Source organism: Lemur catta, chromosome 8 (assembly GCF_020740605.2).
Source record: "Lemur catta isolate mLemCat1 chromosome 8, mLemCat1.pri, whole genome shotgun sequence".
Classification (NCBI taxonomy): Eukaryota; Metazoa; Chordata; class Mammalia; order Primates; family Lemuridae; genus Lemur; species Lemur catta.
The window spans coordinates 99141680-99213210 of NC_059135.1; the positions used below are offsets into that span (position 1 = coordinate 99141680).

Genomic DNA, 71531 nt, shown 5'->3' on the forward strand with positions numbered 1-71531 from the left:
CAGACTCAGGGAGGTAGACTGCCAAGACTCCCAGCCCACGGCAAGCCCCAAGACCTGCGCCGTGGTCAGTAGGCAGGCTCACAGCTGCCTCGTGAAGTCTCTGACCCTCTCTGGAATAACACAGTGTCACAAGGTGCCTTGCTTTGTGGATCCTTCTCCTTCCGATATGGAGACCACTGCTACCTGGCCAAAGAGTTTGGGCTGACTTAGGCCATAGAGGGCTCTCGAGGTCTTGCGATGGGTAGGCTGATCTTGTCACTTGTTTTATAATAAAATGATTTAGAACATACTTGGTGTAAATAGGTTTGCAGACAATTTTTGCAAACAAAATGCTTATTTATGTAGAAAGCCCTAGTGAAGCCACAAAATAAAAACTATAATGAATTTACATATCTAAAAAAAGAACTTTAGCAAGGCTGCAGGGTAAAAGGTCTTACACAAAAATAATTTGATTTTCTGTAATTAGCAACAAACAATTAGAAAAGAGATTAAAAATACTCCATTAACAATAGCATCAAAGAATATTTAGATACTTAGGAATAAAGTATTGAAAGATGTTTAAGATCTTTTCACTGAAAACTACAAAACAGTCCTGAGAGATATTAAATAAATAAAGAGATATGCCATGTTCATGGATTAAAGGCTTGAGAATGTAGAGTTTAATTCTCCACAAATGGTTCATTTTGAAGTGTGCCCAGACCCTTCTGTTGTTCTCCATAACAAAGGCCTGCCCTTAATGGAAACAACTTTACCAGAGTCTTGTCTGACCTAGGGGCAGAGCAATTAGACAACTCCAAACACCCCATCCCTCCTTTCTCACAGGGAGAAAGAGAAAAATGGCTAAGAAACATTTCTGGAAATCACTTTTTAGCTCGGGCCAGCTAAAAAGACTGATATTTAATCATAAAAACCATATAATGCATTTTCTCCCCAACTTCTTACCACCTGACTAACAAGGCTCCAGTATAATTACAGAGGATTACAATCAGAAAAGCCGCAAGACACAGACTCTCTTTAAAGAGGAGTTATTAGGGAAACACAAAGGCATCAGGGAAGAAAGAATTAACAAGGAAACTGAAGCCCTCTGATACCCATAGCTGCAGCAATCATTAAACACAACCCACATCTTAGTCTGATTAATATAAAAAATCACACTAAAATCCTGAATATCTCCATTTCTATTACCAGATACATCACGCCTGACTTTCAACAAAAAATTATGATGCATGCTAAAAGGCAAGAAAATACAGCATCTGAGAAGAAATAAGAAGCATCAGAATGATACTTAAATACTCAACAACACAAAGTTTTGAATTATCAGATAGGGAATTTAAAATAACTATTAATGTGATATGTTAAGGAGTCTATGGAAAAGTAGAAAACATGCAAGTACTGATGGGTAGGGTAAATAGAGAGACATCAACTCTAAATAATGAAAGAAAATGCTAGAAATCAAAATGCTGTAATAGAAATAAAGAATGCCTTTCATGTGCTTATCAATAGATTGGGCAAGGCTAAGCAACAATCAGTGACCTTGAAGATATGTCAATAAAGACTTCCTGAACTGATATGAAAAGAGGAAAAGAAATGAAAAAAAAAATGGAACAGAACAACTGAGAACTGTGGGATAATTATAAAGATGTAATGTATACGTAGTTGATACACCAGAAGGAAAAGAAATAGAAAAAAGAGCAGAAGAAATGTGTGAAGTAATAATGGCTGAGTAAGGCTGGGTGTGGTGGCTCACGCCTGTAATCCTAGCACTCTGGGAGGCCAAGGTGGGAGGATTGCTTGAGCTCGAGGAGTTCAAGACCAGCCTGAGTGAGAGTGAGACCTCATCTCTACTAAAAATATAAAAAATTCGCCAGGTGTGGTGGCATGCACCTGTAGTCCCAGCTACTCGGGAGGCCGAGGCAGAAGGAGTGCTTGAGCCCAGGAGTTTGAGGTTGCTGTGGGCTAGGCTGATGCCATGGCACTCGCCCGGGCAACAGAGTAAGACTCTGTCTCAAAAAATAATAATAATAAAAAAAAATGGTTGAGAATTTTCCAAATTATTTAAAGACACCAAATCACAGGTCCAGGAAGCTGAGAGAACATCAATCTAGACAGACACAAAAAACAAAAATATCCCACCTATGTTTATAACTTTCAAATTGCAGAAAACCAGGACAAAGAGAAAATCTTGAAAGAAGTCAGAAGGGAAAAGCACCTTAACTATACAGGGAAAAAAAAAAGAATTACATAATTACATTATATTTCTCTTCAGAAACCATGCAGGCAAGAAGGGAGTACAATTAAACATTTAAAGTGTTGAAACAAGCAAACAAGGAAAAACACAAACCTAGAATTTTGAATCCAATGAATCTTTCAAATGGGAAGGAGCAATAAATATTTCTCAGATAAACAAACACAGAGGCATAAACATGTAGACACACCTCACAAGAAATGTTTTTAAAAAAAATTCTTCAGAGGCAAAGAAAATGATGCCAGTCAGCAACTTGGATCTACATATAGAAAGGAGGAGTATTAGAAGAGGAATTAAAGAAGGTGATATAAGGAAAAAGCAAACTATCGTTCTCTTCACTCACACTCAATACAGAACACTTCTGTGATCCAAATGTGTGGGGATTTTCTAGTACTCTGCAGACACCAACGGGGTGTGCTACAATTCAATTCAATTCTCACACTAACCAGAATTGGTGCAGACCCCACAAGTTAAGAGCTAAGTCCCACAAGACTGCCCCCCACTTCACACGTCAATCACAAGTAGTAGGTCCCTTGGTCACACACAACTTCTATTCAACTTGGCTACAAATCAGAAGTTCTCACAACCCCCTTCTTGGGTTCTACTCTTTGCTAGAATGACTCACAGAACCCTGGGAAACACATTACTTACATTTAACAGCCAAGTGGAAGAGATGCCTAGGGCAAGATATGGCAGAAGGGGCTCGGAGCTTCTACGCCTCCTGTGGGTGTGACACCTTCCCAGCACCTCCACGTGTTTAAAAACCCAGAAGACCTTGAGACCACATCCTTTGGGATTTTTTGTGGAGACTTCAGTATGTAGGCATGATTGATTAGATCATTGACCACTGGTGACCAACTCAACCTTCAGCCCCTCTCCTCTGCCTGGAAGTTGAAAGGTAGAACTGAAAGTTGCAACTTTCTAATCACATAATTGGTTCCCCTGGCAACCAACACCCCCATCCAAAGGCTATCTGGGATGCCCCCAGCCACCAGTCATCTCAGTAGCATACAAAAGACACTTATCACTTTGGATATTCCAAGAGTTTTACCAGCTATCTGCCAGAAAATGGGAATGAAGACCAGAATATATATTTCTATTGTATCACAGTGTCCCAATATCTTTTTCTTATTCTTAATTGATCTAATAGTTAACTGTTTGTTCAAAGTAATAATAGCAAAAATGTATTGGGTTGGGATTATAGTTTGAGTATAAGTGAAATGAATGACAAAAATGTTATAAGGGAAGAGAGGAAGGAATTGGGTTTGCCTCATTATAAGGTAACTGCACTACCCATGAAGAAGTGCAGGGTTATTTGAAAATGAACTTAAATTAGTTGTAAATGTCTACCACAAACCTGAGGGCAACAACTTAAAAAAAATTCAAGAAGTATAATTGATATGCTAAGAAAAGAGAGAAATAGAATCATATAAAATACTCAATTAAAACCACAGAAGACAGAAAAGGAATGAAAGAGTAAAAAATTTTAAAAAAAGAAAAGAAAAAAAGGGGCAATGAAAACAGTTACAAATATGGTAGATATTAATCCAAGTACATCAGTCATTACTTTAAAAAAGAATGGCCTAAATATACAAACTAAAAAAAAAAAATAAACTGTCAAAGTGTGTTTTAAAAAACCCAACTATATGTTGTGTACAAGAAACCCACTTTAAGCATAAAGATACAGATAGATTAAAAATAAAGGAATGACTTGAGGGCGGTGGGCAACATATGTAACCTAAACTTTTGTACCCTCACAATATGCCAAAATAATAAAAAATAAATAAAAAATAAAAGAATAGAAAAAGATAAGCTAACACTAACCAAAAAAAAACAGGAGTAACCATATTAATTTCAAACACGGCAAACTTCAGAAAAAGGGAAATTATCAGGAATAAAATGGGACATTACATAGTGTTTAAGGAATTAATTCTCCAAAAATATGTAACAATTCTTAGCATATATGTGTCTAACAAAAAAGCACCAAAATATGTTAGGCAAAACCTGCTAGAACTGCAAAAAGAAATAAATCCACCATTACATTTGGAAACTTCAACATTTCTCCATCATTAATTGACAGATCCAGCAGGCAGAAAATTGATAAGTATATATTAATAGTTGAACTGAACAACACTATCAATTTACTGGATTTAATTGACATTTATAAAATATTTTATCCAATCTTAGCAGAATATAAATTCTTCTCAAGCTCAAATTGAACATTTATCAAGATAGATCATATTCTGAAACATAAAAGTACTCTAACATATTTAAAAGAATAGGAACAATACAATATCGGCTCTCAAACCACAGTGGAATTAAACTAGAAACCAATAACAGAAAGATACCTAGAAAATGCCAAAATATTTGAAGATTAAACACACTCTTAAATAACACATGGATCAAAGAAGAGATTTCAAAAAAATAAAATAAAATACTGTGGACAAAGTAAAAATGAAAACACAAATTATCAAAATGTATGGGATGCGGCAAAAATAGTGCTTAGAGGGAAATTTATAGCACTGAATGCATACATTAGAAAAAAGAAAGATCTGAAATTAATAATATAAACTTCCACCATAGGAAACCAGAGGGAAAAAAGAGCAATATAAACCTAAGAAAAGTCAAAGAAAAGCAATAATTCAAATCAACGCAGAAATCAATGAAATTGAAAACAGGATATCAGTAGATAAAACCAATGAAATGAAAAGGTGATATTCTTAGAGATCATTAAAATTGATTAATAAATTGATCAATTTAATAAGCCTCTAAGCAGGCTAACCAAGAGGGAAAGAGATAAAGTACAAATTACTAAAATCAGAAGTGAAAGAGAGACCATTATTACTGAATCCATGGATATTAAAAGAATAAAGGAATATTATAAGCAATTCTATGTTTTCAAATGTGATAACTTAGATGAACTGGAAAAATTCTTTGAAAAATATCTTTCTTGAAGAAATAGATAATCTGAATAAGTCTCTGTCAAAAATGTGAATCAGCAATTAACTTCCAAAGCACGAAGTACCAGGTCTAGAGGGTTTCACTATTGAATTCTACCAAGCATCTGAGGAAGAAATGATACCGATTCTCTACAGCCTCTTCCAGAAAGCAGAAGCAAAAGGAACACTTCCTACCTTTCTCTATACGGTCAGCATTACCTTAATACCAAAATCAGATAAACACATCACAAGAAAGGAGAACCACATACCAATATATTTCATGAACATAGCTGCAAATGTTCTCAACAAAATATTACTGAATTAAATCAACAAAATATTACTGAATTAAATCAACAAAATTATACACCATAACCAATTTATTCCAGGTATGCAAGGCTGATTTGGCCATTTAAAAACTCAAATACAATTCATAACATCAACAGGCTAAAGAAGAAAAATCATACAATCGTATCAATAGATGCACAAAAAGCATTTGATGAAATCTAACACTTATTTATGTTAAAAACTCTCAGCAAACTAAGAATAGAGAACTTCCTAAGCCTAATAAAGAACATCTACAAAAAAAGAAAAAGAGCTACCAAGCCACAAGTAGACATGAAAGAAACTTAAATGCATATTACCAAGCATAAGAAGCCAATCTGAAAAGGCTGCATTCTGTATGATTCCAACCACATAACATTCTAGAAAAAGCAGAACTGTAGAGAAGATCAGTGGTTGCCAAGGACTTGGGGAGGGCTGGGATGAGTAGGTAAAACCCAGGGGATTTTAAGGGCAGTGAGACTGTTCTTTTTGATACTGTAACAGTGGGTAGGTGACATTATGCATTTGTCAAAACCCACAGAACTTTACCACACAAAGGGTAATAAAACTATGGACTTTAGTTCATAATAATGCATCCATATTAGTTCACTGATTATAACAAATGTACCATACAAATGAAGACATTAATAAGTCAGAGACCTCACCTAAATCCTGGGGTGCTTACCAGAGCCCCTCATCGGTGGGCCCTGAACTCCATTTTCTCCCTACCCTCAAGAGATTATCAATGCTTCTCAGCTTTCTCAGCCACCACTTGCGTGTGAGAAAATGCCTCTGGAGAAAAACAGGCACCAAATGTCAGATATACCTACCTGGGTTTCTCCTTTCCGTGGAATCTTAGCCCTTCAAGTCTTCCTGCCTCAGTGGTTCTCCTATAACCACAAATCAATTTCCTTAATACTGTGTCCAAGGTTTATAACTGCTCTTGGCTGGAGAGCTGGTGCCCTGTGCTACCCTTAAATTAACTGGAAGCAGTTATAAAGAGTAAGATCAGTAGGCCATAGTCAAAAGACCATGACAGGAAGAAAATATTTGCATATGTTGTATACAACATATAAAGAACTACAACAATCAATAAGAATAGAAAGAATCAACACAAAGGGAAGATGAGCAAAGGGTATTAGCAGCCCATTCACAAACATAGCACAAATAGGCTATAGATGACTAGATTTAATAGATGTACAAGCTTACTCTTCACCAAGAAAATGCAACTTAAGCTAGCCATAAACTGCTGTTTTTCATACATTAGATTTTTAAAATTTTAAAAATTGATACAATATATTAATTTGGTGGTAAAATTGGAACTTTCATGTTCTATGGAAGTGAGAGTGAAAATTGCCAATTGGCAGATTTCAAAGTTATCTACCCTTTGACTCGGCAATTAGTTTTAAATCTCTGTCACTCAGAAACTTTCATTAAAGTACACAAAGATATACTAGCTAATAAAAGCATTTGTTGAGAGCCCACTATCTGCCAGACATTGTTCTTAGTGCTTTACATGAACTAACTCATATAATTCTCACAATGACATAGAGACAATAGATGTATTCCAGTCTGAATGGTAGTTGAGATAGGAAACTAAAGATAAAATATAAATAGACAATGCTACTATAAGCTATAGAAGAGTTAGCTATTGTCTCAAATACTGGGTAGCAGAAGCAAGATTTTCAAAGAAAGACAGAAAGAGAGAGAATGGCTGAATGCAGGAGACTGTGCCTGGTTTTGAGGATGGGAATAGATCAGGAAGTATTGCCCAGGTGAATCAAGGGGCTGTGACATAGAACCAGGTGGAAATAGCCACAGGGCTGGGCTAGCCATGTCCCTAAAATTTGATAACCATGGGAGAAGATTTTGTTACTTCCACACCACGTATTTTTAATCACCTGCCACTTCCTTGCACTCCGCTATGCCAACTGCTATGGGGTTTGGGGAAGAAGTACAAAACATAGTCTCTGTCTCTAAGGATCTCGACATGTTTGCAAGACCACGGTGTGCTCTCCTCCAGCCTCCCAGAGAAGAAGCCCTGCCCAGGCATCTAGGCAGCATCTACAGCATGGTGTGGGGTTTCCTGTGACGTTATCTCTACTTCCTGACTCTGCTCTTCTTGAAAGCATTCCTGCATCATCCCTGTGTCCTCCACACTCACACAGTGTCTGGCACACCGTGGACGGCTGTGGAACAAATGAATGGTTTGATCTGTGGACGGGTAGATAGGCGAATAGCTTAGTGGGTGGCTGGTTGGGGAGATGGGCAAATAGTTCATATTTAATAATGACCCTTTCCTTATATATATGTAGATGAGAGGGTTGCACTAAGTGATGTCTAAGGTTTACTATTCTGCAAATATTTTTAGATTCTGATCTAGTGTGTTTCCATCCTTCAAGATTCCAGTTTTGTGGAATTTAATTTTACCCTCCAAGTTGCACCAGTACAGAGAAAACTATGATTTAAAATGGTGCTGTTTCTTTTAACTGTATTTTCTCTTTTCAAAGCAGAAAGATCTTTTGTACCTACTGTTTCATGTTTCCAAGAAGATAAACACTAACAGCTTCAGGGCTGAAAATCGGAATATCTGTCCACTCTTGTATTTATTCTTATCTCAAAAGAAAATCTATTTCATGTTGATTACTTTGTATCATTGCCATGCATAATAAAATTCTGATGTGTTTCAGAGTGTCACATTTCCAGCAATTCTCAGCACAGTCACATACAGCTGAGTCAGGCATCAAGATGGCACAGTAAGGCTTCCAGGAGTGCGGCTCAGGTTGCAGAGGCAGCCGCTTCCCGGGCATGCTCTTCCCGTGGTGGAGGGCTAGAGGACAAGAGGCCAAGCCAAACCATGCTAGGACATTCCACGCCTCTGCTGGCATGCGTTCGGGTCATGTCCACTCATGTTCCGCCAGCCAAAGTAAACCCCACACAACTAGGACAGGGCAGGGCAGGGCCCGGGCTCATGCGGGGGAGGGAAGAGTTAACACGTCGTGGATAACAATACAAGCTGTCACAGGGGGTCCCCCTGCTCCTATGTCTGCTGAGCTCTCCCTGCTTTGTCTGCTTGGGTGGTTTTACCACCAGTGAGTAAGGAGACAGTAAAAAGAGTCACCATTTATCAAGTATCGACTATGTCCCAGCCACATCATGTATATTACTGTTAATCCTCACCTCAAATCTGTAAGGTCAAAGTTGTTCTGTGCACATTACACTTTCTCTTAAAGCTACAGATCAAAGAGAGAAATTGACTAGTCCCATGTCACTAAGTGAGTCCATGACAAAGACAGATGTCAAGCCCACCTCCACCAGCGCACACAATCACCCATGAGCTCTTTCCAGTTTAGGTGGGTCCTCAGCCTCATTGGTCATCTTATCTGATTATTTATCTATCTGTGCCAACGAAGACTGCAATGAAATACTCCTACACACCAAACAGAATGACTCAATTCAAAAGATTCAAAATACCAAGTGTTTAGAAGACGTAGAGTATGGAGAATGCCAGGCGCTACTGGTGGCAATGGAAATTGGCTCTTTGGAAAACAATTTTACATTATCTAATAAAGTAGAATGCAGACTCTATAACTCGGCAAGTCCACTCCCCTGTGTATAGCGCCATGCATGTGTGTGTATAGTATGTGTACACAGTGTGTGTGTATACCCAACAGAAACGCATGCGCCTGGACACCTGGATACATGTACATGCACAGGAATTTCCTCAGCCACATTGCTTACATTGCCCCAAACTGGAAATAATCCAAAGGTCCATTGATGGTAGAATGGACCAAATTAATTCTCATCTATTCACATATGGGTATACATACAACAATGAAAATGAATGAACTACGGCTCCAGACAACCACACAGCGGGTTAATCTCATGGACATATGTTGAGTGAAAAAGGCCAGGCTCCAGTGAGTGCATGCTGCATAATTCCATTTATGGAATGTGCAAAAAGCAAGCAAAACCATATTCTTGCTTAGGTAAAAAAAAAATCTAAAAAGAATCATAAGAAAAATGAATAACATTGATTAATAGCACAGCAGTTACCTCTGTGTGGGGAAAAGGAAAGTGAGGTTTGGAGGAGGCGTGCGAGGCTCTGGGGTGCTGGCCACGCTCAGTGCCGTGGCCTTGATGGAGCTTCCACAGGTGTTCACATTGTGATAACCCACTGAGCTGTATGTTTCTGTTTCGTGCATGATTTGCATGCCTATCATGCTTCACGATTTAAAAAATACAGTTAAAAGAGGAAGACAGAATGGGAGATAAAGCAGTGGAGGCAGCAGCACTGGATGAATTTTTAAAGGAGTTTTGCTGTAACAGAGCACTAGCGGATTGGCAGCAAGAGGAGCATGCAGCGGGGTCAAGGTGCAAGGGACATACTGACCCAAATGATCCAGAAGGCAGAAGGGCAAAACCCGTGAGAAAGTGAGAAGAGATGGTGTTCGACGCACCTGTGGAAAGGTAGCCGTAGAGAGAAGCAGGATTGTCCTTCCAGGCCTGCAGAATCACAGATTCGGTGGTGGCAAGAGGTAGTGGGTCTAGTGGGTCTATTCTAGTTGATGCTACTTTCACAGAAATAAGGTGTGTGATCATCAGCTGAGAATGAGAAGGGGGAGGGCTTCAGGGGTCTGAAACAAAAGAGAAAAGAGATTCAGTGGCATTCCCAGAGAGAGATCCAGTCGACCTGCACGTGCAAGCCGGGAGTGTGTACAAATCTAACGTGAGACCAGTCAGCACACAGTCAGCCTTGAGGGTGCAAGTGCAGGAGGTCAGTTGGATCTAAGAGGGGTTGGGCTTTCTCAAGACACTGCAGCACAAGGAGCAAAGGGCAAGGTCGCCAAAGGGCAAAGAGGAGGTGGGCACTGTGTGGACACCAGAGTCTCCCCTGGGTAAGGAAAGAACTGTGGGCATGAGAGACAGGGGGACAAAGGCATAGGGTCTGGGGACTGAGGATTCCCGCAGTCCTGAAGGACTGTTAGAATCAGTTCTAGAGAGAGTGATGGGAAGACGTGTGTGTGGGTGGTCAGAGATCGGGCGCTGCTACACGGAAATGGTGGTTGTCAGGTCTTCAGTGTGACCCCTGGAGTGGGGGCCTCCGGGGATGGTGGTGGACAGGCACAGGACTGAGAAGCCAGCCTATTGCTCACGTGGATGCTGAAATCACTGAGAATTATGAGGAAAGTAGTGCCGGAGAGAAAAGCACCAAGCTGTGCGTTGTCTTCAGGAAACACAGGGGAGTGAATCCAGGGCAGGAAAGTGGGGACCATGATGTTAAAGGGGCGTTTCAAGTACCCAGAGCCTTTGCAGAAAGAGGGGTGAGAAACAGGCTACATGAGAAATGGGAAGCAAGAAGGACACCTGCCCGCCGTTGGTCCCAGCAGTCCTGAGAGTGAGAAAAATGAACAACAGAAATTGGTCCCTGCTGGAGTGGACTCCAGCAATGCCCTTGGGGAAAGCCAGGCTCTTGAAAGAGGAAGAACATTCAGGTCATATTTAATAAAACGTTACAGAACACAGGGAAATTTGCTGTTGGGCCTGTGAGTACCAGAGTGCCCAGTGGATGAGCCTAGGGAGTTGGAGGTCACAGGCGATGACTCCCATTAAGTCATTTAAGAAGAGACTGGAAGGCTTCATGCTTTGGGTGGAGATTCCAGCGCCGTGACATCAATCTGGGTGGTGTGCGGGGAGCAGGTGGGTTACCATTTCTACTGAGCGCCTCTGGCATTGGTTCTGGTGGGCTGGGGAGTCAGGGTCAGTGCCTGCAGGAGGTCACAAAGCTGTGGGCACGCCCACCGCGTCCCTTAGTCATGCTGCCTGCAGAGCCCAGGCTGGGAGGCTGAGCTAAGTCACGCCCCCCCCAGCTCTCTCTTGAAACAAGGTCAGCAATTTAAATTAATTGCTGCTAAATTTCGTCTCACTAAATCAAGCCCATTTTCTCAGCCAGCTGACATCTTTGTAATAGCGTATGCTTTCCCTTTGGTTTACCAGTTTTCTTCAAGAATTAAAAAAAAAAAAAATTAAAATAGTACAGAGAGCTTCTGTTTTAAAAGCAACCCTCTCCCACCGCATGCACCCTCGCCCACAGCCAGGCTCGCCAAGGCCCCCTTCACCCTCTCTGACTGTAGGTCTGCAGTCGGTTACTTCATTTTCCTAGACAATACGCTTATTATCCTGGTTTTTGACTCGCCAGCTTCAGAAAATGCCTGCTGGCTTCTGCTGCTGGTTACTCTTCCCATAGCACCCCTCCCGGATGCACGCTCCCCTACTCTGTGCCAGGGAACGGAGGCCGACTGAAGGGCATCATGGGCAGAGCATCCCGGCAGGTCAGGCAAAGAGGGTGCCCCTGTCCCCGTTCTCTCTCTGCACGTCCGCAGTACCATGTTCCGCTAAAGCCACAGTTATGCAAGGCCCCGCCTGTCCCAGCTAGAATAACACCGTCCTCACCTGCTCCTCGAGACCCAAGGGTGGTGGCCATCCCGGGAAGCGAGGCCCTTACCCCGGCCCACACCTGTGAAATGAGCGCCCTCAAAACTCTCCGCACACGTCCATCCCTGGAGAGCGTCCTCCTTCTCACGCCAGCATCCTGCTGACTCACCTTCCCATAAGCATGGTGGTAGCTCAGTGCTTTGGCACCACTCTCTGCTTTCTTCCCCTCCCTTTCTCCAAATGTCAGACACTTTTATTATTATATCTGGTTCTTCTCCAGACGATGGGCTTTGTAACTTCAGCATCCTCACCCTGCCTCCCCATCTCACCTTCCTCTCCTTCCACCTCTGTCACCTGCACTTGCACAATGTCAACACTGTCAAAAATCACATTCCATTCAGTGACCCCAAGTATCTTCAGTGTGTGTTTGCTTATTTGTTCCCCTGCAGGCTTATTCTGAACCTGAATGCCGTTAGCTGTGACCGGGAGTGACAGCGGTGGAACCATTTCCACTGCACAGCCAAGTGGCATGGGCTTTGTCTCCCGTTGCCGGGTCCAGCTTCTTGGCCCCTGTGTTTCCCAGTGGAAAACGCCCCCGTCCTTGAGCCACATTGTCTTTTCTCATATTCCGTCAGCGGCCCGAAGTGATGCCACATTTCAGTTAGCTTCGAGTTTGGGCTATGGCTGATTGGTACAGCGTTTTATTTGTTTGTTTGTCTCCTGGGTTTTTAGCCAACATTTCCTTGTGGAAAACAAGGTCTGCGTTCTCACCACATTTGCAGATGTCTCAACAGCTCAGCTGTCCTTTCTCATCTGTGTAGTCTCCTTTTCATTTTTTCCTACAACATTATCCCTCCTGAAGTTCACCTTGCTCTGGTCCTAAACTGGAGCCCTGCAGCCCCGCACTGCCCCAGACACACCACTGCGGCCCGGACCCGGCTCCGGCTCCTCCGCATTCTCCCGTGTTTGGATGGATTCATTCTCCAACAGCTGCTAAACTTTTTCAGTGCTTACATCCCCAAAGATGTCTTTATTCTTCTCTCAGATGATCTTTCAGCCACTTGTAAGATTTAAGGTTCAAAGTCATCTCTACCTCCAGACTTTGAAAGCACTATTCTGTTGTCTTCTAGCATTGGTGTTACCAGTGTGTGTTCTGAGGCCAGTTGGATTTTATTTTCTGCAGAAGCTTCTCTCTCCTGCATCCCTGTCTGTGAAAGCTTTTAAAACTCTTCTCTTTATCATACTTGTTCTAGACTTGCATAATATACAGATATATGTATTCCTTAAATTCAGCCATGTCAGCCTGAAGACCCGTGTCCTTCATTAGCTCTGAGCTATTTTCTCCTTTCTTCTCTCATTCTTGTATTCTTCATATATTTGTATACATATATATACACATATGTGTATATACACACATATGTAGATACACACATATGTATATACACGTGTGTACATACATACATATGTGTGCACATGTGACATATATGTGCACATATATCACTACACATATATATAAAATATATACACATATATACACACACATATATGTCATTTTCTCCCTTTTATTTCTGTGCTCTTTCTTTGAGAAATTCACATTAGGTAGACCTCCTCTACTGTCTGTCATCTTTTCCCTCTTATTTTCTCTTGTTTTGCTCTTAGTTTAGGAAAATTTCTTTAGCTTTAACTTTCAGCTGTACAATCGAATTTTTATTTCAGCAATTATATTGTTAATTTTCAAGAACTCTCTCTTATTATTTGCTTTTCCTTTTTCATAGAATATCACTCTTTTTATGGTTTTAATATTTTCTCAAATCTCTGAGTGTATTAAATTTCTGCTTTGTTCCTTTGTTTTATTGTAGTTCTCTTCTTATTTGTTTTTTTTTTTTTTTCCACTGAGGTTAGTTTTTCATTTTGTTCAACTCGGCCTTCTCCCTTCATGTTCTGGTTTTCATATATGATTTGGTTGTTGTATATAATTATCTATCAACGTTTAAAAACAAAAGACCAGGCCAATTAAAGGGTTGTTACCAGTTTCCTCTTCTATTACCCGAATCCACCTGTTTCCTGATGCCCTCCCCCCCAGTGGAAACGCAGGCTGAGAGACCTGTGTTTGAGACCATGTGGTCTCTGCTCTACTGGGGGAGGGGAGCTGTCTGACAGCGATGGCCCCAAATCCCAGGAGGAGGCCTTTACTTCTCACACCAGTGGCTCTTGCACACAGTTTCTTCATTTTCTTAGACACACCCACAGTTTTCTGTCCCTGGGGGCAAACCTCTGTGGCCTGTCTGGCACTGTGCACCCAAAGGTGGGGAAGTGGGGAGCATCTGCCTCCACCACACAGACCCTCAGCCCGTCTCCTCGTCTTCATCCCCCAGGTCCAACCCCACCCTCCAGGCCGGCATCCCTGAGCCCGGACACCCATGGCCCTGACGGCCTCCTCCGGGGTCCCCCTGGGCTGAAGTCTCCACCCCCTGCTGCGTCCCTTCAGCGGCTTCCACACCCCATCCAGTGTCCAGGAGTTCCTTAATTCTCACACGTGGCTGATGGAACCCCTGAGAGAATCTTCACTTTGCAGGGTGAGGATCCTTTTCATTATTCCTTTATATAACTGTAGAGAGAGCACAAAACACGCTAAGTCTACAGTCTTCAGCCAGACACTTGCAGGAACTTACAAATGAGAGAAACAAATCAGGAAATAAACAGTCACCCATGCCCCCGTGGCCTAGGCATGAGTGTCCACCGTAGGTGGATACAGTTATACCTGGCGTGGTCATGGCACACCTACGTCCATGTGTGTGTGTTCATTTCACATGATGTCTTTCCATTTTTTCTACAGTGCCACGAAGGCTTTGTCTTTGTCACCACTGATACACTCATGAGTGGGCAGACCGCCCGGGGAGCCTGCACCAACCCTGCGGAGCGCGTCAGGCACAGGGGTCATTAGCCTGCTCGGAGGCAAAGTCACTCAGCCAAGTGGCAGGCGGTGAAGCAGGAACGAGAGGCCACGTCTGCTACATTCCAAAGCCCGGCCTGTCCTTGCTTGTGAGACCATTTAGGGAATTAAATGAGGTAAAATACGTAAAGGTTACAGTAAAAGTTTCGCAAATGACATTATCATTCCCGTTCTCCCCTCTCAGTCACAGCTGGGGCTCAGAAAACAATACCCCAAAGTATGATGCTGTGACACGCTGAGTACTTTGAACTGAGGAAGTGCCCTCAGAACCAAGGTGGCTCGACCTTCCCCACCCGCCGTCTCTGGATGCTCCTCTCTCGAAGACCGGGAGGGGCTCTCTGAAGTGTCCCTTGTCAGACTGAGGGCAGCTCCTCCAGAAGGGACGCAGTGCCACGAACTGCCTCCCTGGCTTCTACATCAGCAGGAGAAGACCACGTTTCATCACAGGAGACGGAAACTAAAGGTCTCCACAGCTGGGACACCGGCCCAGACAGACTGCCCGGGGGACCGTCCCCTGTTCTGCTGAGCACTGCCCCTGGAAGCCCCACCTGCACGACAAGACAGCCTTTGCTCCCACCGCAGTTCTGCCCCTCGCCCTTCCGCAGCTCGTCAGCACTACCCTCCAGACCCCTCCAGACCCCTCCAGACCCCTCCAGACCCCTCCAGCCCTTCTTTCTTTCTGTGGCTCAAACTGCTGTTCACGCTTTAACCACCTGGCCCTTGTTTGAGTCTCATACTTTGTGGGACCTCCTTGCATTTGCACATAACAAATCTGTGTGGCTTTTCTCCTGTTAATCTGTCTACTGTCAAATGTATTTCTAGACTCAAATATCGAACCTCCAGAGAGGAGGGACAAGGTCCTGTCACCCCTACATCACAGCCACTGACACCAAATTCCTCCCTCCTGCTGGCCAAAGAGGGGAAAAGCCACAATAAAAGGTGCCAGCAGGAGCGGCTTACTTCCCTTAGGGGGCTTAAGGGCTCCGCAGGGGGCAGGTGGAGGGGCAGGTTTTTAATCTGGTTTCATTCACATCAGCAACTTATAACCACAAGAAAAGGGCTGTGGCTCAACCCAGGTCGTACAGGTTGGTTCTTAGAGCAGACACCAGCAGATGAGATTGTGCCTGCGGGTCACTTCAACCCAGGCCAGGCCACCTGGTGCCCCCGCTGGGTTTCTGCGCTGCTCCTATTCTCTTACAGATGCCTGTTGGAAGCTTCCAGAGTGGGCCATTCTGGATGCTCAAATATCTACCCTTGAATGAGGTGCCGCCATAAGTTAGGGGGGCATAGCACAGCTAGGATCTGACAGGGGTCCCACCGCCTCACTCATGGCTGGGTGCCCTTGGGGCTCAGAAACTGACACCCCAAAATATGGCACTTTGACAGGCTGAACTGAGGAAGCAGCCTCAAGGTCTCTCTGACCTTCCCCCCAACCTCCTGTCCCTCAAATTCTCTGTCTCTCCCAAAGCACAGGATGAAGCTGTTCTCTGAAGTCCCTCATCTGCCTAAATTCCTGACCCACCGAAGAAGACAATGACCTCCGGTCCCTTCCCTGAGTGCTCATTAACTGAACTCTCATCTCAGGAAGAAAGACTGAAGTCTCTCAACACAACTGGGCAGACTTTTGTCAAAAACTACTGTCCGTGAGCCCAACAGACTTTGTCCCAGGTCATTGTATGTTCTTTAAGCCCATCGAATTCCTCTAAAAATCATTTACTACCCCCCTAAAATCATCCACACTTGCCCATCCCGCTTTCCCCCTAAGAAGAGGGGTGTGTAACCGTCTGTATCCCATTGGGTTACTGGAGACTCATTCTCCTATGATTCCCCCGTGCATACACATTGAAATAAATTTGTATGCCTTTTTCCTCACATTAATCTGCCTTTTATGAGCTGATTTTTCAGCAAAACTTCAGAGAGTGAAGGGGACATTGTTCCTTGGCCCCTAGAGCGCTCTCCCCTCTGCCTTGAATGGTGTGAGCCAGCCTTTAGCAACTTCTAGAAGAAAAAGGAACCAAGTAGCTCTGTCCCAGCAGGTAATATAAAGTCTCCTCCTTTGCCTCAGGGCACTCGTCTGAGCCTTCAAACCTCCCCAAGCAGTAGATTCTTCTCAGCAGGTGTTCGCTGGGAAGTGCGGGAGGGTCCCAGTCAAGGCTGTGGGGCGGGGGCCACTGATCCCTCCGTGCCTGGTGCAGGTACAGGAGCAGGTAGAGGAGCAGGTACAGGCTCCCCTTTGTCCCCCACAGGCCCACTCCCCCCCTCCTTCTGGTGAGGAGCAGCTTGTGACAGCATGAGCAAACCAGACCCCTGTTTCTCCTCTGCATCCCTCTGGAAATATGCATGGCCCCACTTGGGTTTTCTTAAAAGCTGCCAACTTGCCAGTCAAATAAGTCAAACTACATTTGTGTGCTAATGGGAAAGAACTGGGAAAAGGCCAAAAGGGAAAACATTTGCAAAACACATGAAAAGGTTACGTTGTCTTTTCTGTATAAAGAGTTCATACAAATCAATAAGAAAAACATTTGCCATCCCTCCAAATAAGGAAACATCATGAGCAAAATATTCTCCTAAAAGAACATGTGATTTGTAAATAAGCATTTGACAGCATATTCAACCCCACCAGTAATCAAGAAAATGCAAACACAAATAACTACATATGTTTCTCATCTACAGAATTAACAATGGTTTAAAATTTAATGTTTAATTCTGGCAAGAGGCTCTGAGATGAGCTCTGGTACTCTGGAGTGGGGAGAAAATAAATTGTTACAGTCACCACTGGTGAATGTACTGAGTAATTCTACTTGTTGGAATACAAGCTAAGGAAATAAAGTATGAAATCCAGATATTTATTTGTGTTCACATGGTTTATCCCAGCATTATTTAGGAAACAATGTAGTAAGTAAAACAAATTAAAGAGCTTTTACACTTTTGTACGGTAAAATGTTTGTGACATAATACTTGGTAGTGAAAGCTCAGCACTCAAAATCGCATATTAAGTAAAATCTCAATAGTATAAAGTAAATACCCCTAAGCACATAAAAAGACTAAAAGTAAATAACCTTAATGTGCTAGAGATTATGAGCAATTATTAGCGTTTGAGTTTCTTTTTCTTTTTTTCCTCCATTTAACTGTTTTTCAACAAAAGCATCTATTACTGTGATGAAGGGCAAAACCTTTCAATAAAAATTGTAAAATGGCCAGGCACGGTGGCTCACGCCTGTAATCCCAGCACTCTGGGAGGCTGAGGCAGGAGGATCGCTTGAACCCAGGAGTTTGAGGTTGCAGTGAGCTATGATGATGCCACTGCACTCTAGCTGGGGCAACAGAGCCAGACTCTGTCTCCTAGAAAAAAAATTGTAAAAGGCCCAAAAACAGCGGCCCACCTCCATCTGTAAGAGTTCACACCCAGGAGACAGAAACAACAGGGGCCCAGCACTGAGTGTGCATTAGTTTCAGTGGGATTTGGAGGGCAGGGATCCCCTCTCCATGGACAGTTCCTCCCAGCATAGTGCTGGGAAGGAAGAGAACGTTCCCCTCTAGGACTCAGCCACACCCTGTCACCCCTTGGAGGGCTCAGCAGCTTTCACCGGCCACTCAGTTGATGAAGAGGCGGCCAGAACTGAGTCTCCATCCTGGCTGCACAGCCCTGGACAAGTGCTTGTCACCGCTCTGAACCTCAGTGTTCTCGTATGTAAAATGGGCCCTTGGCAATACTGTCTTTGGAGGTATTTATGGTAATTAAATAAGAATTGTTTTATTGCTACAAAATATAGCTGAGCTTTTTCTACTTCATGATAAATATCCAACACACAAAGACACACTAATAATGCATTTCTGTGACTTAATGTCTAACTCTTGCTATATAATCTAATTTTTCATATAATTATTTTACGTTCTTAAAATAGTAGTCATTTCTTTAATATTAGACACTTGGATGGTTGAACTTTCTAAAATACACCCAATATTTCCCTGGTAGCTAAACTGTGATTCATTATGAAACATTATTTACTACACAAAGTGTGTATGTCAGAGGAAAGGGGGCCAATATCTTAAGTAATTCCTATGTGCTGAGTAAGACACTGTAATTATCTAATTAGTAATTATCTAATGTGTTTCTCACAACAACCTAATTTTGCAGATTGCTCCAACTTCATGGATGAGAAAATTGAGGTTCAGAGAAGAGAAGTAAAATGCTGAAGGTCACCCAGCTAGTAGACAGTAGAGTAACTACCCCTTCATGGCACGTGGAACAGCCCCGTCCTCTGGCTACATCTGACGCTGAGATGCTTCAGTTCTATAATAAATGTTACTTTGTTCTTATGCCTTTATAGTCAATAGGGCTGTCACTTCTGTTGTTTAGTTACTTAGCTGATTAGTTCATTTCTTGGCTTCCTTTCTTTAAGAAATTCTTGTAACATTTTGGTGCTTTTAACCCCTTCTGCTGTGAGAAGTTGGATAAGAAAACCTCTTATGATTATGTCTAAGGTCAAAGTGAGCCTCTGAAAGGCCCTTCTGCAAGTGCAGTGCAGTGACTTGGTGATCTGTTCTTTGTTTACCTGGTGGAACTTTCTCCTTCCACTCTCCATTATTATGCATTTATGAATTATGCATTTCAGAGAACTAAAGTTATTTTCTCTGAATATTGAGGGAGGGGTATTATTGTCCCACATGGATATATATGTATTATTTAAAAAAATGTTAAATTGTCACAGTAATCCTTGCTAGTTTCTATTTATTAAATGCCTTTCCTGATCCCACTGTGACTTTATAATCACTTCCACTGTAAAACCTTGGAAGGTAGGTGTTCTTGTCTCCATTTTATAGTTGAGGAAACCAAGACTCAGAGGCTTCCACACCTGGTCAAAGGCATTCTGTAAATGTAAACGTGTGTGTTGAGCATGGAAGTGTGATGGAAGATCTCTAAGCTATGGGGGTTCTTCAACATCTAACTACCGTGAATCATGAATGTTTCCCCACTCTGTCAAGGCTGCCTGGAGTGTGTGCAGCCCAGGGGGAGGTTGGCAAGGCCTCTGCCTTGCACTCCTCCAGGGGGCAGAGTCTCACTTGTTCAGCAAGTATGACGCTCTCAGTGGCATGGCCCATGCATCCTCTGCAGACAGCAGGCGTGGTGCAAGAAATGGCAGAAGGTGGGGGAGAGGCCACAACAGTGCTTTGAGGCTTTAAATAAACAACAATGAAGAGCAGCACAGCAAAGATCAGACATCAGACATGAGAAGTACCAGGTGTTCCCCTAGCGGGGGGTGCAGTTTAAAACAAGGGCAACACGGACTCAAGTTTCCTGCCTTCCCTCTGGGGGGAGGAGGAGATAGAACTATATTACATAACATAATTTGTGGATGGTGGGGTAGACTCCATTTAACTAATCAAAGCATATTTTTCAAAAAAGTTTTAATTGTGTAGAGTGAATTCTCCACAAGGTCCACTATGTCTGTAAGCATCAGCCACAGGTGATTGTAACAAATCATGAGGCCCCTGTCCAGAAATTCTCCTTTTTCTAATACTCTTTCCCAAATGGAAAGCCCCCCGGGGGGAACAGGGCCCTGGGAGGCCGGCAAGGCAGGGACTGTCCCCGGGCCCCGCGGTCCCCGGCTCAGAGGCCGCCCAGCCGCAGAGCAGCCGGATTCCAGCGCAGGTCTGTCTGCCCTATTTGGTCACCGTCCCTGCGGTGCAGGGCCAAGCCATCGTGCCACATCGGGAGTTTTTCAGGGAACACCGGAGGAATTCGCAACCACAACCGCCGTATCTGGTAGTGGCAGAGGAAAACAGAAACAGGAAAAAATGTGATTCTTGCGCAGCAAAGTTGGAATTAGGCGCGCAGAAGAGTTCAGAAGTGGGCGGGCGCGTATGTGTTTAAAAAAAAAAAAAAAAGTTTGGAAACCCCACCAGCCAAGTCTGCAGAAAAAAATAAATGAAGTCTGCCTATCTCCGGCCGGAGCCCCTCCCCCGGCCCGCGCCCAGCGTGACCCAGGTGCCGCTTCCTCCCGGCCGCCGAGGGTCCGGAGCCCGCGAGCGCGACCCTCACGGCGCCGCCTGTCCCTCGGCCTCCGCCCGGGCCGGCGCGCAGGACCGTGGGCGATGAGCAGCCTCAACAGCACGTCGCCGCTGCCCCGCGACGGTGAGTCCCCGCCTGGGGAGGGAGCCCGGGGACCCGCGCGAGCCCGCGGCCCACAGCGGCGCGGGACCGAGCTCGGCCACGGGCCCGAGGGTCCTGGCGTCGCCGGCGCGCGGGCTGCGCGGGTCCCCATCCCGCCTCTGCGCGCCCCGAGTCCGGAGAGGCCGAGGCCCGCCAGGGCGCGTCCCCTGGCCGCTTTCTGTTTCTTTGTGTGGGGCTCGTAAGGTGTTTGGGGCCAGAACTTGTCACTCTAAGGGAAGAAATAAGGCGCCGCCTGGGAGGGAGAGGCAGCGCGTTAGACAACCGAGAGTCCAGCTCTCGAGTTGCTTTCTGCGCGTCTGTCCCGGACGCCTGGGCAGGGCTGGGTGCACGGGGACTGGAACCGCTGCCCTGGGCAGGGCTGGGTGCACGGGGAATGGAACCGCTCCCCTGGGCAGGGCTATGTGGACCGGGACTGGATCCGCTCCGGCCTGCCTCGCCCTCCCGGCCAGCCTGAGGCTCACAGCGTAGAGGCCGCTCCCTGGATCCTTTGGGGTTGCGATTCCTCACTGCTTGTTTTCTCTCTTTTTAAAACCAGCACATGTTTTCTTGCTGACAGGAAATCACATGCGATGTGATTCTTTGTAGGTGCTTGAGACCTTGCTGGGCCTTTCCCAGCCCTCCTCCTTTGTCACTGGGCTTTTGCCACAAAAACTAAAATTTTAATTAACAAAAAAAAATGAATGTGTGCCCCTTTTACCCACACCCTGGCTGAGCCTGATCATTAGAGTCTGTTAGAGAGGAGACACTCTGAGCCTATAATGTAATCACATTAAAGTATTAATATGATAATGATATGGGTGTTGGAGACACCAACTCTTTTCTAAGTCTTTGAAATCCAGGTGTTTGCGAGGCCTCACCGCTTGCCAGGCCCGAGCTTGGGCACGGACGAGCGTGGCTTCGGTCTCCCCTAACCAGGCGGGCCTGTGCCCTGAGCAGGCCTGGGTCAGCCTGGGGTGCGGCACCGGCGGGCATGGGGGTGAGGGAGGGCCGCGCCGCCACAGGGATCGTCTGCGCCAGTTATTAGCAAGTCGCACTGTCTTAGCTCCAGTTTCCACATATGCAAAATGGGAATCCTAACAGGATATTCCCTGTCAGGTTTTGAGAATTAAGTGTGTATAAATGGCTCAGCATGGAAAGTGACACAAACTAAGTCCTCAGTAAATGTCAGGCATCTTTATATTAATTTTACATGGCACTGTGGATCCCAGTTCTTGTGCTTTAGTGTGTTCAGTGTGTATGTGTTTTACTTGAGCCCCTGTGTGTGTGTGTGTGTGTGTGTGTGTGTCTGTGTGTGTGGCACGGGGCCTGCGTTAAGGGGACAGAAGCCATTGTGATCCTCCCAATTCAGGCACTGAGGAAATGCGGGCTGCAGCCGCTATCTGAAAAGGACAGGCCTCCCCTGCTCAGGCCCTCATCCCGCCCCAAGCCATTCTCCAGGATTCCAGTTTCAGACCTTGACCAATGACTGCCAACACCTCCCCTTCAGGACCCCTGGGGATGCAGCCCTTACTTGCATGCCATTCCAGATTACCCTTTGGATTTGATTTATGGCAGGTCCCTGCTGTAGGAGAGCTGTGGGGCCGGCCCTATTTCTTGCTGCTAACTCAGGCAGGATGTGTCTATATCCTGTCTCAGTTTACATAGCTGCTCCTCAGACCCTGAGGTTAGAGAGGAGAGGACCCACTTCCTCCGGCCAGGCCTTCCCCTGAATGCCACAGTTACTGCGAGCAAGGCCTGCGCAGCAATCCATTGCTTGCCCTTGGATGGAAGGGGTGAAGCCTCCGCGAGGAGACTGCCAGGTCTGCCAGCTTTATATAGACTGCACCGCCTCTGGCAGAGGATTGCATTAAGTGCCAAATGAAATTCCATCTCAGCCGTTGCTCAATCCCTCCAGATATCAGTGGTGCCGGAGTCACATGGCACTGGCACCGGCAGCAGCTGGACCTTTCCAAGGGTGCCCATGGTTGGGCAAGTATTTCTGGGGACTTGCAGAACACGCTGGGAGGCAGAGGAGTGTGGGGTAAGAGGCACTCTGTGTTTGCAGGGGGCGCTTGTAACCCCATCCACAATAACTAGGAAGAGGCCCCTTCAGCAGTGCTGAGAGAGGTTGAGCAAGCCAAGTTAGTTTGCCTTTTCAGGTAGGGGTGTAGCTATATATATATCTCAAATGCCGTTCTGAGGACCCAGCCTAGACACCTTCCAGTGACCGAGAACACACAATGGGCCAACAAGCACAAGATAAACACAAAACCAGCCAAACAAACAGGCAGAAACGTTTAACAATAAATGAAGTACGAATAATAAGAAAGAGAAAGACACCTTCTTCCTACCTCCTACTTTACTGATTGGTGAGAATCCTTCTAGAAGTACTATGTGCATGTATAATTACTTCTTATTTTACATACTGAAACTCCACTTCATCTTGCTTTTTTCCATAAGAATATATGTTGAAGATTATACCTTAGCACCAAATAGAGACTAACTCATTCTTCTCAGGGCAGCGGAGTATGAATTGCATGAATGTATCAATAAACTCATTCTTTTATTTAAACAGTTCCTCTGCTAATGGACATTTAGGTTGTGGACAGACTTTATTTAATTCTTTCTAACCTCACACAGTGCTGCCATGACAATCCCTGTAAGCAGGGTTTTACATGCACGAGTTTGTAAACCTTTAGGGTAAATTCCCCCACCTGAGAATTTAATTTCTGGAACAAAGTGTGTATGCATTTAAAACGTCAGTAGAGACTGAGAAACTGCCCTCCTAAAGGCCACACTAGTTTCTAATGCTCACAAGTAGCTTATGAAAGTCACGATTTGCCCCCATCCTCACTCTCACTGTGCAGTTTTTAGGTTGGCCAAACTGACGGTAAAAATGTTGTCGCTTTGGAATGTGCCTCTGTAGTACGTGAGGCCAAGCACGTGTTCTTGTCTCCATGTAACTTTCTGGGGAAGTGCCTATCTATGCCTTCATCTGTTTCCTATCGGCACGGCCCTCCCATGAGGAAACATGCCCCAGACGTTAAGTGATGTGTCCTGGTCACAGGGCCAGTGAGAGGCAGAGACCAGAGCTCCACCCATGCAGAGTCAGCCTGGGTTTGATCTCGTCCCCATGTTTACTGGCCTCGGGAGACGCCGGGCACTGCAGCACCTCGGTGTTCCCACCTGTGAGTGGGAGTGACAGCCACTTCCCACGAGTCACATGATGAACAGTGCCTAGGGGCCTGGCGCTGTGCCCAGCAAGAGCGGTAGCAGAGGTGGCTTTGGTAACAGAATTTACAGAGCCAACCTGGCCTTCAGATGCTGGTAATTTCAGGAGTCTTCCTCCAGACAGCTGTTATTTTTTGCTTTTGCTATCATAGCAACAGCAGGACTTACGTGCCCCTGAGCCCTGCTAAGGGCCTTGCCTGCATCTCCCCCCAGCGCCCGGTGAGACAGGCACTTTCTTACCCGTTTTGCAGCTGAAGTACTGAAGGCTCAGGGGAGACAACCTGCCACAGGGCTCCCAGGTACTGAGGGTAAAGCCAGGCTGTGGACACAGGCTGGCAGACCCCACAGGCAGCTGCAGCCAACCTGTGGCAGTAGATTGTGCATGGGTCTGCTGCCCGTGTGTGCCTGGCGGGGCACTCTGCCCGCCATAGGGGCTGTGGCAAGGGACTCACTGCTGTGGCTTCGTACCACAGGGAGGACTGCATGTGGCACAAAGTTTCAACCCTGATCCCCCACTGCCCACTACCACTCCTCTTTCTATGCTCAGACCTGGCCCGTGAGCCTGCCCTCTTGCCCCACCAGTGCCGATGCCTGCCACCGCCCTAGCGTCCCCTCCCCACCCGCCCCCAGCTTTCTGGGTACCAACCCCTACTGACACACATGCACACACAGTCACACCTGCTGCTCTGTGACACCCAGTTTATGCCACACAGAACATTTTCCCACCCCTAGAAAACCACCTCCCACGGCCCTGGGAACACTGTGCAGCTCTGATAGATCCCTGTGTCTGTCCCCTTGTCAGAATTCTGACCTTCCACTCTGGGCCTGGCACAGAGAAGTGTTCAGGAACCTGCTGTGACATGGGTGGATGATTGCACAGGTGACCCGAGGGCCCTCACCAGGGCTGCCTGCATTCCAAAAGCCAAACGTGCCTTTTAAAAATTGTACACTCAGGAGCCCCTAGCCCAAAGCTTGGCATATACTTGGAGGCCAGTAAATAACAAATTGAAACGGACAGAAGTGAGCCAAAACAAGTTCTCAGAACATGGCCCATGGGCCCCAGAAGTCCCCAGCTAGCCCTCCCCACCTCCCCACTGCAGCACGGGCTCGTGTTTCAAACCCTCTCACTGTGTCCCTGCGCCCGCCTCCCTCTCACTTCGGCCTGGGGTTTTCTCCAGATCACTGCATGATCTGAACTTCTGAGGGAGTGCCGACTCCTGCCCTTAGTTACTATAAATTTTAACTTCTCCACATTTCTTCCAGAACAGTGTTCCTCTACAAAGTCTTAGCCAATCTCAGAAACTGACAAGCCCACTCTCCTCCTGCCAGCTCGGGCCCAGCCCCGCAAGGCTGGGTCCCACCTGGTCCACAGTGGGGGGTGGACGGGGCCCTGGCACGACCCCTCCAGCCACTGGAGAGCCTTGCCTGGGGCCCCGCAGCCATGGGTCCCTGCCCCCTATCCCACATATACCCCGACATCTTGCCCTGTACACTCCATAACCCCGTAGAGCTCCAGTACAGTCTCTTGTTTCTGCTTGTTGAGCAAATTCCTGCTTGAAGCCAGACACCCTCTCTCTTATTGGCAAAATACTGGATGTGCACCACTTGGGGCGCGGCAGGCACACTGCTGACCTCTTTCCAGGGCTGTAAGGGAAGGAAGCTCCGTTTCGGGACACGTGTTGGGGGAAGGCCCCGGGCAAGGCTGCCTCAGTATCTCGCTGCGTCCCTGGCAGGCACACCCTGATGGAGCCGTTTATCTCCACTCTGCATGTGTGGTCCTGATCGCACGGCTCTCGCAGAGAGCCTCGCGCCCCCTTCTTCCGTGCACAGTGTGCTGCGTGTTATGATGGGCCCCAGCGTGGGGCTTCCCGCTGACCTGGCCCAGCACTGCCCTTCTTCCTGCCTGGACTCTGGCGTGGAGCATCTTCACGCTTCATCGGCAGCTGATGGGCACACATCTTCTCAGCAGAGTCTAAAAGGGAAGGAAACTATGGTTTGTCAGAGCAAAGCCAGACAAAACAATGATGCCTGCTGGCCCCCGGGGTTGGGCCCCGCGGTGACTTCTCCAGTGCTCACCTGGCAGCAGGGCTCACTGGCTGTGAGATCCACCTTCACTTGAGGTGCCCACCTAACCCTCTTGCTAAAACCTACACAACCCTTGGCAAGGCTGAAGCCTTCAAGGTCGAATTCTGCTTGTGTATTTTTTTTTTTAAACACCATTTAGTTCGAATAGCCTTTGTGCCAATTTGCTGGTGATGAGGAGGTTAGCTTCGAAGTCCCAGGATGAGGTTTTGAATCTGGATGTGCTGCAAGCTGGCTGTGACCTGGGACGAGTACTTGGGCCTCCCTGGGCCCCAGTTCATCATCCAGATCAGGGCTGGCTTCCCAGGGGAGACACCCACAGTCACACCGGGCCCCGTGCGGGGCCCTGCACTCCCCTGGTTCATTCCTCTGCTGTCACTGTCTTGAAATTCCTCATTTTGAACAAGGGGCCCCAGGGTTTTATTTAGCACTGGCCTCTGCAAATTCTATAGCTAGTCCTGATCTTGCAAATGGGGATAATAATAATCTCTATTTCAGAGATTTGTTCTGAGGATTAAATGTATTGTCACAGATGAAATTCCTAGTGTCGTGCCTGGTGCATGTTCAGAATCGTGCTTAATCACCGCCTCTTACTGAGTGTGCCAGTGTGTCGAAGTGACAGTTCCCTCCCCGCCGCTCAGCTGCCCTCCCACTGCCCAGCCTTGTCTCTCTTTGCCCATTTGCCACTGAAAATCATGCTCTGAGAGAGGGGGCCTTCTGCATCTGCCCCAGGCCGGCAGAGCCCAGGCTAGGCCCTCTGCCTCTTCAATCGCTGGGTGAGCTGCTCCCCAGGAGCCCCGCTAGCTGCTTCCCAGCCCTGCTTCACGTTTTTACCAAAGCGCTGGCTGGCTGTGGCAGAGAGCACCCAGAAACCGCGCAGGCCCAGCTCTTGGCCTCACACACCAGGTGCCGAGTTGGAGCGGATCACTCACCTTCTGCAGTGCCGTCTCCTCACATCCTAACCCCTGCTTCATGGGACCACCCACCCCTCAACCGCAGGGGTCCCAACTGCCTTGTCCTCCACGGGGAAGAGTAGGCTCTTCCAAAGCACCCTGTGATGAAGGAATGAGTGAATGCATCAAGGATGGATGGATGGATGGATGGGGAGTCCAGCCAGTGTAGACAAGACAGTCTGCAGAGAGTGCTGCGGGCCCCACACCCACCGCATGGCTCTGCTCGGCTCAGAGCTCACCTCTCTCCCCCCAGTGCTCCTTTCCCTGCACCTGCCCGAGTGCACGTGGCCCTGTGCTCTGCCTTCCCAGCCCCCTTTCCCTGCAGGCTCCCCTGTGAGCACCCACACAGCTGGGACTCTCTCAGCTCTGAAGGCTGCGGTGTCCCTGCCCCCTCCTCAGCCCCCCACTCCTGTGAGGGGGGCCAGGCCCTCTTTGATCATGCCCTGGGATGGACTTGTCCTTTGAATCACCCCCCCTTCAACTTCCGCAAAACTTCTCATTTCAGGGAAAGTAATTTCAGCCCTGGCTGAAAACCCTTAGTGTTCCTTTTATTCCTTAATTCTGTAATCTCCTCTTTTCTTCCTTTTTCGCAAACTCTGTAAGTGATCCTGACCCATCCTGCTCCCAGGGCCACTGTCCCCTGACTCAGCATGGCGAGCTGGAGACACCGTCTCGCTCCACCGTGGGCGGGAGATATTTTTATCTCCGTGTCACATGTGAAATGCAGTCCCTACAGCAGCAGCAGGTGTGACTTGCAGAGAGCCCGGCGGCCCACACGCACCCCTTCTCTTCACCCTCCACACACGGGCTTTCTAGGAGGGGCTCAGCCAGGGCCCCCCAGCCACAGTGCTTTCCAAATGTTTTAGTTTCTTTTAAAATCAGGAGGAAGGAAATGAACCTTCAAGGTCAAAGAGTGCATTTGTATCTATACCAATATAACCATAAAATATGATTTTTAACATTTGGGAGGAGAAGGGACCCATAAAGGCAGAGCACCTGGGCCCACAGGGGTCCCCTGTGGGCTGGACTCCCACCCGAGGCCGAGGGCCCTGGGCCACTGTCCCCGCGCTCTCCCAGCCCGACTCTGCCCCTTGCGCCCAGGGCTCCGATCGTCCTCTTTGGGGCAGTCGGCTCCCTGGCAGTCCTGCCCCCACGGTGCGGGCTCCTGGGCCTGGCAGCCGCAGTGAGGCTGTCTGCGCCAGGCTCTTCCTCTGCCTGTGCAGCGGTACCCACAGGGCGCTGGGGACGCAGGGACACCCCACTCGCACTCTCTTCATCTCTCTCTCCCTTACTTTTTTGGCCTTGTCATCACTTAAAAGTTTAAAAATAAATTTCCTCTGGCCTGTTTCATTACTACAGAAGCAATTTTTGTTCATTGTAGAATTGCAGGCACAAGACCGAGAGGCAGAACGTGGGAAGATTCTCTCGGGGGAGGAGGGTGACTCTGAGACAGAGTCGTCCCCCTTCCGAGGTTCGGTCGCCCACGGTCTGGTACCCTGAGGTGATGTGTGTGTGAAAGAGAGCAACCACGTTCACACAGCTTTTCTACAGCACATTGCTGTAACTGATTAATATTAGTTACTGTTGTTAATCTCTACTGTGCCTAATTTATAAATTAAACTTATAGGCATGCACATGTCGGAAGAACCATAGCATCCATAGGGTTTGGCGCTATCTGTGGTTTCAGGCATCCACTGGGGGATGTGTCTCCCAAGGACAATGGGGGCCACTGTGCTCATGGGACAGATAGGTGACAACTGAGAGGCAGCGTGGAGGGAGAGCTGGGCAGAGATACGGCTGGAGGGCCTCAGTGTGAAGAGGCCACCCCTGGAGCCCTGGGGGACCTGCTGGGGTCACATGGATCACCTCGGGTTGGGGCACGGTTTGGGGAGGGGAGCAAAGCTCGAAGCCAGGGTCTCGGCACAGGTGCCAAGGCTGGGGTGGTGAGTGGCCTGGGCAGGGGCCAAGCTGCCGTCCTCCATAGCCAGCCAGGAGAGGGGTATACATGGGGCCTCATTTGGGCCTGAAGATGTTGCATGGATGTAGATACTATTCATTCAGTTTAGAAACAGGGAAGCTGAGGTCCAAAGACTCGATTTCCCGAGGGCCTCACTGCATCCTTAACCTGCTCCAGCCTTGAAGCCAGGTGTGCCTCCCACCACCCCTGGGGCTCTGCAGCTGGCCTTGCTGGGAGGGGCTGCCCCCACCCTTCTCCTGCCACTTGTGCCCCCGTGCGCTCCCTGCCAGCACCCTCCTGGTGGCCTGGCAGCCACGAATGCCACAGTCGCCGTGGTGCTCAGGGCCAGGTTGTGTTTGTCCTGCCAGCCCAGGCCAGCCCGCTCTGCCCCAGGGAAGCAGTGGGCAGCTGCCTGTCAGGGTCACTGCAGGGGCACCGGAGAGAATAATGCCCCCACCACTTCCTGGCCGATTCCTGGAGTGCCTACGCCACAGAACCACCCGTGGGCTGGCGGCTCCGGCCTGTGCTAAAACATACCAAGCGCCGCAGGACCATCATCCCCACACGACTGCAATTTCTGTTAGACTTTGCGAGACCCTTGCAAATCTCTTTCCCCCTTCCTTCAGGAGGCGCTACCCTCCTGCTTGCACAGGTAAGTAAAATGAAGCTCAGGGAAGTTAAATGACTTGGCAGAATTCACACAGCCGGGGGGTGTGGTGGATGGAGCCAGACTGGAACACGGGCCCCTGGCTCCTTTGTGAGCGCACTGTTTGTGCGGCAGAGACTGGCGAGCTGGGCTCTGGAGAGCTGAGGCCGGGACTGTAGGGTCACTGAAAGGAAGAAACTGTGATTAACGCTGCCCTTCCGGTCTCCTGCCCCCTCCCTGCCTCCCTCCCTCCGCGCGTGCACGTTCATAGGCACACACACGCTCACAGGCACACACACGCTCATAGGCACACACACGCTCACAGGCACACACACGCTCACACACGCACACACACATGCACACACACGCGCACGCACACACACACACACGCACACACACACCTTCCCACACCCCAGCCCCTTGCGTTCCTCAGCGGCAGACAGGTGTCAGCGCGGGCCTGAGCAGAGGGGCTCCCCCGGGAATCTGGTTTGGTCGGGGACAGGGCGTTCGGTCCGTGGGTCCCGCTGACCTGTCAGAGACAACTGGAAGGAAGCGTGAGAACTGCTGCCTACGGTGTCTATTGGCCTTGGATGTAAGGCGCCGTATGCTTTTGAAACTCATTTCTATGTCACCACTTTGGGACACGGTGCCCATCTCTTCGCCTCCGTGTTGAGATCTGCCAGGCGCCCGGCTGCGGGCAGGGGCTCGGCTCTCACTGCCTCTTGTGTCTGCGTCTTGCCCGAGGTCGGTGTGGCCATCCCACCCCACCTGGCAGACAGGGACCCCTGGATTTGGGATTCACAGAGGTTGTTTTGGGTTTGGGTTCGGCATTGCCCCTCCTGTGCCCTCCCCGAAGAGCCGTCCTGAGCCTACGCACACAGACAGCGGAGGCTGCCTCCCTCCGGCAGGTCATTCTGTGCTGCACAGCCTCACACCAGCGCTTAAATTCTTGTCGGTCTCCAGATATGACTCCCACACGCGTTCCCCTTTACTCCAGCCTCGCACATGACGTGGAGTCCGCTTACAAGTCCCATGTCTGCAGCAACCCCCGGGGAGCAGGCGCCCTGAGCCTCTCGCTGTGCGTCCGCTAGTAGAGAGTTCAGTGCGGAGCCCCACCGCTCAGGTCGCCACTGCCCAATCTGATGCGCGCTGACGTCGTCCAGTGAGTCCCTACTCTGTGCAGGATGCCGTATGGGTAACACAGACCCTGTCTTCAAAGGACCTTCAGCCCAGTTAGGGAGGCAGCACCCAAGAGCAGCAGAAAAACAGCAAGTCCGAAGGCTGTTCAGAGACGCGGCCCGGCAGGCCGCTGGCTACCCGGGGCTCAGGCACGCAGAACAGTGCCATTCTCCTCTGGCATAAAGGCCACACCGCCCTGAACCTTCAAAAAACGTGGCTTCCCACTTGGGGTCCCCACCCCAAAAGACACACAAAAAAATGGTGTCACAGATAGAAATCTCCGTTACAATTCTTATTTTTGATTAATTTTTAGCAGCAATGACAATTTTACAAAATTAATTGTTAGATGAAGTCCAGAAATATAAAAGAGATAAAAAGCCCATCTGATACAGTCATACAGGGAATGAGAGACCTGGTGACCACATGCAAGGGCCTCCTGTGACAGGTGATGGCTCACCCCTGAGGCGAGTGTGAAGCCTGCTGCCTAGAGCCTTCCAAAGCCGGTCACTGCTGCCCAGTCGCCACTGGCTGTCAGTGAGGACACTTCGGGGCTTGGATCTCAGGGGATCCTTCCATATTAGACATCTCTACCCCATGCAGTCATCAAATGCTCTCACTTTGGTTAAATGCTCACCTACGCCAGACTACAAGGTACACGTAGCTGTTTATCACTTTACCAGTCAATTCCATGAGAAGAGTTTTTGTCAGGCCTCAGGAGTCCTAGTCCCAGACTCTAAGAAGAAAATCTGAGGCCCTGGAAAAGAAAGTGGATGGAAAATTATATTATGAGAGTAATTCATCCACAGGTTTACTCATCACTTTACACATCCTGCTTCCACCATCCCCGGAAACTCCTAGGGTTATGGTGGGTCCACCTGTCATCAGTCCCCGGAACTGAGAGGAGACAGAAAGTACAGGACACGATCCTGCCTTCAGAGCACCGTGGAGCTGCTTGGGCACCACGTGGTGGCAGGAGTGAAAACATCCAGTCCTCCGGGCGGGAAGCTTCTTATCACATCGATTCAGGTTTCAGATCAAATTGCCTGCAACTTGCTATGACTATTCACTGAAATAGTCATAGCTATCTAGATTACTTAAAGTAGCTATCTAGATTATTTAAAGGATAACTTCAAGGAATACAACTCCCCCATAGTGTCTTTCCAGCTAATATGAAATTATGGTGAATTTCCACCTAACTAGATGCAGTTTTATCTTGTTGAATTAAAAATCTTGTGCTTGAAGAGACAGTTGTCAATGATCCTCATGTTGACTGTTGAGAATGTCCCAACTCTGGGGAACGACGGCAGTAAAGACAAGTTGCAAGGACATGTAATAGGAAGAATTGCAGTCCCAATGTACAGAGCCCACGGCGTGCAGGGCTGGGCCGGCACTTTGTCTAGCAGTGTTCCTCTTGGCCGTCATCCTGTGCCGTGAGGCGGTGCTCTGGGTGGTACCCCTTCTTCAGGGGACAGACATGGCTGGGAGTGTCAGGATTGTGATTTGAACCCGGGGCCAAGCCCTGGGCCATCCTTTAACCTCTGCACAACACCACCCCTCATCTATGCAGGGAATGCGGAGTTTCAAGGGAGAACAAAAGTTCTCTTTCACAGGAGCAGTGAAAGATAGTTGGTTTGAATAGGCTAAGTACATTTATTTATATCATGCTTTGGTAATTACCCTGGGTCATTTCCTACTTCAGAGTCCTGGAGCCTCTGGAACACACTATTATAAACAATTCATTTGAATGAAATGATGTTGGTCACTCACTGAGAAAACAAACAGTGCTGGCTGGCGGAGGTCAAAATACACCCTTGAGGACGTTCCAGTCCCGAGGGCGGCCTGCGAGTCCTTGTTCCCACTGTGGGCAGGTCTGAGCCTTACTCTGCATCTCGTTTCCTGGAGGCTTTGCATCTCTGTCTAACTCTTTCACTGTCCTTTTCTCCCTCTGTTTCCAGGGTGGTGCTTTGGTAAAAGCCGGCTCTGAGGTTGCAACATCTCTGAGGCACAATTATCTGAGATCCTGGTCACATCTAACCCTCCTTGTCCCGGGGCTGTGGGAACAGAGGCCGGCTTGTCTGAGCAGATGAAAGTTTGGCCTCCTGCTGCCCTGCCTCCCACCCCGGAAAGCCCCCATAGTTCTCAACGACGGTTCTGCTTTGAGCTGCCTGCATGTGAGGCCCTCCCCGGGGAAAACGCGTTCTCCTCTGCCCCATGTGTGATGTCTCCTTCTGAGACAGGACTGCCCGGAGCTCCCCGAGCCTCCCTGGACTGAACCCTGGGTTTAGCCAGGCTCTGGCCACTTGGACAGGCCCTTTCTGGGACCTCGACACTCCCAGGGCCCATGGCCGAGTCTCGCCAACCAGTGCCACGGCCACAGAGGAGTACCCAGAGCTGAGTCAGAGCCACCGACTGGCACCTCACCAGCTGCTGTCTTGGCCCCACAGCTAGGAGCCAGCAGCTCACTCCCACATTCAGAAAATGGCATCATCAAGCCTGTGGCCCCAGAGTCACATCCCACAAACGTGTACTGGGCACCACTGGTGTGTGAGGACCAGGCTGGGGCCCTGGGGATAGGACAGGGAACAAACCAGCAGTGATCCCAAAGGGAAGCCTACCTTCTGGTGGGGTGGGCAGATGCACACAAGGCACATGAGCAGGGAGCTCAGGACGTCAGATGTGCTCAGGGCTGGAGGACGGTCAAGCCAGGAGGTGTGATGGGGAAGGGGAGTGGGGGGACACCACTGTAAAGAATGTGGCCAGAGAAGGCTTCCCTGGGGGAGATGATGTTTGAGAAAGATCTGAAAAAAGCAAGAGAGCCAAACGGAGCAGGCAGAGAGCAGCACAGCAAGTGCAAAGGCCCTGAGGCATGAGCAAGCCAGGCCTGATCAGGGAACAGCCAGGGGCCGGTGTGGCTGGAGGAGCGGGGTGAGAAGAGGTAACTGGGCAGTGAAGTCAGGTGAGGTGGCAGAGAGAGGAAGGGACCACCTCCCAGCACCTGATGCAGAGTCAGGAATTCCACCATCTCCCTGAGGCTTGAAGCCTTCCAGTCCCCGTCACCCCCCACCAGGCAAGGAGGCTCATGACGCAGAGACGTGCACTCAGCATCCAGCTTGCGCTCCAGCACGGGGCTGAGGGCAAGGCCTGGGCGAGCCGTAACGTGTGGTGGGAGCTGGGAAGGAGGAAGAAGATGGTGAGACGGCCTAGAGTCCCCCGATTGAGGGGTCGGGCAGGAGGGGCTTCACCAAGGGCCCAGTTTGCACACACGGAGGCCAGCTTTCAGAGTGTCTGGCGTTGCTGGTTGCACCTTCTGGGTGAAGCTTTTCTGCAATCTCCAGGCCTGTGCCAGGCTCTGCGGGGAATGAGTGTGAGTGTGGGCCCCGGGCTCCCCAGCACCTGCCGTCCACAGAGCATGCGGGACCCTCAGGGAGAAGGCGGGATGTACATGGGCCCCTGCCCGCAGCTCCAGGTCAGTGCAAGCCCGGCCCAGCAGAGGGCACGCAGCAGTGACCTCCCCTTGGGGTGGAGGTCTGGCCCGGCAATGGACAAAGAATCGTGACAGGATGTGTACAAGGGAGGTCTCTACCTGCTGCTTCTAGGCCCAAGCTGCCACCTGCCTGGGGGAAGAAGACCTGGCACCATGCTCAGAGCCACCCAGTCTTCCCTGGCACAGTGAGAACACGTCCCAGAAACGCAGTCTCCTTCTGCCTGGAATCAGAGGGGACGAGAACAGCTCGGGCCCACACAGCTCAGGCTGGGACCCAGGCTTCCCCCCGTGTGGGAGGTGCACATACTGCAGCTCACCCAGGGCCAGTTACGCTCGAGGAAAGGGTTGGGAGGTGCTTTTCAGCAGCTCTGTTTTTGAATGCCATCCCGCAAGCGAGCAAACCCTGAAGAATGAGCACAGGGGCTCACTCCCGTGCCTCCTCTCCTCAAATAACGTGGGCCCAGCACAGGAATCCAGTCGCTGCAGAGGTGACCGAGTCCCGATGCCTGGGCTTCTGCTGGTCCTCACCCAGCAGTCCTGGAAGTCCGGGCCCTGGGCATCTGTCTGTACCTGGAGTCGCTCGTGTGCACCAAAGTGCATTCACGTCCCCTCCCCTCTGTTCCCACCGCAGCCTGGCACGGCAGCGGGCAGGGACACACTGTGTCCACTGAGCTCCCGTGTCGGGCAGGCCAGCCGTGGGTGCGCAGGGAGGGGAGTGTTACCACGCACTTCCTTAGAAGACAGTTCTGGGTCCTCATCCAACTTGGTACCCTGAGCATTCCTGAATAAATGGGATTTGGAAAGGTGTAAAGTAACTGTCCTAAAGCCACAGTAATAGCAAATGGCAGAGCCGGGACTGGAATTTAGATGTTTTCCTCCACCTCTGTATCCCACAGGCTAACCTGCAGGCAGACAGTATCCCTTTCCTCTTCTCGGTAAGAGGACAGATGGCCTCATGCTTCAGCACTGCCTGATCCTCCCCCCATGCACGCGCGCACACACGCACACACACATGCGTGCACGGTGTCCTGGAGACCTGAGTGGCACCCCTGCACAGGGTCAGCCTCTTGGGTTCAAGCTCAGGTCTCTGCTGAGCTTTTCAGAGCCTGCGCTGCGGGAGGGCCCCCAACTCGTTCCTGCGTGGGGATGCATGTGGTGCCTTGTCCTAAGGGGGGTCTCGAGACCCCGTCCCTGAGTGGGAGGTGAGACACCCGCTTGCTGTGTGCACCAGAGCACAGAGCTTGGCCTCAGGGGCCGGCAGCTTGCGAGGCTGTGTCTGCGTGTGCAGGAGGCTGTATTCGGTGCTGCGTTCCTTCTGAGCACGCAAGCTGACGGGAAGGCTCCCCCAGGTGTGCTCTGATAAGCCTTCCGGGCAGTGGAGTGCAGAGCGAGCCCCTTATCAGGCGGCTGCAGGGGGACCCGGGGGACCCGTGCTGGGCAGCAGTGCTGATAAAGTGGGCCTGGGCCAGCGCTCACCAGCAGCTCTCTGGGAGCCATCCCTAGGCACCAGCGTCTCAGAAATAGGAGCGGTGGGACCCAGGAAACTTCTTTACTTTCTTAGGCTCCAAAGCAGGGCAGGCTTCTGGTGGCCGCAGGTGGCAGAGCCTGAGGGAAACAAACAGGGAGACAGGTCTGGCCAGGAGAGCCAGTGCGGAGGGGCCCTGAACAGATGGGTGCAGCAGGACTGTGTGTGGGTTTGAGCCTGCTCAGAGTTCCCTGTAAAGCAGAAGCTACTATTCCCATTTTAGGCTAAAACACTGAGACCAGGAAAGAAAGGAGGCTATGAAAGTACTTCGTCTGGTGTGGTGTGGTCGGGTTGCAAGCCAGGTTTGCTGGCCCCAAAGCCCAGGCTGCCTTCCCTCCCCTGGGAGCTCCGGCTGGAGGGGTTCCTCCCCCGCACCCCCCGCGCGCGCACACACACACACACACACACACACACACCCCACACACACTCCCTGTTGGACCACAGCACATTCTGCCTTTGGAAGTTCACTCTCTTTTTCTAAGCTTCGAAAAGTTTTTGGTTGTTTATCTGAAAGTCAGATTTAACTGGTGTCCTGTATTTTATCTGGCAACCCTAGTAGGAGAAGGCCTGGACGTGGGTGTTTTGGGGTGTTTTTGTAAGGGTTCCAGATGATTCTGACGTGCAGAGTTGAGAACCAAGGACCAGAGGCCCCTGCTGCGTGTGCCACCCCCAGAGCCGTCCCGGGGGAGAGTTCCTGGCCTTCAAGGGCATCCTCAGGGAAGCTGCTTACTCACCCTTTGCATCTGTCTCGTGGATGCCAGTCCCATGGTTAGAAACCTGTTTTTTACTTAAATGTGAAAATCTGAGACACATCTTAATTTTTAATACTTTAAATAATGTCATTGTGGAGGTGATTCCATAACTGGATATATGGAAATAAAGAATAATAAATGATTATTCATAACCCTCCCACCTCTCCCCTCACACTCATGTTCCCTTCCTGACCTAATCACGCTCCTGCCCGAACCCCACACTCTCAGACCTCCACCCGCCCAGCCCTGTCAGGTTTGCCCGCCTGCAGCCCACCCACCAGCAGCCCGGTTCCCTGCTCCCGGTGTCAGCCCGACTCTCTCTCAGTAGCCTCCAAGTGCTCGTCCAAGCCGTGGCCCCCCCACCTGCCCCAGCTGCTGCAGCGTGGCTAGGGGACCTCCTGTGTGCGTCCCCCCACCCCACACACGCAGGCCCAGCTCCCGTCACCTGGTCTTCAAGACCCTTCGCTGCCCAGTACCCGCCCAAGCAGGCAAAGGATGAAATCTGTCAGCTACTATGAACTGGCAGCGACGATGGAGAAATAACAAGACAAGGAAAAGGAAGGGGAAAATAAGCTCACAACAGGTTCTGGCTTTCACCGTTTATATTCTTTTTTTTTTTTTTCTTAAAACCCTAGCTTTTATATTTCCCTAAACAAAATTCAAAAGCCATTATTTGAAAGGTGTAAAATAAAAAATTGCATTTGTTTCACTATGAAATCATCAATGCTTAAAAAGGATATAATTATTTGAAATCTGTGCTGTTGTAGACAATCTGGCTTCTCTGGGAGCCCCCAGCCCTGACTGCTCAGACAGACCCAGCCCTGTGGCTGCCTCATGTCTTTGTGGGTGACTGTGTCTTCAGGCTGTTACTTGGTTGCCTAGCAAAGGCTTCGCTCCTTTGTCAAAGAAGTGAGCACACCCAGTGGGTCTGACAGAGGAGTATGCTGCTGCTGCGTCTGTACTTACCCTTCTCCTAGGATGATGTGTCAGGTTTCAAACTTGCTTTTGAAGTGCTAAGCCCCCTGCTGAGAAATGCTCAACAAGCTTCCTGTTTACAAAACACCAGGACTGCTGTTCCCCGTGGCTGCTGGTCCGGGGCCTACCCATTGTCCGGCTGCAGCCGCACCACCCACACCATTCTGAAGTGAAACAAAGTCTAAGTTAGTTGACTTTTCTTTGATTAGTCTCCAGGGCATTTATCACTTTCTATGAAAGAAACATCTAATTTAGGTGGCAGTTGATTTGTGTCATGGGATTTCAACTGACAAGAGACAGAGTTATGTATGTGTTTATGGCTTCTTTGCTTTTAAAAGATTAATGTTGGGCAAATATAAATCACAAGCCCTGGACAGAGGCTGGGAAGATGGAGCAGGAGCTTGCCAGGGTGATGGATTGAGACGTATTTTAGAGTATTTCCATCAGCTAGAAAAACAGTGGGAGGATGAAGCCGGGGGCGGGGGGAGGTTAGAGAAATGGCTTTTTCTCCCCAGGCACAGAGAACAGACAGCACAGGGGTTGACCAGGGGCAGGCAGCTTCCGGGCTCTGTTGCGGATGCAGAATGAGGAAGTGAACTGGTGACTTCCTGAAGCCCCTTCCTGCCCTGATACCCAGGAGACGGGACTTGGAGGACAAAGGGAAGGCCAAGGGCACAGCAGGAAGGACTCAGGAAGTCCCTGTCACTCCCTGCCCGCCCTGGCCTCCCACCCCTCCCCTGTGTGTGTGTGTGTGTCCCTGTGTGGGAGGGGGGAGTGTGTGACAGAGACAGAGAGACAGAGGGAGAGAGGGAGAAGGAGCCATTCTTACATATCTGAGGACAATAAGAAGAGCTTTCGTGTGCGGGGAACCAGCCCCCAGAGCCACACAGTGCCAAGGTCCTGCTCTGCAGACGCGAGCGCTGAGGGTCAGAGACGAGGGACACAGCGACCAGGATTCACCCCACATCTCTCTGGCACCAAAGCCCACGCTCCCCACGCCCCACGCCCCCCATCAGGGTGCCCGCTGCAGCGCCGCAGTTTGCTGACGTGCACGTGTGCACGTGCCCTCCTCTCCCCGCTGCCCCGTCAGCGCTGCCAGTGTTGAGATGGACACGCTCCCGTCTCTCCTGGCACCCGTTCACACCAGTCGCGCATAAAAGACCAATCACAGCATCAGTAATGACAACGGCTAACACTTCCAGGGCGTAAACGCCCGCCCTGGCAGCTCTTCTGCACCCCGGGGCCTGTGGCATGGTGGGCTCTGCACGCCTCTGGCCGGGCCTTTCCCACGGCCCTGAGCTCTCAGGGGACCCTGCCTGCTTCCAGGGCCCCTCGCCCGCACACAGTGGGTGCTGCTGCCTTGGCTGCCCCTTCCCGGCACGTCCTGTGGGGAAGCGGTGAGACCCTCCTGGAGCGGCTCCACCCAAGTGTCTGAATGGAGATTCCAGGCTGCAGAAAGCGCCCCCATGCCCCCGCCTCCTGCTGCTGCGCCCGCAGTCCTACTCGCCCGCTGGGCTCTGCTCCTGCCCGTCAAACCCAGTGAAGGACGGAGAAACACATTCCCACAGCCTGTTCGCCTAGTGATGGGCCTTCTGGAAACCCAATAACAAAGCGTGGATAACTAGATCATCGTTATTTACATGTGCAGCCCCATCGGGGACATTTAGTCATGTAATTAGGTACCTAATTATGCTGAAAATGCAATTATATGATTTTTTAAGTGAATTAAGTCCTCCCGAGAAGTGGCAAAGATTAGCACGTGGGATCCGGCTGGAGAGCAGGGACCTCAGAGGGCACTCGAGGGTGACTCTGGGCTGCACAGGGACCGCGTGGGCTGGACTTGAATCACACGTGTGAGCACACACGGGCACACCGGCTCACACACAGGGGATGCCAGCGTCACCTCTGTCTCCCCAGGTCTCCACAGAGGCCTGCTGCACGCCGGGAACTCACTAAATGGCAGCCATTAGCATCACTGGAAGCTCAGCATATATCTGTGGAGTGACTGTGCAGAGACTTAGAGAAGCTTAGGGAGGTTCTTTATCCAGCATTGGAGAGGCAGGTGTATAAGAAAAAAATAATGACAGAAGGATCAGCTGGGACATGTCAGGGGTATTTAATGCAACATCACTTACTCATTCACCTAGCATTGTGTCAGATGCGGACACATAAAGTACAGCCCTGTCCTCTAGTAGCTCAGAACTTAGTTCAGAGACTGGCAAAGCCTTTTAATGGTGATGTGAACAAGTTGTTCAGCAAACTACTGCCTGTGGACTGCAGGAAGCATGTGGCCTGTTTTCGTGCAGTCAACTAGCTAAGAATAATTTTCACAATTTTAAAGGGCTCCCCCACTTGCGCCCCACGCAGCCGGGATTCTGTGGCCCGTGTGCCAGTCCCTCGCTGTGTGTGCTTAGCTCCAGTGGGGACCCACCCCCACCGGGGTCTGGACGGCTACTTCTTTACAAACATGGGGGCAGGTCTGTGGAGCAATACCATTGATGTAGAAAGAGTCCTTATTCCTTGAAATGACGCAAGCAATGTGGATAAGGATGGAGAGATGGAAGACGGTCACGAGGACCAAGAGAAAAGGAGAGGAGGAAGAGGAGGCCAAGAGGAGGAACCGAGTGTGCATGTTTCAGCATAAGATGCTTTCCCACAAAATCGGAATCCGAGGGACAATGGGGCCTCCCCTCAGAGAATCCTAGCCGAGGACTCTCTAGTCTGGGGAGGGACAGGAACCTTTCCAGCGTCCCTAGGAAGCTATTCAAACTGCACATGCCGAGAAGCCAGCTGTGTAGCACACCAGTGGCAACCGCAGGGGACCCCAGCCCTGACCTGTCCCTGAGAGTCAGAGCGCACCTTCGCGCCCTCCTGCAGAAGCCACAGCTGACGTTCCTCCGCCCACGGTTGCAGCCCAGGGAAAGGGCGAGGAGTGCGTCACCGCACGCGCTGGCACTTTCCCACCTGCTGCGTCTGATTGGAAACGCAGCTGTCTACTTGGAGCATCTCCTTACTGGGTTGGGCAAAGGATGTATGAACACAAGATCCAGAGGGTCACTCCGAGGGGTGGCTGTGGTCCTGTTCTCCGTCAACAGCCCAAGGCAGGCTGTGGGAGTCACCAGACAAGGAGTGCCGGCACCCAGTGGGGGCCTGGAGCTGGCAGGCAGGTCAGTGTGAAGGAAAGCACCTTGATGTACCTTGACGCACCTTCCAGTCTGAGACTCTGATGATTCTGCGAGACAATCGCTAGTTCTGAAGATCCAGCTCCATTTCTTTACTATACAGTGCTATTGTAGCTGGCTTGGAAAGTACAGAAAACTGTATATTAGAAGAAAGCAAAACCACTCATAACCCCGCCCACCACCCAAAAGCCCCCACCTAACTTTTGTTTTTATTTTTATTTTTGGAGACAGAGTCTCACTCTGTTGCCAGGGCTAGAGTGAGTGCCATGGCGTCAGCCTAGCTCACAGCAACCTCAAACTCCTGGGCTCAAGCGATCCTCCTGCCTCAGCCTCCCGAGTAGCTGGGACTACAGGCATGCGCCACCACGCCCGGCTAATTTTTTTCTATATATGTATTTTAGTTGGCCAGACAATTTCTTTCTATTTTTAGTAGAGACGGGTCTCACTCTTGCTCAGGCTGGTCTCGAACTCCTCACCTCAAGCGATCCACCCGCCTCGGCCTCCCAGAGTGCTAGGATTACAGGCGTGAGCCACCGCGCCCGGCCCCCCACCTAACATTTTAAGTGTGTTTCCTTTTCTTCTTTTGTCTAAGACTTTTTTGGAATATTTAGCATCATTTTTATTTGCAGGGTCCTGTTCTTTTCACTGAACATCATACCATGAGCATTGCTTCCTGTCACTAAGAATTCACATGCATTATTTCAACAACTGCATAATGTTCTGTCATACGGGCATACTGCGATTTCCATGACCAGTTCTCTAATGTGGAGCATTTCGATTATTCTCTCTCTTTAAATTTTCACTTTAAACCACATTGCAATACACTTTCCTGAGAATGGATTTTTCTTTCTGTTCCAGATTACTTCTCTAGGATCAATTATAAGAAGTGGATTGTTTGATTCTGAAGGTGATCCATTGGCCAGATAGTACACAAGAGCATTGAAGGTGCTGTTTTTGACAATCCCGCTTTGACCCAGGCCATGCCAACATAACTGACAATGACAAGAACTGACATTCAAATGGCCCAGCCTATGCCAGGCATCACTTGCCACACGCTCACTCACCACAAGCCCACACAGTAGCACTGTCATCTTTTACACATGAAGAAAGCCAGGCTAGAAAGGCCACATTGCCCCAATATGGTCCAGGCGCTAGTGTTGGTGCTGAGCTGTCACTCCTTCCCCTGTGCCCTCCAGGCCTGGCCAGTGTGCTGACCCCACAGGGGCTGGCCCAAGCCTGGCAGTTGCAGTTGGGGGCCCCAAGGGTACCACAGCCCTTCTGTGCACCCTCACTGTCCTCGGGGAGGTGTCTAGATGGAGCTGGGGCTAGAAATAGGGGTGTCCAGGGCCTGCTGCGTTCCAGCCACCTCTGCTGGAGCCCCGCACTGGGAGGCCCAGCAAACACTGGTTGGTACACGGCCCCCTTCTGGCTCCGAGACATCTGCAAATGTCCATCTCCTTGTCTCATTTGCTGTTTTGGTGCCTGGAAACCTTTTTTTTTTTTTTTGGAGAATCATTTCCTGCTGCATCATCCCAGCCCAGCTATCCTTAAATGAATCATCAGGGCTCGTTTGTCCTTCCATTGGCCTCACTGCAGGGGCTTGGTGTAGAGTGGATGTCCGGGGACAGGTGGTCCTGGGAGCTCTGCTTAATTTCCCAAGAACAAAGCAGAGGAGACTGCAGTCTCATGAGGCGTGGACCAGAACGGCGTGTGCATCTACCAGACCCTGGCACAAGGGCCCCCTCCCTGTACCCAAATCACAGGGGCAGGTGGGGAACAAGCAGAGGGGACAGATTTTCAGGGTTCTCAGACATCTCAACCCCTCCAGGTCCCGGCTACCTCAGCAGGGGCTCTCTGGAGCCTGGCCCTGCCTGGCTGTCAGGTGGCCTCTCCTGCTCCTCCCTCAGCGTCAGTTCCCTTCCAGCGCCCAGATCTGTCAGCCTGACAGAGTGACAGGTGCCAATTAGAAGTTGCACAGCTGGGTCTCCTTGGTGTTCTAAAGCCACATCAACTATTTCAGGGTGGATTTTCTTCTAGGAGAAAAGCAAACTTACTAAGCTTTCTTTAGGTGGTGGGCATTGTCGTAAGCCAGAGCTGCTGCAGTTGCTGGCTGATACCCGACACCCGCTGCAGCCGCTGCTGGTCCCCTGCCCAGTCCTAGCCCCAGGCAGTTCACCTAGGGAACTTTCTCCTCCGCTCTTCTGGCCTGTTTCACGTCTGATTTTCCTAGGAATCCTCCACAGGGCGTGTCAGCTGGGGGAGGAGGAGCGCTGGTTCTTTTCCCCTTTTCTCTACACCTTGAATACAGGAGGATGTTTGCTGCCTCCTTGATAAACCGCAAACTCCACTGTCCGGAGCTGATGAGGTGCTGTCCCTCGGGAAGAGTCCCATGTGCACAACAGCAGCCTCATCCTGCTCAGCAAACCCTCTTATCCCAAGACTCATCTTCCCTTCAGGGCTTTTTACTGGTTTCCCTGTGTGTCACCATCCTGGACTTAAGAGAAGGTCATTCTACTTTTTTATACTCTGGCCCCAAATGGAGACAAAGGATTCTTTCCTTTTGCTTAGATGCTGTAGCTCAGCTGAGGCAGGTGGGTCGTGGTGTTGAAATAAAGCTCTGTTTTTTTTAAAAAAGGGGGGCTTAGGAGAAAGGGCAAGGAAAGCCACACAGCAAACCCTGGAAGCAGAGTCTTTGACTGGTGAGTTACAGTAAGGGCACCTCTCTCGCCAGTCCCCTGCTGGGACCCATCCATCCCAGAGCACTGCCCAGGTGAGACATGCACAGCAGGCCCCGTGGGCACAAGGGGAGACGCTGTTCCTGACTCTGCCCCCTGGGTGTCCAGGCCCTGCTTCGTCCCCAGGTTACTGCTGGGGGGTGACTGTCTTTTCCAGGCCAGGGCGGCCCCATGTCCCTGCCACCCACCCTCGCAGGCCTCCACGCTGCCACGTGGGTGGTGCGGTGCAGCAGTGCCCACACGGCAGCATCAGGCAGGACGGGACCATGGTGAGGAGGAGGAGGGTGTGGGCAGACAGTGACACTACACTGCTCAGCCCTGGGGCTTGGGGGCATTATTTATAAGGGGACCCATACAGACCTTCAAGGTAATTTTTTTGAATTTTTATTTTTAGTTATTATGGGTACATAACAGTTGTATGTCTTTATAGGGTCCAAGTGGTGTTTTGATACAGGCGTACAATGTGAATTAAACAAATCTGAGTAATCGGGGAATCCATCCCCTCAGGCATTTATCGTTTCTTTGTGTTAGGAACATTCCAATTCCACTTTTTTAGTTATTTTAAAGTATACCCTGACTTGTGCTATCAAATGTCGTTCATTCCGTCTCACTATCCAACTATATGTTTGCACCCATTAACCATGCCCACCCTCTCCCCCTCCCCGCTACCCTTCCCACCCTCTGGTAGCCAGCATTCTGCTCTGTCTCCATGAGAGCCCTCTGGTAGCCAGCATTCTGCTCTGTCTCCATGAGAGCAATTGTTTTTAATATTTAGCTCCCACATGTGAATGAGAACATGGGAGATTTGTCTTTCTGTGCGTGGCTTATTTCACTTAACATAATATTCTCTGGTTCCATCCATGTTGTTGCAAATGGCAGGATTTCATTCTTTTTGTGGCTGTATAATATTCCATTGTGTATATGTGCCACAATTTCTTTATCCCTAATCTGCTGATGGACACTTATGTTGAGTCCGTATCTTGGCTATTGTGAATAGTGCTGCAGTAAACATGGGGGTGCAGATTTCTTTTCAATACACTGAATTCCCATCCTGTGGATATATGCCCAGCAGTGGGATTGCTGCGTCGTGTGGTAGAATGTCCAGTTTTTTGAGGAATCTCCATACTTACTGTACTAATTTACATTCCCACCAACAGTTCGCGGTTTCCCCTTTCTCCAGTCCTCGCCAGCATTCATTATTGCCTGTGCTTTTGATGAAAGCCATTTTAACTGGGTGAGATGACATCTCATTGTAGTTTTGATTTGCCTTTCTTTGATGACTAGTGATGTTGAGCATTTTTCAGATACCTGTTGGTCATTTGTATGTCTTCTGAGAAATGTCTGTTCAGATCCTTTGCCCATTTTAATTGGATTGTTTTATTTTTTCCTATTGAATTCTTAGAGCTCCTTATATATTCTAGTTATAAATCCCTTGTCAGATGAGTAGTTTGCAAATATTTTCCCCCACTCTGTGGGTTGTTTCTTCACTTTGTTGATTGTTTTGGTTTTGGTTTTTGCTATGCAGAGGTTTTTTGGCTTGATGTGACCCAGGGCAATTATTTTGACCTTGAGACTGACCGGGGTGGTCTAGTTCACATGAGCCTTGCCTGCGAACTCTGTCCACAAGCCCAGGTGACGGCAAGGATGGCCAAGCCGGAGAGAGCGTGGGCAGGCGAAGCCCCCGTAGCATGCTTCCAGCAGCTGCCTGGAGCCCAGCCGCCTCCGCACGGTGCCCAGGCACTGAGGCCGTTGGCGCCAGTTGAGGGTGGCCTTCTGCCCAACCCGGAAGTCCCGCTGGCCACTCCACTTCCATGGGCCTTCCCTCCCTGTCCCTGTCTCGCCACCGTGCTGGCTTGCGTCTGCGGCAGTGCCCGCCCCCGTCCCAGCAGGCCAGACCGGGGGCAGCCATCAGATGTCGGGGGCTTGTGGGCTCCATCAGACAACTTTCCTGATTCAGCCTGGGACGCCTTTTCGCTGCTGGCTACACAGCAAGCCCCTGATGGCCGGGCCCTGGCCTTGACTGCGGAGCGTGCAGCCGGCGGGTAGCAGGTGCTGCAAGGTCCGATGAGGGCAGAGAGCAGCAGCAGAGCACAGTCGCGGGCTCCTCCCTGTCAGAGGATCGCGAGTCCTGGGCCGGGGCTCACGGCTGAGCCTCCTCTGCGGCAGCCACGGGCCCCTCTTCCTTGCTTGCGGCGATGCCTGGTCACGGGGGCTGTGGGCGGCGTGACTTTACACACACCTGTGCTGCACCTCAGAGTCGCTAGGGATTTGGCTGCAGCCAATGGCAAATTCCGTGGAAGAAAAGCCATTTCCAGCTCCACTAAGATGTGGATGGTGAGGGTGCAATTTAGTCGATTCCTGGTTCCCCAGAGCGGACTAGGCCTTCAGACATTCAGCAGTTGTCACTCAGTGCCAGGCACCCAGCCCGATGCTGGGCATAGCCCTGTGAGCAAGACAGGTGCGGGGCCTGGACTCGTGGAGCTTCCAGGCTGGTGGGCACTTTTTGGTCTTGAAAGGAGCTGGGAAGGGAAAACACAGGACACTTTGGGCCTGTCCACTCGTGGGTGGGTAGGATCTGAGCTCACTCCACCAGCCTGCTCCACATCCCCGCCGGCATTGCTGCTGCCCGGGGGGAGCAGCACAGGGAGTGCAGCAGACCCGGGCTCTCCCCCCACCTTCTCCAGCGGCACGAGATGGAAGCCCAGGCATCAGGAGCCTCGGCACCACGGATGGCGAGCAGACCCTTGAGGAGAAAGCCAAGAAGCAGGCAGGGGTGAGGACTCCACAGATACTGAGCTCTCTGCCCGCGATGCTTATACCCTCTGTGCAGCAAACTCCTCTTCATCCTTCAAAGGCCAATCCTGATACACACACACACACACACACACACACACACACACACACACCCGTGGGAAGGCTTGTTTTACACCTGCACTTCTCAGCCTGAGCATACATCAGAATCCCCTGGAGGCTTTGTTACCACCCTGATTGCTGGGCCCAGCCCTGGTGTTTCTGGTACAGCAGATCCGGTCTGGAGCCCGAGAATTTCTATTTCTACGAGGCTCCCAGGGGATCCTGCTGGTCCAGGGACACCTTGAGAATTGCTGTCTCACACCATCCCCACCTCCCAGACAGACTCTAGTGTCCTCCTTGCTGATTCAGACCTGTGTGGCTGTTTTGGTTGGGCTGACTGTCATTTCCCAGAGTCTGCTGCATTGTGCAGTGGGAGGGGGCCAGGGCCTGGAGAGCATAGTGGGAACCAAGGGGGCTTTCCTGCCCCCCGTGGCCCAGTGGGCTTGGGCTTGCAGGGAGCCCCTGCTGGGAGGCCTGACTGGTGATGCCCTGGTCTCAGGTCCTGCCTGCCCTCCCAGCCCACCTGAACTGCTGGAAGTGCATCTGGTACCCCAGTATATGGATTTGGATACAAGGTCCCTGAACACAAGCCAAGAAATGCACCCCGAGCAGTTCAAGCCAAATACCTCATCTGGAAATCAGCCCACCGAGGCTCCCACTGGGCAGTGCCCTGCAGGGTAAACTTGCTGACTCAAAGCTCTTCGGGTTTGAACTGGGTGACTCCTGACGCTCACGGCGGCTGCATGAGTCAGGGAAAACAATAACACCTTTCTGGGACTTGGCTTCCAAATCTGTAAAATGGTGACAATAATCACTCCTACCGAATGGGACTGCTGTGGGCACTAAGTGAGTTAAAACGTGGTAAATGCTGAGAACGGTACCGGCACCTGGTAAGCAATTGCTAATTGTTTTTAAAGGAGAAGGGAGTAGCAGTCCCTTCTCACCCTGGCTGCATTGGACAGACTGAGGTAAGAGATGCTGGTCCTCACCTGGAAATTCCTAAGGGCAATTCCGTGTACTCAAGTTTCTCCAACCATCCCTGCCAACCTGAGCAAGGTGCTGTTCTTTCTTACTGAACTGTGAGGTGCTTAGTGACTGGAAAGATCTAGAACTCCACCTCTAAATCCGTTCATTCATATGTGCATGCGTTCAGTCCTGCACGCAGCGACTATTAACTGAGCACCTACTCTGTGCTGGGCACGAAGTCACAGGCTGCAGCTGCTCACACTGTACCACAGAGGCCAGCGTCTGCTTCCACTTGCTGCACCTCCTGCTTCAGGTCTTGCCACGGAGAAGCACGTTGAACGCTGAGCCCCCTCCCTGCCTGGCTCCCGCCGTGCCCTGACCCCTGGACTGTGCCCGCTGCCGCTTTGCTGACTTTGCTGACGTGCTGCTTTCTTTCATCCTCTTCCCCACCACCAGGCTCCGCTCCCTGCTGTGGCCCCAGCCTGAGGTCTGTTGCTCCCCCACCTGCTGTCCCTTCTGACACCAGCAGCCGGTTTCTTATCAGAAAGAGGCATCTGGCTGCTTGGCTGAGGAGAATGACCTAAGAGCCCTGTCATTAAAGTGATTATCTGAGCGGAATCGGCTATTACGAAGCATCCTCCTCCCTTTCATTATGCACAGGGCGCACAATGGGAACGCAGGATTTCCATGTTAACGCTGACACGATTTCCATGTTAACGCTGACACTTGCCGGTGCCTAACAGCTCTTCTCAATCATCCCCCGCAGGAGAGGAGAATTCAGGGCAGCAGCTCGAGCAAACACTCAGGTTCCCACTCTTCTAGAGATCCCGGTGCTCTGGCCAGACCGCTGAACTCTGGAAAAACACACTCAGTAACCTTGGTGGCAGCACAGAGCCGTCCTCCCCACCGGACAGTCAATGCGGAGACCCGCGCAGGGGCCGCGGGGAGGGATCCCTGGACAGGGGTCCTAGGAGGGGCTTCTTCGAGAGGGAGGGCGAGAAGGTGCACCCCAGAGGCAAGAGGACCGGCCGTGTCCTGTGAGGTTGTGGGCACGTCACCTCCCTGAGCCTCAGTGTTCTACCTGTGAAACGGAATAATAGCACCAGGCACCTCACGGACTGCAGTGAGACCTCCGGATACACCGGCTTAAGGGCCCCCAAGGCAACACCTGGTGCTGTGGTCTGTCCGCACTAGAACTCTTGTTGAAATCAGACTCCCAGGGTGGCAGCGCTGGGAGATGGGGCCCAGCGGGCGGTGCCCGGGTCACGGAGACGCTCCCTAATGCGTGGAGCACAGGGATCAACGCCCTGCCGAGGGCGGGAGGGAGTGAGTCCTTGCGGGAGGGAGTGAGTCCTTGCGCCAAGGGGCTGGGTCAGCTACCGGAGCGCGGGTTGCTGTGAAGGCGCGTTTGCTCCCGGGACTGTCCCGCTGCCGTTCGCGCGTGTGATCTCTCTGCACTCGTCTCTCCCTCCCGCTTCCCACCGCGAGTGGCAGCAGCACGAGGCCCTCCCCGGGCACAGCTGCCCAGTGTCGGGCCTTCAGCCGCCGGAATCGTGAGCCAAATAAACCTCTTTTCTTCATACATTCCCCGGCATCAGGCATTCTAGCAGCACAAAACAGACTGAGGCGGCGGGTGTGAGCGGACACGGACGGCCTGTGCTGGAGCCACAGTCGCGCCTGCCCTCCTCGCACACGCCCCAGGCGCCGGCCCAGCCGCAGCGCAGGGACGCAGGCGGGAGCTCACGCAGGTGCCCTGGTGGTGGGCACAGCACTCCACAGCCTGCTGCTCTCGGGCCCGGTCCGTGGCCCTGCACAGCCTGGGCCACAGGTCTGTGGCTGCCCCCTGCTGCTGCCGCCCCTGGGCCTGTCAGGGCCGCTCACGCATGAGCTGAGGGTGCAGCTGCAGCTGCGGGGCTGCCAGGCATGGAGAGCCTTCCTCTCTCACCTCCGACTCTCCTCTTCCGTTCACAGAGCCTGGCTGGGGGCTACCCTCCACCATCACGGACATCGCTGTCATTGCAGGTGAGCTGTCATCGCAGGGCCCCTCATGCAGCCGGGAGGGTCTCAGAAGAAATGCCCGGGGGACAACTGGTCTGAGGACTTGGGTGGAGGCAGCCATGGTCAGCGTTTTCCCCACCTCAGAGTTGGTTTCAAACGTGGAATGGAAAGTCCAGCCCTGGTTAAGAAAACCCAGCAGTGTCCTGGAGGAGCAGGCAGAGCCGGGGCGACAGGAGGGGCCTGGCCGAGTTGCAGGAGGCGTCCCTCTCAGGGTGGAGAGAGTGGCTCTGGACAGGGAGGTTTAAAGTGGAGGCCGGTGGGCGAGTGGACTGGCCGGGCTGCCTGGTCTTCTCCCCCGGCCCCCTTCCCCGCCTGTTGCCTGCCCTGTGTCCCACGGCCACGCCCTCCGTCCTCGGGGAGTCTGGCCCTGCTCGCGCCTTGCTGTAAGCCCCAGGCAGGTGGCTTCCCTGGGTCATGACTGTGACTCCAGATTGTGATTCAGGAACAACCAAGTCTGGGCAATGTCACATGCTCTGTGTCCTTCTTTGAGATCCACACTTCTCACTAGGTTATTAATAGCTCAGGGAACTTCTACAACTAAAAAGAAAGAAAAAGCAGCAAAGACACCGGGCAACCGGCATTCTCCAACTCACTGACCCCTTCTTAGACGACATTATGGGCCTCGTACGGACACAGCGCTACCCTGAAGGCAGCAGGAAGTTTAGGAAATTGCTCCGTACAGTGGGACTTGGGAGCACCTTAGCCTGCCCATATTCCCCACAAGCCTCCCCCGAGGCCCCCCACACTGACCTACGTTCTAAGGAAAGACAGAGGCGTGTTCTGCAGCTTCAGATCAGTGCCCGGACTCGAAACACCCCCAGTGGGACCGCGGCCCTTCAGCCCCCTGACCCCTCGCCCCGCCACTCCCAACACCCTGAGTGGCCTGACGCCTCCTGAGTCCGGGGGCAGGTAAACGGCCTTCCCCACCGCACCTCCCGCCTGGGCACAGCATCCTCAGCAGGACCCTCCCTCTCAGTCCTTCACGTGGCCACCCGGTCCTCCTGCAGACTGGTGGCAGTCCTCGCTTCTCAGGGAAAACACAAACCACACCTGACACCACCTGTCCCCAAGTGCAGCTAGCAGCCCTGGCCTTTCTCCCCTGTGTGATGCATACAGGGCAGCCAGCTCTTCCCAGTTTTCCAGGACTTTCCCGGTTTTAGCATGGAAAGTCCCACGTTCCCAGAGCCCTTCAGTGGGGGTTGTGCTGCTTTAAAAGGTGAAGCTCTGCATCCCGTGGACCCCACGGTTTCAGGCAAACCCGCGCACTTCCCTTACGCAAATCCTGCATGTCCTGCAGCGATGCCTACATAAGTCTCTCTCTCCCCAGTAGACTGTGAGCACCTCCAGGCAGGGTCCCACCCTGGGATTCCACCCAGCCTGTCTGCAGAGCGCTCAGTGAGCGGGAGGGGAGGAAAGGAAGGAAGGGGGTGAGAGAGGCGAGAAGGGAGCCTTAGAGGTGGCACAGATGAGAAGCCAGCACACCAGGCAGTGGGACGTGTACAGAAGGAAGGGACCTGAGGTTGGTACAGATGATCTCCAACTTACAATGGTTCCACTCAATGAGTTTTTGGGTTTTCAACTTTACAATGGTGCAAAAGTAAACACGTTCGGTAGAAACCGTACTTTGACTTTTGAATTTTGATCTCTTCCCAGGCTAGCAATGTGCAGGACGAATACACTTTATTATTAATGTATAATGGGCTTTGTGTTAGATGATCTTGCCCAGCTGTCAGCCTGTGTAAGTGTCGTGAGTCCGTGATGTTCAGTAGGCCAGGTGTATTCATGCCTATTTGACCTATGAGACTTTCAGCTTATGACAGGCTTATAGGGATGTGACCCCCTCTCACAGTAAGGAGCGTCTGTCTATGTTTGTTACAGCAGCATGTCTTTCCTGACACACCCTGTCCCTTGTCCCAGGGCCCAGGGCCCCTGCTCCACACTGACCCATTGCATTTCTCCCACCTGCAGGCGTAATTGCTGCTGTGGCCCTCGTCCTGGTCTTCCTCCTCCTTGTCACGCTACGCTACATGTGTCGGCACAAGGGCACGTACCACACCAATGAGGCCAAGGGCACGGAGTTTGCTGAGAGTGCAGACGCGGCCCTGCAGGACGACCCTGCCCTCCAGGATGCTGGTGGCGGCAGCAGAAAGGAGTACTTTATCTGAGGGCACCTGACCTCCCCTCCCCAAGTGCCTGCTCAAGCCCCCTCATAGAAAATGCACCCCACCGCCCACCAGCACTACTGGGACCACCCTGCACCCTGCAAGAGCAGCTGCCTCTTCCCGAGATTCGCACCTTGGGGTGCCAGGTGCCCACCCAGGGAGGAAAGCAGGGGGCTCCAGCTACGTGAGGCATCTCCCAGGGACACAGGGAGGCAGCGGCCACCCAAGAGGCCAGCCTTTGCTCTGCCACAAAGGGAGAAAGTCTGGACACACAGGTCCCCTGGGCAAGCCAAGGCGTCATCTCATTTGCGTGACAGTCCTTGCTGAGGGTGAGGGGGCGGGTGGGCCTGGACCAGGGAAGCAAGGACATGCGTCATCAGCACACCGCCTGGGGATAACGGCATAAAATGTCAGTCCTTGACATTTGGGGGGAACAGCAGGTGCCACAACTAAAGGGTACCTTCGTCTCCCATTGATCCAGCTCGAAACGATTGGAAATAAATTTGAAATGTAACAGAGCATTCCGAGTCCGACGTTACTGTAGGCGCGTGGGGAAGATAAACGGCACCGGGCTTGCTGCTTGCCCGTGCGATTTCGAGTTGCCTGCGGAGTCTCCATGCGTGGGGCGGGGACAGTCCATTCCGGCCCCGTGGGCCCGTTCCCAGGGAGCACAGAGGGTGCGGACGGCCCTGGGGCCTGCCCGGGCGGGGTGGGGAGTGACCGGCATTCCTTCCCCGAGGCCGGCACCGGCTGCCGGAAGGAAACGGGCGGGTGAAATGTCCCTCTAGAAAGAGATCGTCTCTGAGCAGGACACTGGCTGGAAAGCTGATTTTCTACTGCGCAGGATTAGACAAACCAGACCTGATGAACAATATGCGTGAGCCCCGCCCTTCCCATGGCACCTGTCGCCACCCGACCGGGTCCATCTGCCGCCGCCCAGGCAGCAGCCGTGCGCCGAGCGCAGGCTCAGGCAGAGTCTCCCACTCCGCACAGCTAAGCGGGGAGACGGAGGCATTTCTGAAACCCGCCGCCGCCGGAGAATTTGGGAGACAGGGCTTTTAAGGATAGTTTAGCAGGCAGGGGATTAGGTAATTAGGTTCGTTAATTGGGGCAGAGTTATAGGGGTGTGGAAATCGTCTGGCTGTGTTGCGCCAGTCCTGGGGTCACAGTTCCAGCTGAGTCAGTTTTAGGTCTGTGCGGCCCGGGGACCCACCGGCCGGCGGGCCTGGCAGACAGCTTGGGAACCACCTTTAGGCTCTGAAAAGGTGATGTTCTCCACGGAGAAAGTTAAGAATCTTTAAGGACACCAGCTGCGTGGCTCCGCAGTGGCAGTTACAGGGGGACAGGTACTAATTATTATCATTTTTAGCGAGGCCCTCACCACAGTTTTCGCCTTGCACCCCATCACTGAAGGGCGGTTTCACACCCAGCGGTGGGAGCAGAGACCGCAGAGCCCACTCCCTGGGGATGGGTCCCGGCTGCTCTTTCCTGGTCCCAGGACCTTGGGCCACTTGCTTAGCTCTCTGGCCTCCATGTTCTCATCCCCCAGGTGGAAACGAGGCTAATAATGCTACCTCTGAGGTGCCAACTCCCGGCATTGAGGGTTGGGAACAACTGTGCCAAGGGCTCAGCGTCCATGGTCTTCCAGTGTCGGCGACCGGGACAGTGTGTGTCGTGGTTAATGATCATTCCTCACTGACCGCTTTGAAACGCTCCTGAGGAGAAACCATAACTCCAAATGAGTAACAGGGAGAGACCATGAACTCGTCAGCCAACCCCTCACGCGACGCTGAGACTCCCGGCAGCCCGGCAGTCACTCAGAGACCAGCAGCTGTGCGGTTGAAGACTGCGTCCCAGGTGCCAGGGTCGCCGCAGGAGCTCCCTGGGGCTCAGGTTCTTGAGGCTGCGCCATCTTCCCCTGGGAGGCAGCAGAAAGGGCCCCTCACTCTCCCAGGAGGATGTGGGGGTCCAGGCTGAGTGGAGCGGCCACCAACCAAAGGAGCTGGAGGTCCTGGGGCTGTCGTGGGGGACAAGCAGGGAGCTCACAGAAGCTGGTGACGGCAGGAACCCAGTTCAAAGGTGACACCTCTCCCGGGGTAAACAGAGCCGGCCCTCACATAAAATAAAGGACCATGGCCACAGCCTTGTCTTCAAGGGTTGTGAGCACAGATGGCTGTCCAGTGGGCACGGAACAGCACCCAAACCCGCACATAGGCTTGGGTTGGTGTGGATGCCCAACCAGGGAGAAGATGCCCCCAGAGTCCCCTGGGCCTCCGCCAGGGCTGGGGCCTGTGTGGAGAGAGGATGCTGGTCACTTGTCCATCCCTCAGTGGACCCACGGGCTGTCCATGCTAAGCTCGGCTCCCTGGCCACTCTGCTCACCTCCCCTTCCTCGCCTCTGCTCATCCCTACTCTTCTGCCTGCCCAGTGTCCTGGGACACTAGTGGGCCACAGCGTTCTCCCCAGGCCCAGCCGGAACCATGCTCAGCAGCAGAAGCAGCAGTGACACGGAAACTGCAGGGCTGAGTCGTCCAAGGTGGCCCAGTCCAGATGACACCGAGCAGAGAGCTCACAGGCTAACTGCAGAGAACAGATGGCCACACCAAAGAGCAGAGCACCTTAAAGAGATGCTGTGCATACACACATCCATGCACACTGGTGGGCAAATAAGTAATCCTCCCTCAGGTACGGGGTCGGCGTCTTTACCTTGTCTCTCCCGCAACAGCGCACCATCACTCTGCAGCACGCCTGCAGCAAATCTTGGTCGGAGTAAATATGCAAAGCACCAAAGTTTCCAGAAACTGTTAAGGAGGAAGGAGGGACAAGGAGAGGAAAGGAAGAGAGGAGAGATAAGAGGAGGGGTGGGGAGAGGAAGGCTGGAGGGAGGAAGGAGCCAGACCTCACGCTAGGACATCCTGGCTTCGCGCATGAGCCTCCTTCAGTCCTCCCAGTAACTGTGTTAGGTGGGCATCCTCTTCCCCCTTTAGATTTGTAGAAGTGGAGGCTCAGAAAGGCCAAGGCTTTGCTGGAGGTCTCACAGCTCCGAGTGGCAGAGGAGGGGTTCACCCCAGGCCTGACTGGCCTCCTCCCTTCAGCAGGTTGAGGCACCAGGACTCCTGGATGCTGAGGTGACTCACAGTGATGGCCCGGCACCTGTGCCAGCATCCCTGTACCTGGTGGGAGCTGGCCTGGGACAAGTGGTGGATAAGTAGGAAGATGAAGACAGCAAGTGCAGCAAGCTCGGCCGCAGCAGCCCCGCACCTCAAGCACCACCCTTACGAAAGGGAAGGTAATCGGCTGGGCTACATCATGCCAAAGCTTCCCCACCAGCTTTTCTTGGATGATTTGTGCTTCTTACAAGTGTTCATTCCATTCCCAAACTAGGAGTATTTAAGTGATGAAATTTCAGACTTAGAGGCATATAATACATCTGTTTGTCTGTTTGAGTGTACAGCTGCCGTCCACAAACATTTATTCGGTATCCATGTAAGTGTTGGACTTACATCGTTGAATATGGCAGCTCCTGCCTTAAGGGGTCCTGGCTTAGCAGAGAAGATAAACGGGTAAGTGTGCACAAGCCCTAAGGTGTTAGGTGCTGAGAGAGAAGAGATGCAGATCAGTTGGGAACACTAAGAAGGCTGGAACCAGTTCTCCCTGGTGGCCAGGAAAGGTTCGGAGAGGGCAGGAGGCTTAGGTAGCTGCACAGCAGATGAGGGCTGGGCCACAGAGCACCCCTGGCCCCAAGGTGAGGAATTTGGACTCTGTCATGTGGGCGATAGGGAGCCATGGACGAAGTGGATCGATCTGTGTCATAAGCGTGAGCCAAGGATCACTTTAAACAGGACAAGATGCAAACACACCATGGACGTTTACAGGGGGCCTTGGAAAGGCTCCCAGAGCTGGAGACCTGCCCCGCAGGGCTCGCCCGCTGCTCCCACCGCCCTGCTGTTTGGTCTGGGTGTATCGTGACTCTACACATCTGCCTGGTGACAGGAGGGTCTCACCTGTTCACCAGAGAAGGGGCAGTGGGTCAGGGCATGGAGCCAACTGTTATGTAAATGTTAGAGAACTTTTGCTTCTTTTAATGGAAGGAACGCCCCACGATTTTATCTGTTTATGCTCCTTAGAGGACAGGCTGCTCAATTGTTTCCCATTCTTTGCCTGAACGTTTTCATCATCATAGCAAGGGGCATGACTCAAGGGCCAAAAGGATTTTACCTGGCCCAGTGCCACAAGGAGAGCTGCAGGCATTAACGTTTGCAGTGTGCCACATCAGCATGATGTGACGGAAAGCCAGTGGTCTGGCATCAGACAGCTGTACAAAAATCTCGCTTCCGGCACTAACTAGCTCTGCAACCTAGGAAGAGTTACCCAACTCCTCCAAATGCCAGTCTTCTTACCCACAACATAAAGGCCAACATATTTGACCTTTAGGGTGTTTTGAATATGCATTTAAATAAGGACAGAATCTTGCCACGAATTGTGAAGGGCCTGAGATTTTGCTCTGCTTTCAAGAGAGCAATTTAGCCTGTACGAGTGGCATGGATGCTGAGTTCTTCACGATCATGCAGACACATCCACAGCTCCTCTGGGACAAAAGATACCTGGCTAGAATTCCAGAGGGGAAATGAAAACAAAGGATTCAGAAGGGCTACCTCATAAAGATAAAGCCTGCCCTAAACGGCATCCGAGATGCCCAAACTTTCACCCCAAGTAAGTCAGAAATTCCACAGTTCAAGTTTTCTTCTTTAGGATGGGTACTGCAAAGCTCTCTGCCACACACAGCCCTCCAGGCTGGGAGGAAGCAGGGGAGCAGTGAGGTCCAACCCCTGCCTTCTCTGTCTGCAGATGGGAGAACAGAAAGGGGTGCCAAGGCATTGGTGGGATACAGGGTGGGGTAGGACACAGACGAGCCTACCTTCACAGCTTTGCTCAGCTCTGACACCCTTCTCAGGCCAGAATGCCATCCGGGCCTGTGTGGGAACACGAGACAGAAAAAAGACTGTGCTTGAAGTCAGGCAAAACACCCAGTAGTGTTCTAGACAGGAACTAGTACGGGACTTATGTCTAACTTTCTAGTCTTCCTAAGAGAAGAAGAAATGTCCTGGAGACTCCAGAGAGCAGGCTCCACATGTAGGTAGTGGCCGTCTGTGCAACCCTAGCATCTGTGCTATCCTGGGCACCTGCGTGACACTGGATACCTGTGGAACACGAGGCACCTGTGCAATATTGGCCTCCTGGGCAGTGCTGGCCCCAGTACAGTCCTGGCGTCTGAGCAACACTGGCACCTCTGCAATCCTGGGCACCTGTGCAATGCTGGGCACCTGTATAATACTGGGTACCTGGGCAACACAAGCTCCTGAGCAGCTGGAAAATACTGAACACCTGTGCAGTATTGGCACCTGTGTCACACTGGGTACAGCTGTGCAACACAGGTGTCTTGCAAACTCGAACCTGCGCCACACTGGCACCTAGGTAATATGGGGCAGCTGCGTGGTGCTGGCACCTGAGTAGCACTGGCACCGGCCATGACTGGACACCGGCTGCGGGGCTGACAATTAAGTGAACCCGTTGCTGTCTTACATTTGATTGTCACTAGTTGAAGAAGACAAAGTGGTTCCTGGGAGATGACACGGGGCAGGGTTGGTGGTTCTCCTCTTCGAGCTTCGATTTCCCCACTAGTACAAAGGAGATGATGAATCCCACCCTCCCCTCTTCATGAAGCTGTTAGAGTCGGCCAATGCCATGTGACACAGAGGAGCTTCAAAGTGAGGAAAGTGCTCTCCCACACTATTCTTCCATTCCTTTCCACGCCCTGTTGCCATGCGCCATCAGAGAGAGATTTCTGAATGTGAGCAGGACTTTTTCCTCAGACATTTTGATATTCAAAAAAAAAAGGCTGGAGATTTTAAACAGCTAAGCTGAATTGGAATTCTTGGCAGCTAACAGTAGCTACCCCCCAGGGAGGTAAAAGGAAGTTCTCTAACTTGTTTATTCCACCCAATATTAATCACTTGCCATAGAAAAATGATTCTAGCAGGAAAAAATGTGCAGCTGCCTTATTAAACAAAAACAATTTTAAATATATATATGTATATGTGTATACATACATAGACAGTTGAACCTTGAGCAACACAGATTTGTCCACACAAGTCCATTTGTATGTGGATTTTCTTCCACCTCTGCCACCCCTCAGACAGCAAGACCAACCCTCCTCCTCCTGCTCCTTAGCCTGCTCAGCGTGAGGACAGTAAGGACGAAGCCCTTTGTGACAGTCCCCTGCTGCGTAATGAATAGGAAATATATTTTCTCTTCCTAATAGCAGTCTTTTCTCTAGCTTAGTTTACTGTAAGAAAATATGTATGTACAGTATACAACACATATAACATGCAAAATACATGTTAATTGTTATCAGTAAGCGTTCTGGTCAACATTAGGCTATTACCAGTTAAGTTTTAAAAGAGTCAAACAAAACATATATGTGGATTTTCAACTGTGTGGGGAGTTGGTGCCCCAAGCCCCACATTGTTCAAGGGTCAATGGTATATATACACACATATATAGACATATCTGTGTGTGCATGTATGTGTATATAGGTGTGTGTATATAAGTATGGGTGTACGTGTACCACATTTTAACACACTAATCAAGGCAGATTTTATTTAAAAGAATCTTACCCAAAGCCACCAAGGGTCCAATGGGCTCACAGTGGTTGGTGAGTACAAACTTGAGCACAACTTCTCTGGCAGTGTACCAAGAATCTTGTAAATGTTCACATTCTTTGATCCAGAAATTCTACCTCTCTAAAAGTATACCCTGAGGAAATATTCTGAAATACAGGCCAAGATTTCAGTTAAAAAAGTCTTATAATAGAAATAGCTCTCGCAGTAGGAGAAATATAGAACTGTTTAAGTGTTTATCATTAGCAGAATGTTAAGAGAATTATGATGCAGACTTGCAATTAGATATTCTACAGCAAGATGTCACTACAGAGAATTTCAATAAGTTGGGCAAGTACTTATGATATCACGTTAAGTGAAAAACACTGAAACACACATTACACCCAGTGTAAACTCGAGCGTGCCAGAAAGGCACAGAAAAGATTGGGAAAGTTCACCTGCATATTATTGCACAGTAACTACTCAGGGTGCTAAGACCATTAAGAGAAGTTTCCATAGGAATCAAGGAAGCTCTAGCCTCTTCGGAGGCCAAGACCGAAGCTTCAGTGTGTGCCTCTCCTCTTTGCCCTCCACGATTGGGCACATTTATGGGTCCCCTCATCCTGCTGCCCACCTCCTGTCAAAGTGTCCCGCAGTCGCACTGTGCGTCCCACAGTCTCCTGAGATTCTGCAAACTGGCCGCTTTGCTCCACTTACTCTGCAGAGGGTCTTAGATCCTGAACTAGAGGTTCTTCAGCAGATAGTGGCAGGTTGTGAGTCATTGCTTTCTGATACTTTCCTTCAAGGAAGTACTTTTCCAAATCTTCTACCAAAAATACATAATCAGAAAAAATCAAAAAACTGGATGAGCCTCACCAAGGGTTGGCACTGTTGTAAAATGCAGACTGTTTCACAGCCCACCCTCAAGGGTCTTTAGAACCAAATAGAAAAAGTAGGTCACTATGATTATCACTCCGACTACAAGGAAAGCTGTGCAGAGAGTGATTTCAGACCTGTGCCCAGCCACACTGCTCTGTAAACATGCCATGGGTTTGGAAGCTTACTGGGGATGGGGCTGGTGAGATGGGAGAGAACCAGGGGGCCCCAGCTGCCAGAAGGCATAGAAGAGGTTATATAGCCCAACTCTCTACCTGAGCAGGTGGGGAGACCAGGAGGGGATGCGGTAAGGGCTTGTCTGAGACTACACGATGCATTAGAGGTGAGCTATGACTAACACTTCTAAGTGTATTCAGCACTTACTATGGACCAGCTATGATCTATTCACTCATTTAATTCTCACAACTATCCTCTGAGATAGGTGTTATTATTTTCTCCCCACTTTACGGATGAGGAAACTAATAAGAAGAAACATCAGAAAGCTTGTCCAGATTGCATAGCACAAAGTGGCAAAGGCAGGGGGTGAACCCAGCCTTCAGCCAGCACTCTTAACCACTACACAGCATTTTAGAAACTGCTAGGTCTGAAATGGAAGACCTATACGGAGTTTCTGGGAACATGGGGCCTGTTTAACCTGGGGGCCTGCAGGAGAATTGCTCTACGAGGGCCCAAACACACTCCTGCCCAGCATGAGGTAGGTGGGTTTATCCACAGCCCTTATGCAGCCACGCCAGCGTCCCCATCTGCAGAGCTGGCATTTATCCCAACGGAAAAAGGTGCTCCCTCCCACCAACCTCCAGAGGCCAGGGCAGACACCCCACAACATAGCTATTCTTTTGGGATTTCCCTGCTTCACCAGGGATGTCTGCCTTGGATGGGATAATGGAGGGGTAATGGTACATCCTTCCAGGGACGTACTAAATGCATGCAGACACTCAATTCTCAGGATAGGGGAAAACCCTGGGGGATGATGTCCTGGGGTCGAGTTGGGAAACTTTGTTCATTGGCCAAGGCAGAGCAGAACTTGTGGGGCCCCGAGCAGGCAGAGCGTGACCCGTACCGTAGTAAGAGCATGCACCTTCATTTCAAGTCACTGAGCATGCGTGAACAGCCTCCTATGTGCCCGGTCCTGTGTGTACGCTGGGTCTCTAGAGAGGAAGGCCTGCCTTTAAGGAGGTCCCAGAGACAGAGACAATAATAGAAAGTAACCCAAAAATGTCAATAAAGCTTGCTAAATGCAGGGATGAAAAGAACCACAGTATGCGTCCATACATGACTCAGCAGATGGCAGGATGGGAAGGGAAGCTCTGGTCACACCATCCGTCCTGGAGGAAGAACTGTTGGTCTGAATGGATAAGGAGAAAATATTGAGTTGCCAATTATTTGAGTTAACAAATGGGGGATTTCAGGAAGCAGAGAGTGATCAGGCAGACATGGATGTGGCACATTCAAAGTCCTGTGAGTAGCTGGGGCATATACATGGGACAGGCAAGCTGGCAGGAGGCAAGCTGGCAGGAGGCAAGCCTAGAAGTGGGCAGGAAGATGCTCACTAATAGGATCACGCCATGAAGTTTCTGCTCTGCTCTGCGGCAAAGCAGAAAATCAGGAGCGAGTGGCATGATCAGATTAGGAATTTTGAAACACCAGTTTTAGTACCAGGAGAGGCCAAAGGGATGAAAATCCCCACCATTTCTAAAAACTCTTAGTTTAGAAGAACACATTATCTCTGGAAAAGAAGTGAACAACCTTATCTCCCTGGATACTTCATTAGCACCTGCCAACACGTAAGCACGTATGGCACATGAGCCTGGATCCCTTTCTCGGATTAGGTGGGAAAGCAAGACTAGGCCCAAAGATCACAAAGCATAGGAAAATCATTTAATTTGTTTTTAATACCATTATTATCATTTTTTATATACTTTTAGAAGTAGTGGCTCCAGTCAAGATGGCACAAGTAAATTTCCTCCTTAGATGCATCATCTCTGTTCTAAATATATGTTTATAAGAGATAAAGCAAAAAAGAGAGAAAGTAGCTGCAAATCGAGGAGGACATTTGTGTGGACTCAGAAAAGTAACATAGCTATAGAAAGGCATCGGCTTGCTGACTCAGGAATGACTCTGGCTGGATAATAGGAAGTAAAAATATTTGCCTGTCAAGGGAGGCCCAGAGTTCAGAAAACCCAACTCTAAGAGAAAACAGGCCCTCCAAGCACCGAGAAGACTGAACACAATTAAGTTCACACCTTGACACATTCTAATAAAACCACAGAAGAGCAGGAGAAAAGAGAGATTGCCTCCAAAGGACTGGTAATTGGGCTAATGGATGTCTTCCCTAACAGCAGCAAAGGAAGCCAGAAGGCAATGGATTATCTACTATATACTGAGCAGAAATTACCCAGAAAGTGGCAAATAGAAGCAAAAAGATAGAAGGAGAAGTTAAGAGATGAAAGATATATGGAGGACTGAGTAAGAAGATCTAATATACATCTAATCATATTTCTAGAAGGGGAAGAAAGAAATGGTGACAGAAAATAGGTAGATGAGAATTTTCCAGAATTAATTAAAGACACCAATCTTCAGAATACAAAAATCCCAAAGACCCAAGGAGGAAAAATGGGAAGAACCCACACCTAGGCATATCATAGTGAAATTGCTAAACAGTGATGAGAACGAGAATATATTAGAAGTAAAATAAGAGAAAATATAGGGTAAATTTTAAAGTATCAACAATTATTTTAACAGATAATTTCTCAGTAGATGTGAAGAAAGCCATAAAAACTGAAATAATACTTTCAAGGAGAAAGTAGAGAAAATTGTCAACCTATAATTGTACAAAAGAACATGATGAAAGAAAGACATTTTCAGGCAAACAAGAAATTCTCACTAAAAGAAATTCTAAAATAATTCAGGAAGAAGCAAGTAATCAAATACTGATTTATAAAACAATAATAATTATGTTCAATGAGATTAGAAATATGGTAAAACTGAAATGTTGAACATCAACACCATATTTAGAAGAGTTAAAATTAAAATGTTCTCGGGTCCTGTATTATTTGGGGAAATGACAATGATATTCATTAAATTTTGACTTTGATAAGTTACACACACCTGTTAAATAAAATAGAAAAAAAGTAAAAATTCTAAACTAGAGCTAAAAAAGTGAAATGATAAAAAATAATTAATCAATTAAAAAATCAATAAAAATAAATATAGAAAAAAATCAGAAAGTACAGAGTAAGTTATTGGAAATAAATCCAATTATATTATAAATACAATTAATGTAAATTTATTAAATTATCCATTTAAAAGAGAATATTGTCATAATAAAAAAGTAAAACAGATGCTGGTTACAAGAAATAGGTCTAAAATGTATCAACAGAGAAAGGATAAAAGTAAAAACAAAAATAAACCATGCAAATACCAATTCTCTCAAAAGCTAATCGAAAAGTTATAAACTTGTATTCAGCTCAAACATGGTCTTAAAATATATAAAGCAAAAACTGACAGAACTTCAAGGAGAAATAGACAAATCCACCATTATTTCAGGAGATATTGACACAACTATCTTGGAAGAAGAAGGAAAGAAAAGAAAGGCAAGGGAAGGGAAAGGAACGGAAGGCAAGGGAGGAAGGGAGGAAGGGAGGGAGGAAGGAAGGAAGCAAGGAAAAGTAAAAAAAAGAAAAAAAGGAAGGAAGAAAAGAGGGAGGGAGGGAGGAAGGAAGAAAGAAGACATGCAAGATTTGAAAAACACATCAATCTCGATGTGATGGAGATCAAGGTAGGTAGGATGGTAGGCAGAGATAGATGATAGAAGATAACTGATTGATAAATAGACAATCAATATTCATTAGTGTCCAACAATAAAGAAATACACTTTCTCTTCAAATCCACACAGAATATTTACAAAAATTGTTCACACACTAAGACCAAAAAAAAAGTCTCAACTATTTTCAAAGGATTGGTATCTTGATATGTTACAAACTCCATTCTCTGACCACAATGTAAGAAATCAATAACATAAAGATCATATACATATATGTATTCAATGACATACTTCTCAATAACACAAGTCAAAGAAGAAATCATCATCAAAATTACAAAATATTTAAAACTTAAAGATAATAAAAGACTGCATATGAAAATGAAATGAAATGCTAATTTGGTATATGAGGAATCTTCAAAAACTTTATGGAAAATATGTACTATGAAAAAACTATTCATGGGTTTCAAAATTGTTTTGCACCAAAATAAATGCATAGTAACTTTTTATAACATGTCTGAACAGAATCTAGTTTGAGGCACTAAGAAATATAAAATATCAGTTTGAAATGAGTCCCTATCAGAGCAACATAAATTCTGCTAAAATTGAAGCAAGAGTAAATATCAAATTTATGGTGAAGCTTGGGTGGAAGAATAGTAAAACCATTGATGCTTTATGAAAAGTTTATGGGGACAATGCCCCAAAGAAATCAGCAGTTTACAAAGGAATTACTTATTTTAATTGGGGGAAAGATGTTGTTGAAGATGAAGCCTTCACGTCAATTTTGGAGGAAAAAATTAATCTTGTAGTGCCCTAATTGAAGAGGACAGATGGTTAAAAGCAGAAACAATAGCCAACACTAGATGACTCAATTGATTCAGCTTACACAATTCTGACTGAAAAATTAAAGTTAAGCAAGCTTTTCACTCGATGCTCCCAAAACCAGTACAATCCTGAGAACAAAGCACAACCAAAGCCATGGCTACAAGAGGTGAGCATGGTCCAGTTGAAGCCAAGTGAACCAGTCAAGAACAAAGGTCATGGCAGCAGTTTTTTGGGATGCTCAAGGCATTTTGCTTGTTGACTTTCTGGAGTGCCAAAGAACAGTAACATCCACTTGTTATGAGAGTGTTTTGAGAAGGTCAACCAAAGCTTTAGCAGAACAACCCCTGGGAGAGAGCAGAACTCTCTTCGCCAGAAGGTCCTTCTCCACCACGGCAGTGCTCCTGCTCACTCTGCTCGTCACACAAGGGCAATTTTGCAAGAGTTTTGATGGGACATCACTAGGCATCCACCTTACAGTCCTGACTTGGATCCTTCTGACTTCTTTTTTATTTAAAAGATCTGTAAACGGCACACATTTTTTTCTTCAGTTAGTAATGTAAAACAGACTGCATCGACAGTCTTTTTTCCCAGGACCCTCCACTCTTTAAGGATGGACTAAATGGCTGGTGTCATTGCTTACAAAAGCAGCTTGAGCTTGATGGATCATATGCTGAGAAATGAAGTTTATATTTTTTACTTTTAATCTTTTGATTCCATTTTTTTCATGAACTTTTTGAAGTCCCCTTGTATAGATAGAAATTTATAGCCTTAAATATTAATGTTAGGAACAAGAAAGTCTAAAATTTAATGAGCTAAGCATTTGACTTAAAAAGAACAATAGAATAAACCTAAAGAAATGGAAAGGAGAGTGTACTAAAGATGAAAGCAAAATTTAATGAAAAATAAGCACATACAATAGACAGAAAAATAACGCCAAAGATTGGTCCTTTGAAAAAGCTAATTTTAAAACTTCACACAAAAGTAATCAAGAAAAGCATGAGAGGAGGCACGAATAAATAATTTAGGAGTAAAACAGAAAACACAACTTTGAATGCTGCAGATATTTAAAATGCAATACAAGGATATTATAAGCAACATTATACCAATAAACTTCAAAACTTAGATAAAATGTGCAAATTCATTTTAAAAATAACTTACCAATGCTAAGGAAAAATACAGGGCAAGAATTCCGAATGGTCCTATATAACCCTTAAAAAAACCTGAGTAGTAGCTAAGAGATCTCCTTCCACAAAGAGAGCGCTAGGTCCATGAAGTTCCACAAAGAGCTGCACCAAATACCCGAAAGATGCACAATTCTAATTAAACTGAGATTCCTACAAAAAACAGACAATGGCCTCATTTCATGAGGTTTACATAACCTGGCACAACCAAAATCCAACCACAACAGTATGAGAAAATAAAATTACAGGCAACCTGTCTTTCCTGAATATAGATGTAAGAAAACCTTAAAATGTGAACTGAATGCAGCAATGTCTAAGACCACATTGGGCTTATTCCAAAGATGTAAGGTTGACTTAACATTTTTTAAAAAATCAATGAATGAAAGTCATACATTCACAAATCAAAATTAAAAAATCACAGCCTTATCTATTAGATGCAGAAAAAGCAATTCATCAAACTTAACACATATTCATTATAAAAATTCTTAACAAGCTAATAATAGAAGGAAACTTCCTCAACCCAATAATGCAAACCTCACATATAACAGTGAAGAAATGGGCACATTCCCTTAAGATTAGGAGTAGGTACAGGCCCACTGTCACCATTTCCATTGAACATCAAACTGGTGGTCCCATCTGGCATAGAAAGGCAACACATAATCAGAATCTGTCTAATCAAAAAGATTAGACAAGAAAAGCCAAGACAGTCAGTATTTGCAGATAATACGACTGTCCACACAGAAAACCCACAGCATCTACAGATGAACTATTGAATTAATAAGAGAGTTTACTAGATAGAGGTCATTTTTTAAAACTGCATTTCTATACACTAACAGCAATTTTTGAAGACATCATTTCTAAAAGTAACATTTAAAATTGTCTCAAGAATATAAAGTCCACAAGAATAAATGTAACAAAGAATGTGCCTGACCTATATAAACAAAAATATAAACTTAATTAAAACATACTAAAGAATACCAGTTAGCTACGTCTTGAATGTATTTCAACCACAACACAAAAGTGGCTGAGTTTTTTCGTGTTGTTGTGTTTGTAACCGTGTAAGGTGACCTGCTGTTTCTAATACTGACATAGAAGAGCAAAGGCTAAGAACAGCCAGGAGAGCTCTGAAGAGGCAGAACTGGCAGGAAGGCTTACCCTGTCAAACTGAGAATGGCTGCACAGCGACAGTCATCCAGCAATGAGGCATTGGTGGAGGAGGGGAAAGGACAGGCGGAAATGAATAGAGAACCAAAAAACAGGCCACGTGTGCAGAACTAAGACTGCACTGCCATGAGAAAACCTGGACTTTTGAGGAAATAAAGAAAACATGTTTCCCTCCCATCTTGATCTTTCTGTGGACTGTCTCGTCTCTGCTGTGGGTGCTGGTGTCTCCGAGCCCGCCGGAGGCCCGTGGTCTGGGGCGCAGCTCGGGTGCTGGGGAGCGGCGGTGGGAAGGAACCGCTCTTCCCACGGCGAAGACCCGCTGCGGGTGATGCTCCCGTAGCAAGGAGTGAGCAAGGCGCAGGCCCATCTACAGGGGCCGCGCAGCGCCCTGGGCACCGCCATCGAGGGTCCTAAGGAAGAGTAGCTGGCGACGCCAAACGTGGTTTGCAGACTCTCAACTTCAGCATTAGAGTGCGTTATAAAGGGTGGGTTTGGAGCTGAGAAAAAAATAGCTTCGCATTAAACTGGCACAACCACAAGATTAAAGAGCCCTGGTTCCCGTGACATGGGGCCCTGGTTCCCTCTTTCCATTCCCTGTGTCTGGGCTTCTGTCCCACATTTGACTTCATGCCTTTCTTCACATCCTGCCTCTGCCTCAGGCCCCACCACTCACCTGCTCACCCTGGCCCTGCGCATTCTGCATGGAATGCGCTCCTCCCCAGGGTGCCTCGGCCTGCCCCAAATTCCTCCCAGAACACCCCAGAGCCGTGGCTCCCGCACTCCCCACCTCCATCAGTGTTGGCCCTCTCAAGTCAGCGCACAGCCCTGGGACCCCGCAGGCGGCAGCACATGGCAGGGCTCAGAGATTCGGGTGACCAGGAAGCACTGTCTCTTCCCAGCCCGAGCTCTGCTCTAGCAGCTCAGGTGGACAAGGCTTCTCCCGAGATGGGTCAGTCAAAGCACCATGTCACTGTCACAGTGACCAATCCCACGTTTGCACCAAAGTAGCATTAAGTTAGCAAACGAGGCAAAGCAAGCAGGCAAAGCAGATCACAGTGGAGGTGGCTGCGTTTAGACACCCCAAGCTGCAGCTCTGCAGCCTCAGCCCGAGACATGGGCCTAAAAGAAACACTGGCAGCAGTGGAAACAAAAGGAGCGGCTGCAGCTGCTGTTTCCTGCGCTGAGTGCTGTTGTAGGCTCTCAGGAAGTATTATCTCATTTAGTCCCCACGGCAGGGCCAGGAGAGAAGTGTAATTAGCCACACCAGAGCAGTGCAAGCTCTGAGACTCCGAGTAAACAATGAAAGACACACAAAAAACTTGCCCTGGGTGACAGGACTAGTCAATGGCAGGGCCCGGCATTAGCAAGATTGCTTTCAGCAATTAGCTCCTGTTCAGGGAAACACAGGGGTGGTCCCCCTGGTAAGCCCCAGTTTGCCTGTGGCAGTGGGGTAGTCAGCCTGGGCCCCGACGGGGCGGCTCAAGCCCAGACATTTGTTTCCCACAGTTCCGGAAGCCGAAGCCCACGGCCCGGCCCCAGCTGCCAGATGCTGCCTTCTCGCTGTGTCCTCGCAGGGCAGAGGAAGAGAGAGACAGAGAGAGAACGCCAGCTCTCCGGTTCTGGTCTCCGGTCTCGCCCGACGAGGGCCTGACCCACCCTCATGACCGCGTCTAACCCAATCACTTCCCAGAGGCCCCGTCTCCGCGGTGCCATCATGCTGGGGGTTAGGGCTTCAGTGTGTGAATGGGGGAGGCGGACACAAGCATTCAGTCCGCAGCACGCAGAGGCCCTCTACGGCTCACTGTCAAGGATGTCGCAGACTCTGCCTGCCCGGCTCCCCTCCCGTCTTCAGGGACATGGCCCCCCACCGCCGCCGCCGCCGCGCAGCTCCCAGTGATTTACGCAGGACCCACCGTGTTCATGTAGATGCCCTCTGGCCACAGCTGATTGGTCCAGGCAGAAGCACCTGACGCAAGCTGAGCCAATCACAGTGCTTCCAGCCCCTCCCCACCTTATAGTTGCCTCATTCAGAAGAGGGCATTTGACTCAAGTTGGTCTAACTCAGAGCCCTTCTGTGGGATTCTAAAACTGAGTCCAGACGTACCTCAGTCCTCCTGTGCTAGTGGGCAATGCATTGTGATGCCAGGGGACCCAGTTCAAAGCTCTGGGCAAGCATGTTGCCCACCATGGGCCGAGTGGAGAAAGTAACAGTTTTGTAAGTAAAATCCCAAGAGGACCGAGGTAACCTGGCCCGTGTGTATAGGTGTCACGTGCTCTGTCCTGCGAATAACTCCTGGAGAAGCCTGGAGTAGGCAATTGGCACTCTCTAGAACAGACTGCCACATCCCCCTACAGCCACGTAGTCTTTGGACCTCACAGTGCTGCCCTGCACAGGGATTTTAGAAACGTTGGATTACTTGCCCACATTTAAAAATTGGGAAACATCCCATAAATATCTGCATTTCTAAATTCTCTTAAAAAAGTAGAGAAACTGGAAACATTGGGCTTTTGTCCCTGCAGGCAACAACATGCTGGAAGCCAGTTGGCATGCGACTTCAGGTGGGGAAGTGATGGAGACTGCGGCAGGCTGTAGCCAAGCAAGCACGTGCCCAGCCTGCTGCCATTTATCTCTGTCTCTGCCCTGTTCCTTCATGGGAGATAAAGGGCTGGGCCAGGAGGACTGAGCATTTCTAGAAGTTTGGGAGACAGGTGCTACTTTGTGGAAGGAAAGAGTGCGCCTGCATGATTAACAAGCAAACAGAATCTGCGCTAAAGTAATACAACTGAAGATGTGACAGAACTAATGATTGTCACCAGTTCACTCAGCGTGAGGCTGGCTTGGCCCTTCTGGGTGTTTCGTTCTGCGAGAACTGCTCTAGAATGTTAATCGTCCTGGGCACCAGTAATTCACACTCAAGGTCAGCAGTTAGTACTCGAAGGGTAGCATGTGCTGTTTAAAGAAGGTGCACTTTGGGATCTATGTTCTATGTCTTAGTCTTGTTTCTGCTGCTACAATAAAATACCTGAGACTGGGTAATTCATACAGAGCAGAACATTATTCCTCACAGTTCTGGAGGCTGGGAAGCCCAAGACCAAGGCCCTGGCAGGTTTGGTGTCTGTGGAGAGCCTGGTCTCTGCTCCAAGATGGCGCCCTGCCGCTTCATCCTCCGGAGGGGAGGAATGCTGTCCTCTCATGGCAGAAAAGATGGGGAGGCGTGAGGGCCACTGAGTTCTCCCCAGCCCTTTCATAAGGTGCTAATTCCACACAAGAGGCCTAATCACTCTCTAAAGGCCTCACCTCTTACTGCTGTTGCCCTGGGGATTGAGTTTCAACAACAATTTTGAAGGAGACACAAACATTCAAACCAGAGCATCTACACAAAGAAATTTAAAACATGGGGCTTCGTTAGGACAAGCAAAGATCCTGCTTTGTGTCCCTCGAAGGTCTGTGGCCAGGAATATCAAGTTCCCCATTCTTATAGGAAAGAAAAAATGTTCAAGAAGTAGAAACATGATCTTTCAGGAAACAGTGAATGTCCAAAAAGTATGTTTCATTAGTAGGGTCTGGTAAGAAAAGAATAAAAATGCATATATCTTATTTATCTAGTGGCGTTGTCCTGCCTGCCTCCACGTGAGTGCTCACGGTTTCTAATAAAAAATGGAATTACTAACTCACTTTTCACCTGCCATCTGTGCCTTTCCATTCCCAGTCAACCCCTCCATAAAAGTCATCGCGTTCCCAGGCCCAGCCCTGCTCGGTTCCAGTAACTGCCAGGGCTGGTGGACGAGCTGGACGGCAAAGGCAGTAACGGGCAAGGACGCGGAATCACTGCTCTGCGCTTGGCGCACAGTGCGCTGTGTGTGCCGGCGGGGGCTAACTATGCATCATCTAATTCAATCCCAGTGACAGCCACGTGCAGGATGCTGTCTCATCCTTCAGTAAAGGAAGAGAGGCTGGTTCGCAGAGGTCAAGGGGCTCCAGCTCACTGGTTCTTCTTTTTATTTCAAAGTATTATGGGGTTCCAGTTGTTTGTGGTTACATGGATGGCTTTTGTAACGCTCAAGTCAGGGTTAAAAGGGCACCCGTCACCCCGATAGCTTCACTGTTCCGTGAGGCTCATGCTTCTTCCTTCCTCAAACCTGTGGAGCTCCTTCCACCGGGGGCCCTTGTGTCTGCCAGCTCCTCCCTCTGGAACGCTGTCCTCCCCGACCTTCAAAAGCTGGCTCCTTCTCGTCCAGATGTCGCCTCCTCGGAGGTCTGCTCGGCCATTACATCTGCCCCCACCTCCCCGCCTTCTCTCTCAGGTCACCGTGTCACTCCTCCACAGTGTCTGACAAGTGCTCATTGGTTGAGCGCCCCTTGATCCTGTGATTCTTTGGATTTTTTATGTAATTTTCTGCTCAAAAACCTCCCCTAACTCCAAACATAACCTCAAGATCACATTCACACTCACTAGCTGAGCACTCAAGAACTCCGCCGCTTGGGCCATCGCGCACCCCACCCACCCCTCGAGCCACCCCCACCCCCACAGCAGTGTGAGGGGCTTTGTAAGTGGACCTCAGGGCCAGTTTATAAAGAAAAACGAGCCTAAGCCGGTGTGTGGTGCGGGGAGGGGGCAGCCCGGCTCTGCAGCCACGGTGAGAGTGAGCGGGGGTGGCGCAGCCGGCTTGAGGGGCGACAGGAAGCGGGAATGGGGCGGGGCGGCATGGGGTGGGTGGGCGCTGTCGACGGTGGGGGTGGCAGTCCTGGTGTTCGGGCTGGGTGCTGCTCTGGGTGGTAGGGCGGGCTGTGCCGGTGTTGGAGCGGGGATGGGGTATCAATGGTGGTGGTGGTGGTTTCAAGGTTGCCATGGGGGAAGCAGAGGTGGCCGCGGGAACAGGGATGGGCTGACAAGGGTGGGTGCATCACACCGGGACTCGGTTCATGGATCTGACAGAGTTGTCTGGGTCTCCCTGCCAGGGTCTCACCTAAATCACTACCCAGTTTGGATAACCCATGGGCACCCCAATCGCGAGACCCTCGGTAATCACTCCAGTCCTAACTCAGGACACTGGAAATGACTCTGGCTGTTTGGGTCAAGGGACACACACAATTTAGGTGTGGAAAACCTGCAACTTGGAGAGTGAGGTGCCAGACAGGTCCAGTGTGAATAGATCCAGGTGCGACCCCCAGAATCCTTCAGCCCCACCTCCTCCAGGCGTCTCTCCGCCGGCAGCTCACAGAGACGGCCGCTCCCGGGCAGGGGACCGGAAGGGCA

General features: G+C 49.8%; 1 protein-coding gene across 1 annotated transcript; it reads left to right on the forward strand.

Annotated features, from left to right (window-relative positions):
• The first annotated feature begins 20543 nt into the window (after positions 1-20543).
• Positions 20544-52305, forward strand: GYPC (glycophorin C (Gerbich blood group)). Its single transcript, XM_045559188.1, has 3 exons — positions 20544-21029; positions 49539-49589; positions 51594-52305. Exons 1-3 carry the CDS (start codon positions 20759-20761, stop codon positions 51788-51790), a joined length of 519 nt encoding a protein of 172 aa, XP_045415144.1. The 5' UTR covers positions 20544-20758; the 3' UTR covers positions 51791-52305.
• Positions 52306-71531: the final 19226 nt, after the last annotated feature.

Bases quoted from the DNA above. Each gene is read 5' to 3' on its own strand.
- GYPC (XM_045559188.1), top strand. From the start codon at position 20,759: ATGTGTTTAAAAAAAAAAAAAAAAGTTTGGAAACCCCACCAGCCAAGT. The intron at 21,030-49,538 runs GTGAGTCCCCGC...TTCCGTTCACAG, and splicing joins GTCGCCGCTGCCCCGCGACG to AGCCTGGCTGGGGGCTACCC. The intron at 49,590-51,593 runs GTGAGCTGTCAT...TCCCACCTGCAG, and splicing joins GGACATCGCTGTCATTGCAG to GCGTAATTGCTGCTGTGGCC.